Here is a 72,089-nt window from a genome sequence, read left to right on the forward strand (position 1 = left end):
ATTCACTGACTGTTATCAACGGGTTCATCCACTTTTTGTGACACTTAGAACAGCGTGTACTCAACCTATTTTTGAAGCTTCTGTGCTCCGAGTATTTATCCCAGCTTTGAAGCTTCTGTGCTCAGGATAATAAAAGATAATGTGCTCAGTCAGTGAGCCAGCCAGTGTACTACTTAGCAAGTGCCGTTCACATCTTCTCCACAACGGCATCCATCCACACTCCTGTCTGCAACAGACTGAAAAGGAGCAGTGTAATTCAGTAGGATGAAAGCCAGTTTCTGAACCATCTAACAGAAGGACTGAAAACACTATGACAAGGAAAAAAACTCCTCCTTGAGCTTCATCTCAGTGCTACCAAGTTTCAGCCAAAACTGGAAGATGATCTCAGATCCCTATAGTGTGGAGGAGAGACAATGGAGAGTCCTGTGGAAATCTAGCATATTTATAATCCTCTCCACCACAATCTTCACATTCTGTCTATTTAAAAATTCCTCCTCTTCTGCCCTCCCATTCGGACCCATTCTTTCCAATGAATTATTAAAAGGCTCAATATTAGAGACAGAAGCAAAATCTTGCACTTTGTACATTGCACGCTCAGGTTACATCCAAGTGTGCAGTCTATGAAAGATCATGTTTAACCCACATGCTTTTATACTGCAACTTTTTATTCTTTTCTAAATTCACAGAAAGGGAGCACAGCAATGCAGTAGAGGAAGAGGTTTGCTGGAATCACCTGTTTCTGGAGAGGTGCCCAGAGCAGGGCCACAGCGGCCCAGATTTAAAAAATGCAGAAGAGAAAACTACTAATAGGAACAGGAAAAATCATTTACAACGCAATAGTGATTAATTTAATCACAGAAGGGGTGACATCAGTGGTCTCACACCAGCATAGAACTGAAGTAACACAGTTCTGGATCAAGTCCACAGCATTCTGCAGCAGAAACAGGGGAATCCCTAGAAACCCTGTTCCAGGATTGACATTCAGCTACAGAAGTTCCTCCATAATCATCCTGATCTCACCTTACAGAGGTCCACATTACAGATGTATGCGCATCACCTTTATCCCTGGTGTAGAATAGCTGATTTGGGTTTTAAAATAAGAAATACTTGGGTAGTAGACCAATGTATTAGCAATTCAGGGAGGCAATTATTTAGAGACATGGGACCAAATGTATCCCTAGAATGGCACTCACTCACAGTAGGGCTGAATTGGGCCGATGATGAGATTTATTCGCAGGAGTTCATGAGCAAGTGCGAAGAGAATTGTTTTTAAAACATCTGATATAATAAATACCACTTCTTTGGTTGCTAAAAATAAATGTGTCACCTTCATCTGATGATTAAAAAGGTTCCTAAAAGTGCATAACTTAAGCTACACTGTATTACTGACATGTAGATATTGATTTGAAAGGGGAAGTGGGACTGGTTTCCCCGACCCATGGTGTAGAAAAAATAGGCTCAGGGAATGAAAAATAAGATAAAGTATACGATTGATATTGACTTATACTTTGGATGTAGCTGTGTTTTGAAGTGTATGCATAGTCACTATTAGGGATTTTAATCAAATTCTGAGAGCTGGAATTTTGCTAGGAAATAAGAGGCCACCAGAAGTGCAAGAAGGAACCCTGATATTTCTCCTGTTGGGCATTTCAATTGAAACTTGGCACTGATTTCCAGTGTCAATAGTGTTACAAGAGAAAGTGGTTTGATTTAGATGCATGTGAAGAAATTAGTTAAACCAAAATAAAGATAAACAAAGGGTAAATTTTACTTCAGTGTGGTGAAACCAGGCTTTGATTTGGCCTGTTTGGGTCTTGAAATAGAGAAGTGTGAATGCAGATGATGCTGAACATCTGCGACTTGGCTGGAAGTTTGTGCTGTGTTCGAGAAGAGCTGCTTCATGGAAACAAAGAGTGGAAAAAATGGCAACAGTTGTCAGCATGTATTTCCTGGGGTCTCTCAGTTGACCACTGCCATCCACTTCTGTAAAATTTTGCTTTCACCCACTTTCCCATGAATATATTCAATGGGCCTGATCTGCTGAGGTGCTGAGCAGCTGCAGCCCCTATTGATGTTAGTTGAGGTTTCAGGTGCTCAGAACCTCTGAAAGTCAAGCCATATGCAAGTCTTATTTGAAAGGAATTTTGAGGGGAGACTGGAGGAGGAAAGTGGTCAGTGGAAACATGTGACTCAAAGAACCAGGCAGAGAAAAAGACGGGCTAGTGAAGGAGAAATAGAGCTTAGGAACAGGTTTGCAGAGTTGGAAAATGAAGAAGGGGCTCAGCAGGTAGTCGCTGAAGGTGGAAGGGTAAGGAAGAAGAGAAGAGAGGCTAGCCCTATAGAAAAAGGGGAAGAGTCAAGGGAGACTACACCAAATATGAGCCCCAGGAGGATACAGGATGGGTTGAAGAAGATTGTAAGGGAAAATAGGAATGGAAAGAACTTGCAGCCAGAGAGAACAGGGGAGACACTGGAGAATAGCACTGTCACCAGGAAAAGGCAGGTCTATGTGATCGGGGACTCTTTATTGAGAAGAATAGACAGGCCTGTAACTAGAGCTGATCCTGAGAATAGAAGGGTGTGCTGTCTTCTGGGTGCTAAGATACGGGATGTAGACCTGAGGTTGAAAAGGATCCTAAAGGGAGCGGGAAAGAATCCCCTAATTATCCTTCATGTGGGAACAAATGATATGGCTAGATTCTCGCTGGAAAGTATTAAGGGAGACTATGCTAGGCTGGGGAAGACGCTTAAGGAAATTGAGGCTCAGGTGCTCTTTAGCGGGATCCTTCCTGTTCCTAGAGAAGGGCAACAAAGGTCTGACAAGATTATGACTGTCAACAGATGGCTTAGGCAGTGGTGCTATAAGGAGGGCTTTGGGATGTATGACCACTGGGAGGCATTCATGGACAGAGGTCAGTTCTCTCGGGATGGACTTCATCTCAGTAGGGAAGGAAATAGACTTCTAGGATCGAGGCTGGCACAACTGATAAAGAGAGCTTTAAACTAGGAATTGGGGGGAGATGGATGGGAGATGTCCAGAAAATCTCCACGCCAGATTTTAGCATTGAGAGGGAAGAAGATGAAGTAAGAATGGATACAGCCGTGGGTAGGAGAATGTATATAAGGAGTGAGGGCGGTGTGGATACTAGTCTAATAGGTTATACTGGCTGTAGAATGACTGTGCCTAATAGGGTACAAAATGTGAGCGAGGCCAAACAGCAAAAATTAAGATGTTTGTACACCAATGCGAGGAGTCTAGGTAACAAATGGAGGAACTAGAGCTACTGGTGCAGGAAGTGAAACCAGATATTATAGGGATAACAGAAACATGGTGGAATAGTAGTCATGACTGGACTACAGGTATTGAAGGGTATGTGCTCTTTAAGAAAGACAGAAACAAAGGTAAAGGGGGTGGAGTAGCATTGTATATCAATGATGAGGTAGAATGTAAAGAAATAAGAAGCGATGCAATGGATAAGACAGAGTCTGTCTGGGCAAAAATTACATTGGGGAAGAAACTAGTAAAGCCTCTCCTACGATAGTGCTTCGGGTGTGCTATAGACCTCCGGGATCTAATTTGGATATGGATACAGCCCTTTTTAATGTCTTTAATAAAGTAAATACTAATGGAAACTGCGTGATCATGGGAGACTTTAACTTCCCAGATATAGACTGGAGGACCAGTGCTAGTAATAATAATAGGGCTCAGATTTTACTAGATGCGATAGCTGATGGATTCCTTCATCAAGTAGTTGCTGAACCGACTAGAGGGGATGCCATTTAGATTTAATTTTGGTGAGTAGCAAGGACCTCATAGAAGAAATGGTTGTAGGGGACAATCTTGGCTCAAGTGATAATGAGCTAATTCAGTTCAAACTAAATGGAAGGATTAACAAAAATAAATCTGCAACTAGGGTTTTTGATTTCAAAAGGGCTGACTTTCAAAAATTAAGGAAATTAGTTAGGGAAGTGGATTGGACTGAAGAACTTATGGATCTAAAGGTAGAGGAGGCCTGGGATTACTTTAAATCAAAACTGCAGAAGCTATCGGAAGCCTGTATCCCAAGAAAGGGGAAAAAATTCATAGGAAGGAGTTGTAGACCAAGCTGGATGAGCAAGCATCTTAGAGAGGTGATTAAGAAGAAGCAGAAAGCATACAAGGAGTGGAAGATGGGAGGGATCAGCAAGGAAAGCTACCTAATTGAGGTCAGAACATGTAGGGATCAAGTGAGACAGGCTAAAAGTCGAGTAGAGTTGGACCTTGCAAAGGGAATTAAAACCAATAGTAAAAGGTTCTATAGCCATATAAATAAGAAGAAAACTAAAAAGGAAGAAGTGGGGCCGCTTAACACTGAGGATGGAGTGGAGGTTAAAGATAATCTAGGCATGGCCCAATATCTAAACAAATACTTTGCCTCAGTCTTTAATAAGGCTAAAGAGGATCTTGGGGATAATGGTAGCATGACAAATGGGAAGGAGGATATAGAGGTAGATATTACCATATCAGAGGTAGAAGCGAAACTGAAACAGCTTAATGGGACTAAATCAGGGGGCCCAGATAATCTTCATCCGAGAATATTAAAGGAATTGGCACCTGAAATTGCAAGCCCATTAGCAAGAATTTTTAATGTATCTGTAAACTCAGGAATAGTACCGAATGATTGGAGAATTGCTAATATAGTTCCTATTTTTAAGAAAGGAAAAAAAAGTGATCCGGGTAACTACAGGCCAGTTAGTTTGACATCTGTAGTATGCAAGGTCCTGGAAAAAATTTTGAAGGAGAAATTAGTTAAGGACATTGAAGTCAATGGTAAATGGGACAAAATACAACATGGTTTTACAAAAGGTAGATCGTGCCAAACCAACCTAATCTCCTTTTTTGAAAAAGTAACAGATTTTTTAGATAAAGGAAATGCAGTGGATCTAATTTACCTAGATTTCAGTAAGGCATTTGATACCGTGCCACATGGGGAATTATTAGTTAAATTGGAGAAGATGTGGATCAATATGAACATCAAAAGGTGGATAAGGAATTGGTTAAAGGGGAGACTGCAACGGGTCCTACTGAAAGGCGAACTGTCAGGTTGGAGGGAGGTTACCAGTGGAGTTCCTCAGGGATCGGTTTTGGGACCAATCTTATTAAATCTTTTATTACTGACCTTGGCACAAAAAGTGGAAGTGTGCTATAAAGTTTGCAGATGATACAAAGCTGGGAGGTATTGCCAATTCGGAGAAGGATCGGGATATTATACAGGAGGATCTGGATTACCTTGTAAACTGGAGTAATAGTATAGGATGAAATTTAATAGTGAGAAGTGTAAGGTTATGCATTTAGGGATTAATAACAGAATTTTAGCTATAAGTTGGGGACGCATCAATTAGAAGTAACGGAAGAGGAGAAGGACCTTGGAGTATTGGTTGATCATAGGATGACTATGAGCTGCCAATGTGATATGGCTGTGAAAAAAGCTAATGCGGTTTTGGGGACGCATCAGGAGAGGCATTTCCAGTAGGGATAAGGAGGTTTTAGTACCGTTATACAAGGCACTGGTGAGACCTCACCTAGAATACTGTGTGCAGTTCTGGTCTCCCATGTTAAAAAGGATGAATTCAAACTGGAGCAGGTACAGAGAAGGGCTACTAGGATGATCCGAGGAATGGAAACTTGTCTTATGAAAGGAGACTTAAAGAGCTTGGCTTGTTTAGCCTAACTAAAAGAAGGTTGAGGGGAGATATGATTGCTCTCTATAAATATATCAGAGGGATAAATACAGGAGAGGGAGAGGAATTATTTAACCTCAGCACCAATGTGGACACAAGAACAAATGGGTATAAACTGGCCACCAGAAAGTTTAGACTTGAAATCAGACGAAGGTTTTTAACCATCAGAGGAGTGAAGTTTTGGAATAGCCTTCCAAGGGAAGCAGTGGGGCAAAAGATCTATCTGGCTTTAAGATTCTACTCGATAAGTTTATGGAGGAGATGGTATGATGGGATAATGGGATTTTGGTAAGTAATTGATCTTTAAATATTCAGGGTAAATAGGCCAAATCCCCTGAGATGGGATATTAGATGGATGGGATCTGAGTTACTATAGAAAATTCTTTCCTGGGTATCTGGCTGGTGAATCTTGCCCATATGCTCAGGGTTTAGCTGATTGCCATATTTGGGGTCGGGAAGGAATTTTCCTCCAGGGCAGATTGGAGAGGCCCTGGAGGTTTTTCGCCTTCCTCTGTAGCATGGGGCATGGTTGACTTGAGGGAGGCTTCTCTGCTCCTTGAAGTCTTTGAACCATGATTTAAGGACTTCAATAGCTCAGACATGGGTGAGGTTTTTCATAGGAGTGGGTGGGTGAGATTCTGTGGCCTGTGCTGTGCAGGAGGTCGGACTAGATGATCAGAATGGTCCCTTCTGACCTTAGTATCTATGAATCTATGAATCTATGAAAGGCTGATTCACCTTATGCATAAATCCGAACATTTAAAACTGCCTATCGGGCTACAGCTAATGATTTTTTTTACCGTAAATAGATGGCATGGGACTGACTCTTCATGTACACATGGGTAGAGCTAAAGTAACTCCACTGGAATCAATGATGTGGCCTTGGTGTAAAAGCGAGATAGGAAGCAGACCCTGGTATTCCAAACACTAATACCGGACATCTTTTCTAAAGGAAAAGGGGTTTACATTAAATAAACTATAGAATGATTAAACAGGATAGCATAGAAGCTTCTCCTATCCTTTGTGCAAATTATCCAATATGTGGGCATAGATATTCAAGCTAAAATTATGTTAATGACCACAAAAATGTATCCCAAACCATTTATTCTTATATAATCTTCACACTTTCAGACTCTGTGTTCTTATAGTAAGGTTAAAAAAATGAAACCAAATTATTTAATTAATTTCCCTTTATCATAACAAAATATCAGAAGCTTGTACTAAAATCAAATAATTATAAAGCAGTGCGGGTTGTGAACACAGTTCTTTATATCTCTTCCACAAAGAAAAATAAAGGAATCTGTGACTATAAAATCTAATACAGACATTTGCAGTCATGATCCCAGGCCATCTGCAAAACTAGTCTACTGCCACAGGAGGGCAGAAGTTGCACTAAATTTAAACATGAGAAATGCTTTTGAAGCATCCAGTTACTATTTCAGACAGAATGAAGTATTGTTTTAAAACATTTTCACCTCATACTGTAGATTGAGATAGAAGACTTCTGATGGAGACCCTAGACTTAAGAAAATGCAAACACTTATAAGTTATTTTTACACTGGCTATCTTAAGACTTTGCCATAAATGAAGTCTAGTTATATTATTGTTTACATTCTTGCACTTTAAAACCATTTCCCAAAACCTGGAACAGAACAAATATAGGCTGTAAAACCACTGTGTCAATGCTGTCTATCTTCTATCTTTTGCCATTGACATAAGTATAATAGTGTGTATCACCTTGGGTAATAATACCACTTTTCTCTCTAAAAAAATTCTGTGGCAGCTTCCTTTTGAACACTGAAGTGTGTATGACTCTCTCCATATAAAGAAAGCAAAAAATCAACACCAGGGCAGGAAAATGGCACTTCAATAGTTTCCCATCTAAATCCTAACATCCACCTGTTTCTTTTATCACACGTGGGGATAAATTTGAGTTTGCCAAATACGTTTTCTCTTGATTTAATTTAACAAACTTTTTTTCCCCATTAGGTCATTTCCCTCTAAGTAACAGAAACATTCTTTTGTTTGATAAGAAATTATCATCCTTCTTTCTCTTCCCATTTATTAAAATATATTATGCCACATTAAACTCGTTCAGTTTTAACGGGGGTGGGTGACAATTTAACGTCTGCCACCTCACCTTCTTTGGCAATCTTTGATCTTTTCTGCATTAGATACTGGAGAGTTTGAACCCGGAGGTGGATGACTATTCTACTTGCCATTCAGATCTGCTAAGGCTCTTTATTTTTTCCTTATTGCTTCACTTCAGCACTACATGCTAGATGATGCTAATAGCCCAGAGCCCATAGGAAGGGGTGATGTGGAGCTACACTAACCTGGAGAAGTCACTAGGAGGCATTATGGCACAGAGAGGTAGACTGCCTCCTTGTGCTGCGGGCAGAACAATCTGCAACACCTCCTTATGGTGCTCCTCTTTCCCCTGCCCAAAGCAATCAGTCAGCTCTGCTGATTGGCACGCTGAAGTTTTGGAGCCATGGTTCTGCCTTTTCTTTGCCCTACTTTTTTCCCCTTTCCAATGAATTGTGCCAGGCATAGGGAGCAATTTGGCAGTAGTTTTTGGGTTGTGGGAAGACAAAAGTTGCAAGCCGTGAGATGAAGGATGAAAACATCCCCTTAAGTAATCTACAAGAATGGAGCATCCCCAAATGAGCAAGCCCCTGAAAAGAGCCAGAGTGAGCCTAAGTGGAAATAAGAGCTAGAAAAATTGCTGTGCAATCCCACTACGACCATTAAGTGCTGTAGCCTGCAGTACAGCTGTCAGTTTGTTCAATGCTTTTTCAAAATCACGTGGAAGGCACGATTTCTCAAGACTTTCGAATAGCCTGGAAGAAATCCTCAAATTTTCATATGCTTTGAAAACGCTGCCTCATCGCTACTTTTGTCTCTAACTTTCTTGTGGTTTAAAAACTTGAATCATTTACTTGTATGTTCACTTTCTGTTTTCTTAGGGCATGTCTACACTGCATTGTAAACTCAAACTTGTGGACTTGGTATTTCCAAACCTGTGCAGGCATGGGTGGCATGTGAACTGCTGGCTTGGGGTGGCTAGCCCCCAGCCCCACCCCTTCTGCCTGAAGCCCTGCCCCTTCCGGGACCTTCACTGGAGCCCAGAGCGCCCCCCCACCCCAGCCCCAGAACACCAGGAGGGTGGGCAATACAGCCCCAACTCCGAATGCCGGAAGGGCAGCTGGTGTGGCCCCAGTCAACTCCAGGTCTGCCCACTTGATGCTTCCAGTTTGTTCAAACATAATGACCTTTACTGTCTCAGGAGAAGTGGGGCAGGTCATCAGCTACCCCTTCCTTTAAATCCTTCTCTCCAGATCTTGAGGATACCAGTAACCACCTACAGAAAGACTGCTGCAACACATGCCTCTTCAAACTGCATGGGCTAGTATGTGATGCTGCCTACATCACAAGCTGTACTATATAGTATATACCCAAAAGCTGCAACCATCTGTCATTGTGATGTCAGAGCCTACCCTGAATGCAGGCCAGAATATGCTCACAGGATACTGCACTGAGCCAGAAGGTAGGCTTGAGTTTACAGTTTTGCCCCATTCCATTGCCCACTAGCCGTTCATTCTGCAGACTGCCAGATACTGAGTTGGGGAGAAGGGGGACTGATCACTGCAAACTGGCCCCTTGGACTGAGAGCTCCCTGGAGAATGGGTTATCACAATGTTTGCAACACCTACTACATTTTAAATTCATCCAGATCTTTCTATTTATTCAAAGGAAACAACAGGTTTGCCGTTCGTCAGAATGTTCACTATAATTTCTATCCCTCTATGCTGTTTGTAACAGCCCTTTAGAAGGAAGCCTGAAACCAATTGTATTTTTTTTAAATCCATTATTTTGCTATTCCGTCAGGGGACGATACTAGTTAATTATAGTAGGGTTGATAAATAATGCCAGGTTGTTGATGTTGGCTTACTTTCTATTTTTTTTTTTTTAAACAGATTGTAAAACAGACTGGTGTCTATTTGTTGGGCAGGGTAGAGGGTAATACTGTAAATTATGCGGGTCCTGACTCTCTTCTCTCACGCTGGTGTAAATCAGGAGTAACACCAGTGACGTCAGTGAGGTTAGGCAGAATAAGATTGTTGTGTGTGATCAGAATTGGGTCCATTATATTTGTGAAAAACAAAAAAGGCACAGGAGGTCAAAAGTTAAACCAAACCATCTTTTACCCCCAGCAAATCAATTTTCTTAAACAACTTACTATCACATAATAACTTACTCCCACATACAATTTTTCTCAGGGGAGAATCTTATCTAAGGGGCCCCCTCTTACCCTGTGTTTGTCTTGTCTATTTAGAATGAAAATTCTTTGAGACAAGGACTGTCTCTTACTGTGTGTTTGTGCAGTCCATCATTCAATGGAGCTTCTCAGTGCTACTGGAATATAAATAATAATTATAATAAGGAGGTCCAAGATGCAGCAGCTAAATCTCCCAGACCAGGTAGCCCAATCCCACTCTAGGGAAGGAAATACTAGCCTTGAATGTAGGGGAGGGGACAGTGTGTGAATGCATGAAAGAAAGAAGCTACTATCCTCCTTTCTAAAGTCACTAGAAACTCCTGGGAGCTGGGGAAAAAGCTAGTCTCATCCCCACGAAGTAGACTGGGTGTTATACACTACAAGATTTCCCCAGGATTTCAGTGATGGGGGGAGAGCAAGAAACAGGTGGTCAGTGATTCAGAATGGGGGGACAAGGTGGGAGTTATTATTAGGCAAAGGAGTTGGTTTGGGGTATTACTTTACACTGAGCTAATACAGTTGTTTTTAACTTTCGGGATTTTATCGTGAGTTTTACAATATTAGGTGGTTTTGTAAAATCCCAGCTCCTGGAGGAAGGTTGTTAAATGGGAATCTCAGCCTTCATTTTAACAAAAAAAAGTAACCTTTTAGCTCACCAGGTTGCAGAGAAAAGCTTATGTGCAAAGCACCCAACATTCTTTTTTGAAAGATCTCATTACATTTAAGGCCAATCTCATGATTTGCAGAGCCTGACATGATTTTTGAATCCTTGGGGGTGGCAATATTGTAAATGGGGGAGGTCTTCAGCAACAGGAATGAGAATCTGGGGGGAGGGAATGGGGGAGCAAAGGAGAAAAGGGAATGTGAAAGGTCCTAGGGCCCCACTATAGGGGGTAGAGACTGTGCTGTCCCCTACTGGGGTTTCTACGTAGACTCTGGGATTGAGGCCCAATTCCTCTGCTGAGAATTCTCCATGGACTAGAGAGGCTTGGGAGTGGGGGCTGTTGTCCCCAGCCAGGGATTTCCTCCCAGATAATGGGGATTTGGAGGGGACCCTGCTGCTCCTGTTGGACAATAGGGCCTTGGTGGGACCCACTGTATATGTGTGGTGGAGAGGGATTCCCCATGGACAACAGGGCCTTGGGACCCTGTGTGTGAGGGGGCACCAAAGACCAGTGGTTTTCAACCTTTTTTCATTTGCAGACCCCTAAAAAATTTGAAATTGTGCAGACCCCTTTGAAAATCTTAGACAGTCTACAGACCCCCAGGGGTCCGCAGGCTACAGGTTGAAAACCACTGCCATAGACAACAGGACCTTGGGGAAACCCTTTGAGTATGGGGGGGGGGGAGTCCCCATAGAGAATAGAACCTTGGGGAAAACCTGTGAGTGTCAGAGGACTCCCTATAGACAATAGGTCCTGGGGGTCCCTGTGAGTGTTGGGGGATTCCCCAGGAACAATAGGGCCTTGGGCGAATCCTGTGAGTGTTGGGCAGTTCCCCATAGAGAATAGAACCTTGGGAGAAACCTGTGAGTGTTAAGGATTCCTTATAGACAATAGGACCTGTGGGGGGGGTCCCTGTGACTACTGGGGGGTTCCCCAGGCCTTGGGAAATCCTGTGAGTGTTGGGTGGTTCCCTAAGGTGACCACCTTTCCAAAAGGCAAAATCAAGATACATGCAGCAGCCCCCCCCGTGGCCCCATCCTCTGTCCCTCCTCTTCCCCCAAAGTCCTGTCCCCAGGCCAGGCTGGAAGATGGAGCCAGACCATGCTAAGAGCTGCTCAGGGAGCCCGGACTGCTGTGTGGAGTCCCAGACCCTCCACCTGCCCTGAGTGGGAGGCTGAAGTGCCCACGAGCAGCCCCTGGCCCGTGTCTCCAGCCCCCGGCCCGTGTCCCCAGCCCCCAGGGTGCACCATCCAGGGCAGATGGAGAATACGGGAATCGGCACAGTTGCCCTGGCTCCCTGGGCAGCTCTCACTACTGCTCAGCTCCAGTTTCTGGCTGGGCCAGGGTTGGGGTCTTGGAGGGAAGAGGAGGAGCGTGGGTGGGGGCTAAGGCCCACCTCATTCCCTACCCCCACCAGGAAGAGGCTGGCACCACCCCTGAGCCTCAAGCATATGTGGAGTGGCACTGCAGGGAACCTGGGACAAATGCTGTCGGGACAGTCATTCAGCCCAGAACCAAGACTTGAAATTGGGTCTGTCCCGCCTAATTAGGGACAGTTGGTCACCCTAGGGTTCCCCAGGGATAATAGGGCCTTGGGGGGATCCTGTGAGTGATGGGGGGTTCCCCAGGGACAACAGGGTCTTGGGGGGACACTGAGTGTTTGGGGAGGTTCCCCAGAGACAACAGAGCCTTGGGGGGACTATGTGAGTGTTGGGGGGGTTTCCCAGGGAAAAATAGGGCCTTGGAGGGGACACTGAGTGTTGGGTTCCCCAGGTACAATTGGGGCTCGGACGGACACTGTGAGTGCTGTTGGCTTCCCCCAGGGACAATAAGGCCCGGGGGGTGCCGGCTGCCGTGCTCCCATGGACAATGGGAGCTGGAGGGGTCGGTCTGGGGATTCCCCCTCTGGGGGCGGCAGCGTGACGCTAATCCCACTATTATCGAGGCCCCCCCCAGAGTACTGGCCCCGCCCCCGGACAGGGCGGTGTGAACAAGTGACATGCGGACTGAGTACCAGCTTCGCCCCTTGTCTCCGCGTTCCCTCCCGGCCCGTCAATAACAAATCTTCGATTCTGATTGGCCGGGGGGGAGGGGGGCTCACGGAGCTGAAATCTGATTGGATTCTTCCACTAGGGAAGGCGGATCCAGTTTCCCAGGAAACGAGAGCTGCGGGGGGGGTGGCTGGGCGGGCCATGACGCGCGTGAGCCGAACGGGCACCAGGGTGGTGTGTCACAGGGGGCGCCGCCGAGGTTTCTAGCCCGCCACGTGGCGGGTCGGGTGCTGTCTGTGCAGTGAAGGGGGCAGGTCTCCAGCGGGCTGGGTGCTACGGGCCGTTGCTGTGGAACCGGCTGTCAGTCATGGAGCCCAGGCTGAGTGCAGTGTGGGCTGGGGCATGGTAGCACGAGCCTGGGTATAGTGAGCTTGTGACCAGTCTTCACAATGGGGAGAAATGAGCAAGTGGTCGCCTCCTGCGTGGCACAGAAGTACCCTTCATGTCGTTCCCCAGAAAGGACATGAGGGTTGGACACATTGGGTGGTTCAGCTAGGGTCCATTTCTGGTAAGTGGGAAGTGGATTTTTCCCCCAGTGGGAATCCAGACTCATGAACTTTTACATGATCATTACAGACTTGTTGCACCAGTATCACTAGGAGGAGAATCAGGCCTCTATTTCTTATCTCTTTGCAAATTTCAAACCAACAAGTTGTTGGCAACAACTATGATCATTGGTTCCTTTGCAAGGTGGTAGTGACTGAATCTCATGCTTCAGTATGGGGTCACAGTAGGTCCTCGTGCATGAATACCAAACAAGTACACACACCAAATCAGTGCACACCAAGCACTCCCCATGTGTATTACAGGAGAGTTTTTTGCTTTTCTTTGAAGATTACCATATCAGCTACCATCTGAGGAAAGATATCAAACTATGAATCTGATCTGGCGGTTCCTACACTATGTTCCTAGTCCATAAGGCAGACAAAAATAATATATTGTAAAAGTTGTCTAGATACAAGAGAAGCACTAACGTTTTTCACAAAGAAGAGTGAAATATTTGGTTCTCATTAACTTGCAGTAATGCTGAAATGAGAGAGGGCAGGTTGATAAAAAATAAACCACACAATAACCCTGCTTAAATTGAAGTTAAGGTTGTACACATATGTCTGTGGTGTGAATGCATATTGCTTTTCAAGAACTTTCATATTAAAACCCCTCAAAGAGTAGAAATCAGAATGCAGTTAAAATTGTACTTCTCAAAACAGGCATCCTAATGGCCCCTTAACAATGCCAGTTTCCCATATTCCCTGCATTACATATAGAGTATCAAAATGGGGGCCATAGAACACAGGCTTAGTAATTCATGTCAGACACAAGTCTCAGTAAGCATGATGATTTGAGCACTAACTGTTACTCTTTTTCCTGTATGTTCTTGATAGTATTGTTTGGGCAGAGACAGCTAGCTCTTTGTCTATTGATACTTGGGTAATTGGTTACCATATGGAGTCAGAACCTAATCCTGTCAGATACTCAGTGCCTTCAGCAGCTCAGAAGAATTGGCCCTTAATGAAGGGTGATGGATGGTTGCCTTCAGTACACTGTTTGCCTAATTTGTGAAATTCTTGTATGTGTACTGTGTAGTCATAACATCAGAGCAAAGGTTAGGGGATCTCTTCCCCTCGCACTTCTTTGTGAATTCTTGATATCTGAGTTGGGGAGCCCTACTAATGTATGCTTCCTTAGGAGAGCAGCCCATCTCCTGTGGAGCTTAGCAGGTGCGCAAGAGTCTGACTTTGCCTGGATAAGTGCCTCTGCTGAGCCTTCTAACATTTCCAGGAATCCCACAAAGTCTCCCTGGGGTCTTATGCTTGTCCCGTGAGCCTGAGGGAGAACATTCATGGGGTAGAAAGAGCAGAGTTGACAAGCTGAGGAGCAGCATAGTGCTGCTGGAGAAGGTGGGGAAGCAGCACATAGTTGGCTTATGTAACATGGAAAGCTCCTGCTCTATTCAGCAGCAGAAGTTCCCTCTGATAAACAATGGGAGATTTGTTGGGTGGAGAAGGTGAAGAAACTCTAATGCTTTCCAGTTCCCATGTCCTCTCCACCTGTGCCTGAGCTGCTCCTTTCCAGCCTGGATCCCTTTGCTCCCCAGAGTTCCCCCATTCCTCATAGCAAGAAACACCCACTTCCCCTCATGTCTGCCACAGCCCCAACTCCTCTGATCCCTACCTACGGACATAGTCTCCCTCAAGTTCTCATATGCTGCATATATCCTCTCTCCTCCCCATGTCCCCTTTCAGATGCCTTCTTCCTTTGTGAACTGTACACCCAATGATTGGGGGGGCTTCCAAGAGCATAGGGTGCAGATGGAGAAAGGGTGTGCAGAAGGTGGAAGAGGGGAAACACTAGTGTCTTCCCAGCCTTCTGCACCCAATGAACTTTCTGTTGTTAGTTGGAGGGAGTCCTGCTACTGTAAACCACAGGAGGGCTCATCAGGTGTAGAAAGGAGGGAATGCTAGAGCTAACCCCATCTTGTCCTTTTGAACTTCTGCTGAGTGCCTCCACCCTGGCATTGGACTTGGGGTAAAGGGCATGGGAACATCAGGGGAGTGGGGATCTTTTGAGAGGCTTGAGGGTTCTGCCAGGAGCAGTAGAGTCCAGGTAGGGAGAGGGCACTCATGTAGTTTATGATGCAGAAGGAGGGGGGAAGGACTTGTGGCTTTTTAGAGGGGAGTCCTGTGCTGTGAGCCAGAGGAGCTTCATTGGGTGGAGAAGGGAAGCACAGCTGCTTACTCCCTGCCATCTTCTCTTGCATGCTTGAGTTGCTCCTATGAAATCAGAGTTGTAGTGCTTTACTCTCTGTAAACGACTGCACATGGTTCCAGGCAGTGGAGAATCCTATATTAATTCTGTTACATCACCTTTCATCCCAAAATGCTTTCCACGCTCTATAGTCTATACATTATGTACAGCATCACTGAAATGCAGGGTGCAAAACGCCTTCCACTCAGCACACTGAACAAAAGTGGGAGGAGGAAAAGATGGGCAAGGGAGCAAACTCTTTCTGTTGTGAAATGTGTCATGTGATCATTAATGTCTTTACAGAGCAAGCAAGACTTTGGATTTGAAGAGTAAATCTGAAAAATAACGACTGAATCTTCTCAGAGTCCATATTCCATGGGAAGATTTTCTTTTCCCTGCCATTTGGTTAAAATATATTTCTAGCTATTGTTCATTAGTTGAATAAAGCCATAGTGCTATAGTTCTGTTTCTAAACATCTTTTTGTTCTTGTTTTACATTGTAATCTGATACAAGGGATCAGTTGCAGTATCAAAGTGGGCAATGTTCCTCGGCTGAACGGTATCAGAGTTCAGCAGAAGCTATCCATGTTACTTGCGCAGACTGTATCCAGATGCACTGTCTGATTCTTTTGATGATTAATCTTTTATCCATGTAGCTTCCCTGCAGGCCTCAATGCGCAAATATGAAGCATGGAGCTATACATGGCCTGCCATACTACTATAGAGAAAGGGAGGGAACAGACATATTATCGAAAACCTTAGCGTCTAATGAGGCACTGACTCCACTGCAAATTCCTTCACGCCCAACTGTGTCCCAGGATAGGTAAGAAATAGCTACTAAAGGAAAATGTGTTTTGCTGAAAATTTTAAAGTATTGGCGCCAAACTCTGCTCCCACTTACACTAGTGCAACACCATTGCTTTCAATGAAGTTACAAAATTTGGCCTTAAGTATCTGTATCTATAAAATAGATTGCATAGGTTGAATTTTTGTCGCTTAACATAAATTATATAACAAACTGCTTTACCTTAGTCAATAATTTACAGAGACAAATTATGGGGCAAATTATACCCTTGGCTGGGATGCCACACAAGACAGAATTTGGGTTTATAATTCTGGAAAATCATACATCTCAACTGCTCATTATTTAGGACAGTGATCCTTTTTGGATCCACATTTCTCACCTTTACACATACAGTAGACCTGTAGTGATCCTTATGTTCTCCACTGTTCTCTACATAATATTTTAATCTACAGGAATAGAAAAACTAAATTATAGTTCCCATATCACTTAGAGCTTTGTGTTTTACTAGTTTTCATTGATTTGTCCTTTGAAGGCTAGCATCCCATATTAAGTCTTCAGCAGGAGCATATTGATATAATGGATCTGTCAGACTGTATGCTGAGTCACCTGATTGAGATATCTTCCCTAGTCAAGGTGCTGGCTGTTTCACTGTCATCATGGCTTGCGTTGTGAATGTATAAGGTTATAGAAGGTTAGATGAATCTGCATATGAAATGTTATAATGGCTGACGCACTTAAAATCTAGGAGAATTATCCAAATCCCATTGAATTCAGAGGAAAGACCCTCATTGATTGGACAGTGCCACACAATAGGATGAGTTGGCTGGGACAAAGGCCAAAAACTAAGGGCACAAACAACTATAAAAGCAAGTAACGTTTACTGTTAAAATAATCACCATGTTTAGGTCCTTTCTGCAGTACAAAACATTACAATGCTGAAGCACAGAAAAGAAATATGATCATGACCCCAGCCATGTTGTAATATGTCTTTTTCTATGGATAGAAAAACTATGTTATATCCTTACTCAGAGACCATGAGCCAAATTCTCTACTGAGATAAATGTGCAGACTTCACTGAACTCAGTAGAGCTACACCCACTTATACCAGAAAAGAAGTTGGCACCAGGTCTTAGCCTAGATATCAATCAGGGTTATAATATAGGGTTTTTTTAAATGATGCAAATAGCTATTTTATGATAAGAAAAAAAATCTTAGAAAATGGTTGGCCTCAACTATTTTAAATAATACATAATAAATAATCTGAACTGTAATCATTATTAGAAATCTGCACTCTTTACTGTGTTGAACTTCATATATATCAATATATCTACTTTACGTCTATTGCAGCTGAGTAATTTTAGTGTACTGTTATCTCAGGTAAATGTTTGTCACTAGTATTTGGGTTAATAAGCTGCCTCTGAATACTCTAAGGTTGTGTTTGTATGTTTACCGTAACTAATGGACAATTCATATAACCCTAAAAACCAGAGCCTGAAGATTTCCTTTTGTGATCAAATAATCAGTTTCAGTAATGGTGTACTGGGCATTCAATAGGGTAAATTCAGTGTTGTTGTATAAATTCAGTGGATAAGTGGACACAATGGTCTTTATAGGCAGAGTTGGTAGTGTTGTCTATAGTTAAGGTTGGCTGACACTTGCCATTGTAAGATCCTGTTCTCAGTGTTTATATCTTTGTCAAACTTTAACCATTTGGTCTAAAATCTTCCATGCCGAGGTGTCTTCCTCAGGCTGAATTTTTTTGGGGGGGGGCAATAAGGAAAAATATGTTTTTTCCCTTGTTAAAAAATTATTTCAGCCACTTAATTGAGAAGCTCTATCGCAGCCATGTTTTGGAGCAGGAACTTGAAATTTGGTAGGAGGGGTCCCCCTGGTCCCAGAGATGTGCCATTTGCTGTTACTATGAAAAAAACACACCAAATCTGGCCAAGTTATAAGCCTTTGAAAAGTTTTACTTTGGACATGCTCAGTAAAGACTTATTATAGGATGGCAGCTGAATTCTTGGAAGATTCTCTCTGTACTGGGCATGCTCTACCCTGGAGCAGTGGAGGCAGAGCAGGACTTTCCTGACAGTTGCTCCTTCCAGCTGATGCAGGCTGCTGAGGTGTTGGGCACTGGAACTGAGAGCATCTCTTCCCTCCTTCTGCCCCTTCCTCTGGCACCATATTAGCCTGCATATTCAGATACAGGGGAGACCAGGGGAGGTGGAAGGGCAGCACAGCAGAGGGAGAAGAAATGGGCTGGGAGCTGCATGGGGCGAGGAAGACATGGGCTGAGGGAAGGGAGACAGTGACTGACAGCCCATGAGCGGGGAACAGGGACTGGTAACCAGTGTGGGGCGGGGAAGACTGAAATTGGATGAGGAGGTGGCGCCATGTGGTGAGACTGGGAAAAGGAGAGTGGGACTGGGAGCAAGGGAAAGACTGAAACTGTATGAGGAGATTGAAATTGGCTGGGCAAAGAGCCTGGGCGAGGAGCTGGGATGAGGAGTCTTTACTTACATGGTCACATACTATTTCTCCACAGGATGTTTACTACTTTATTCCACCCTCCTCGGGTCCTGCACTGAGCACAGCTCGCTGACCCCCAAAATCAGGCCCTGTGGATCTGCAATGGGAGTGTTGTACCTGGTGCAGGCATAAAAGTGTGGGGTCTCTGATTGCTCTTACGTACGCCTCTTGATTTTCATATTATAGCACAAACTGTGTCCTGATGCGTATGCCCCTCATATGCCACTCAGTGTGTAAGTTACACTAGTTTGCACACCCACTGGGACTGATTCTCCACTCCCTTTCACCAGTGCAAATTGGACATAAAAAGCTATCATTCTGATTTACACTGTGTAAATGATGATGCAAGGCATACAGCACCAGAGAATCATGCCCACTGAATTAGAAATCAATGTGAGTGACACCCAGGGCCAAACCCCTAATCCTATCTCAGACAGACTCACCACCAACACAACTTCCTGCAGCATTTTGGTTTCCCTTGGAGATCTCAGTTTCAAGTTCTGATCAAGTCAGAACCTGTTTTGTTTATGAGATCTGATGAGCTCACATCCTATGGCCCAATATTCATAAACTGTTGGCATGAATGCCAGAAAACAAGAAAATTTTGCAGGCAAAAATATAGTTTAAATAAAGGATGCACTAGTAAACTGATGGCTGACTTGGCAACTTTTTGTGATCAAAACAAGGAAAGTAGTTTTTAGTTCTAAGTATTATTCTTCCAGAACTTGACAATCAGAATTTAATATAATTCTAGAATCATGGAAGTTAAGGAGGGAAAATCCCTCTTAAGCCATCTAGTTCATTTCTCTGCTGGTGCAGGATTGTTTCCTACTGTACATCTTTTTAACAGTTTGTCCAGTATAGTTTTAGTTTGATATTCTCTTGCAGAGACACAGTTTTGTTTGTGTCCTTGAAAACCATAATCCCATTGGATTGATATTGACTATACCTGTTCCTTTGTGTGAAAGATTGTAAACATTAGAAGCTTAACAAAGCCCTGTTTGGTCTCGGTGGGCAATCAGATTCATGTACCATTGTGTGCGATGTTTGTCTTTTCTCTCTCGGGTTAAGTGGTTGCTCTGCATCTTAGTAACAGGTAGATAGAAGTCAGCATTTTCATGATTCATTAATGTTTCCTTTGGGTTCAGTTTACCACCTACTGACACAGCCAGCATACACAATGATTCGATATCTGGCTTCAAACCTTCAGGGGAAAAACAAAACCCTTAAACAGAGCTGTTCAAAAATTAGATGCTAACATTCATTCAGCTATTAAATATAGAAAAAAGTTTCTGATAACCCACAGGGTTCTGATAAGCCCAGAGGGTTATTTTAATTTGTCCTGCAAGACAAACTATTGCCTCATGAAGACAGGTTTCAGAGTAGCAGCCATGTTAGTCTGTATTTGCAAAAGAAAAGGAGTACTTGTGGCACCTTAGAGACTAACAAATTTATATGAGCATAAGCTTTCATGAGCTGTAGCTCATGAAGTTGCATCATGTTGTGATACGATGTCATGAAGGGATGACATAGTATTGCAACACCATTATGGCATGACACAGATGAGAAATGCTGGGAAATAAGCGATGCTACAGAGCTGGGCTGCCAGGGAATGATGTGGGGTGAAGACCAAAGTATACGTTCTCTGTACTGATGGCCCTGGTCTCCCCCTCCTCCACCCCTCCAGCAGGATCTATATGGATGCCTAGGAATCTTCCAGGTTTACAGTCAGTATCCCGTGGCCTTTCCTAATTGGATGATTTGAGGAATTTCTGCAAGGGAATCCTTACAGAGATTTTTCTCCCTCAAAGCCTCCTTCCAGTTTAAATGTGCAAGAGGACAGTTTGGCCCTTATATTACTACTGAATGTTCTGTGGTTTCATTGTGATCCTGTGTACTTTGGGAAGAATATCAGTTCCCCTTGGAAAGCACTTTAAATGTCAGATAAAATTTGAAGGACGTTCTGTACAAACCATTCTCTCTTTGGGAATGCTGAGCTGTTTAAAAACTCTTTGCATGTATTTCCCACGTCTGTGAAGCACTACTTGCTTTTTACTCACCCTGTGTTTGTGTATTTTATTCCATCGACAAATAATAATACTGTGTTCTTACTACTTCTATAGTAGTCTTCATCAGAATATTTTCAACATAATTTATAAATAACCTCTGAGTTAAATCAGGATTATTGTTACATGTTTTACAGGTGGATAAACCAAGGCACATAAAGATTTAAGTGAGGTGCCTGTCATTCGCACTGGTGTAACTCCAGTAATTTTAGTGAAGTTATTCTGAATCATACCAGTTTACGGCCAGGTCCACATTAGGAGCGCTTTGCTGGTGTACTGTTCCAATATACTATTATCAGCAAAGTGCTGCTAGTGTGGACTCAGCTTATGCAGCATAGTTTATTCCAGCTCCCTCCCCCACATCTCCTCCAGTGAAATAAGCTCTCTGGCAAATGGGCAGTTTTGTCAGTATAACTGCATCTATGCTAAGGGCTTTTGTCAGCATGGCGATGTCGGTCACAATCAGGGTGAATAAAATCAATTATTTTTCTTAAAAAAAACAACATTTTAAACATCAGATTTTTAATTTAAATGTTTTTATTTAGTTATTTATATTATAAGAAGTTTTTCTTTTGAAAAAATAAACCTACTTAAAATGGCATCTGAATTTAACACAAAATATGTTAAGGCCTAAACTTATTCTAATCTCTTAAAACATTCAAATAAAAAATAAATATGCCTGAATCTATACACCTCTGTTCACTACTTTGATTTGAAGTCTGCCTTTCTACGTAAAGAAAGAATAAGGGGGAAAAAATCTACCTTTGAGATCAAGTTTTATTAATATGGCACAATAGGACAGCCTAAGTAACTTACGAAACTGTCTCATGGTCCAGAGACTAAGGGTACATCTATACTACAATAACAGACCTATGGCATGGCTGCAGCTGGCCTGGGTCAGCTGACTCAGGCTTATGGGGCTTGGGCTGCACAGCCAAAAATTGTAGTGTAGACGTTCAGGCTCAGACTGGAGCGCAGGCTCTGAAACCCTGTGCGTGGGGTAGGTCTCTCAGAACCCAGGCTCCAGTCTGAGCCTGACATCTACACTGCAGGTCTAGCGAACAGCCCAAGCACCATGAGTTCAAGTCAGTTCGCTGAGCTCTGACACTTGATGCTGCAGGATTTTTATTGCAGTGGACATTCACGCAGACAAATAGGAATTTAAGCTCCAGTCCCTTTCCCTTAGGCATATTTTGAAAATTTCCCAGGTTGACCTGATATAATCAATTTTATTCACTGACTACAGTTAATCCCTTTGTTTAATAATCAATTATTTGTAAATGTGAAACATGTTTTGATAAGAGAAGTTCATGTATCCAAAACATTTCAGGTTGTTTTGTTTAATAAAAATAAGTTTTTCTGTGCTGTTGTTTGTGTTTAATTAAATTCCAGTTACCACCCTAATGCAACTTGACACAAATGCTGAGCAAAAAGTTAATTATCTAGTAAATAAGCAATATATCATTCACCATTTTCTAACATACTGAAAATATTAAGCTATATAATTTCTTACATAAATGTATATTGTTATTGTGTAATCTCCTAGGCAACAAAAACATGTACAAAATCTAGTGTAAAGGGTATATTTAGTTGTAAATCAACATGTTTTAATGGTTATATCAACCACTAAGAATGCACCATTCTTTAGAAAGTAACTGAAGTACAAATGGAAAAGTTGATTTAAATCCAGGCTTTCCATTTGGTGATTTAATCATGATTTGAATCAATCCACCCTGGTCACAAATCATACCTCTGACCAACATAGCTATGCTGGCAGAAGTCTGTAGTGTAGACATAGCCTTTGTGAGAGAAGAATCATGTCCACCTGACTAGCGACAGAGCTGGAAATAGGACCCAGGAGACCTGGCTCCTAGTCCTTTGCCCTGCCAACTCAACATAACATAAACTCAAAAGATGAAGATGGCTGGTCCTTCGCACAGCAGTATAACCAATCATTTTTGAGTTCTGGAGGGATCTCTGGACTCCTACTCCCAGGGCCAGTACACACATTTGTTTATTGCAGCAATTTTAGATGTATTTTTATGGGTCTGTTCAATGGACAGGTGTTGGAGGAAACCACCATACCAGGGAGAAATTGAATCTTCATTTTCCCAGCCTATCTCCCCATCAGTAAGAATGACATGGTGGGCTTTATGCCTGCATTATTACCTGGGAAATTCCTGCCAGATGAAAAAAACAAGAGGGAAAGGAAGGTGTAAAATGTTCACTCTGCTTGGTGCTTATCTTCATGAAACAAATGAAGTAAACAACACACATAGTACTGTTGGTGATATAGACACACTGAATTGTGCTGGAACTATTCATCCATTCACAGAAACTTGTGACATGTTTGATAGAGCTTGTATGCCCTGGTGGGTTGCAGGTACTGAAGAGTGACATCTTTCACCCACTCTCTAGAGATGTCAGGGAAGATTTTCAAAAGCACAATTGTACTTAGGCACCTAATTTGAAAGTCAGTGAGAATTAGATGCCTTGCTACCATTTGAAAATCCATAAGCATATGAGTTTGTGTAGTGGTATTTAGCACCTAGAGGACAAGGCAGGTGAACCATGTTTCAGCAGCTCATACACTCAATGCATATTGCAGGAGGTCAGACATGCATGCAGCATATTGGCATATGCATTCACCTATCTTCTTCCTTCAAGCCAATCAAAATATATTGGACTTGCTTCTGCTCCCATTGATTCAACTGGAGCAGGCTCATTATAACAGCTTTGATCAAAAAGTTGAGTAGCTAATAGCCAGGAGACTAACAAATCCAATGTTTCCATCGTTAAGACATCCATGAAGGCATTCAAGGCTCCCTCACTGCTGCTGTTTAAGAATGTTATTTTTTGTTTCAGATATGAGGAGTTAAGAGATTCACTTCAGTGGTGCAGGCTTCCCTGGGAAACCGAAAGAGAATATGGAGGAATTGTACCAGTTTCATTGCCAGAAGATCATAGAGCAAAGAATGAGCCTCCTTGTTTGTTTGCTAAAGGACATCAACATTATAGTTATGGTGGAGATTCCTGGCCAAGGTAGGTTAGTTGCATGCTTCACACATTCTGATTTTTTAAAGTGTTGTAACCTAGAAATAGCTAATGGAATGCAATTTATTTGGACAGTCTGGACAGCAAGGCAGATTGAGCTATGTAGATAATTTGCATTCTGGAGATAGACTTTAAGTTACCCCCACTTTGGACAAAGCTCTAACCTGTAGTGTGCCTGAGTTGTATTGCCTATTATCACCTTCAGTGTATTTATTGAAACTCTTGGCACTTTGGATCTCTTTTTTAGTTTATTTTTTCCTATTGTTTGGTAATGGTGTAGTATTTATTAGCTATTGTCCTAAACTTCCTCTGTGACATTAGATAAGTCTCACTCATGGCCTGATTTTTCAGAAGCATTCAAAATCCAAAAATCCCACTGAATGCAATGGGAACTGTAGGCTCTTGGCATTTTCTGAAGGCTGCTCTGACTTACACCCAGCTTCTTCCAACCCCAGGAGCCATTTTGGGAGCCCTTTCCATGGACATGCCTTCTGTACCCAGGGCTGAGAGAAGAGAGGATTCAACACCACTCTTCACCACACAGGAATTCCCCTTTATGCAAAATGAGTGCCCAGGTACCTGGGGAAGCTTGCTTTCTGGCTGCTTTGCCAGAATGTGGCCCATTATCTGAAAACTGCCATTCAGCCCTGCCTAGTCAAATTGAACAAGGCTCAGAATATGTAGTGGTGCATTCCCTTGGCTCTGCTAGCCCCAGCCTATTCTTCTTACCATTCTAAAAGGTAATTTCCTACAGGTATATTTGTGTGTGCAATGCAAAGGAGAGAGAGAGAGATCACAGGTGTCTCTAAAGATTGCATAACCTCCAAGAAATGTGTGGTGAAGTTCATTGAGCTTAGTGCCTCCAACACAAGTAGCACCAGATTCACCCTACACCAAAACAGAGGAAAAAAGAAAAATCTTTGAATATTCTACTAAACCTAAGATAAATAAACTGCATTATCCACCCTGAATATCTCACTGACTTTCTGGGTCTGCAGCACCAGCTGAGGAGCCTTGCAAACAGATATGACTTCAGAGATCTCATTCCTTTTGTAAAGGAATTATGAAATAATGTTCAGCGATGCTACTCTCTGCTAAATGAGGTGGGAAGGACAAAGAGGAGACAAGGCCATTGTCCTGTCCCTCTCCCCCCCCATCATGGAATCAATTTTCTTTATAGAAATTGACTTTATGGTGACAGGTCCTTGGAATGACTCCAAACAAGAATTTTTATTGCTCTTGTTTTTTTTTTAAATATATAAATCCTAGACTTATTCAGTATATAGACACACTGGGCCAGATCCTGGCCCATGCTTCAATCTCATTCTTTTCTGCTCTGGTGGTGAAAACGGGACAGAAGACTAGCTTTCACAGTAAACTGGTCAGCATAGCCACCTGATTTTAGCCTCCAGCATAAGAGGCGTTTCAGGAACGTACCAAGGTGGAAGGAGATCTCGTAATTGTAGGCCAGATCAATGGCCCATTGGGTGCCATAACTGCAGGTGCTATTAGAGTAGCCCTGGTTGCTCTGAATTACAGGAGGAGCCCAAGTAGTCTCCAAATGCCCAGCAGAGCTACAATACATCTGACGATTGGTCCTAAGATTGGAATATTCTCCCTAAACATTCATATCGCTATCCAAACAGAGAAGCAATGAAACCTAAAGGTTAATTCTACATTGCCTGGAAAGTGTTGTGTACTTTTATCTATATCCTTCTCCACATTGTAGGAGCTGAGGGTATGGTTTCTGGCTGTGAAGCAGCATCCCTTTGCAGCTACCTTAGCAGGTTGATTCCAATTAAATTTACCAGGATTGTAGGTTAGAAGTGTATTAAGTGCTTATTACAGTACAATTTAGTCTGGATCAGAAAGTGGAAATTAGTAAATATACAAGGGAAGTACTTTAGAAATCTGTGACTGTGCCCATAGAGGGATGAATGCTAGCACTGGAAGTATATGAAGCCTGAATTTATTTGCGCGCACACACACACACTATGCAGCTTGTATTTAAAATACGAAGCAAAATTATTTAGAGTCTGAGATAGTTGATTTTGGTAGTGGAGCTGTTGTCTGTTCATGAACCCTATACAAAAGTACTTGGGTTTTTTTTTTTAAATTCCACATTTAGGGGTTGGTTTATTTGTTTGTTTTTGTAAATGAGTATACTTCTACTTTGGTATCTCCTATACATTTGTTTGGTCTACTGATAGGGAAGTATAGTGAACAGTATAAGTACTGTAATTCCAAATCTGTGGTTCCAAAATGCTTCATGCTTAATTGCTTAATTTTTCCAACCCAATTTATAAAATTTCAGTAGAAAGTTTAAGGATAAAAAGTGGAAAAAGTATTTTTCCACCACACTCCTATCTAACAGATCTCTGGCTTTTAAATATTCTGGGTGGTTCCTTATAATGAGGTGATATATGAAATGGAGCACACCTTAAGGAAGATTTAAGTTTGAGAAACTGTTTATTGGCAGAGCGAATTTTATGTGGAAAAAGAACTGAGGTAATGTGCAGTTTTTCACCAGCAGATGTCACTGTGCATTAATAATATAGGGAAGACCATTTTTCAGAAGCATGCATTATTTACAATTATTTATTCTCTTAGTGCTGGGGGATGCAGTTTCCAATGCAAATGCTCAGTTGTCAACTGACTCAAAATGCATAGGAAGCCAAAATGTCTTCCCCTACAGACAAAAATAATGACTCCCTGCAGATGAATTGAACGAATTGAATGAATTGGTTATTCCAATCCCAAACACTGTATGTCATTAACTGAGTTATTCCACTCGGCTAGAATAGTTACAAAGGCTGTGTGAATCTAAAGATGTATCTTTGCAGCATGATCCTTTTGAAGTGTAAGTAAGACAAAAAATGAAAAGTTCCAGGTCATCCTCACATTTTTATTTTAAAGTTGAAAAGAGAATTCACATCATGGAGATCGTTTATGTGCGGTGTTCTCATTGAGATCTGTGTTCGAGTCTAACATATTCCAGGACACTGAGTGAAACTTGGCCATTTATCAGAGAAAATGTATAGGTAGGTGGGCGGGTGGGATGGCTAATGCAAGCGTCACTACTCCGTAAGAGTTCCCCATGTGGGATAGTCTACTGAATGGTGTTGAAAGCATTGCCTGAGGGGAGTATGCATCCTGGTCTCTGGGATGGATGTCAGGTGTCAGCAGTAGCTAGTAAATGAAAAGAAGGAAGGCAGTGATCCAATCCAGATTGGTTTTTGGAGAAGAGAGAGTGCAGAACACTCTGCATGTCATGGAGAGATTACTGGTGAGGCAAGGTGGGTGAGGTAACAGCTTGTTTAGGACAAACTTCTAATAAGATATATTACCTCACCCACCTTGTCCCTCAATATCCTGAGACCAACATGGCTACAACATCACTGCATGGAGAGAGACTGTCAACTTTCCAACAAACCCCAACATCGTATTAAGCCAAGCAGAACACAGCAAAACATGCCTTGCCATTCTGAACCAACATTTTCCTCTCTCTTCTTCCAGGCCACGTCTCCTCTCCTTCTATGCAATTAAAGCCACAGCTTCCAGACTTTAAATAGTGGAGGATTCTGAAAGACTCTAAAACTCCAAGTGATACCTCTGTGACACGCTTAGCCTTTGCAGGTGGAGGTCAGAAGCCCCAAGGCTGTTCTAACTCCAGAGATAACATTATCAGTTAAAATTGATTACTCTGACTGTATGTTCTTCAATTTGGCTGTCCCCTTTGCTCTCCCTTTCCCTGTCCTGCCCCATGCTAGCTGCTAATAACCCACATCTGTTCCATCAGAGGCAGCTAAAATGCTGTCATCTCACTCAGAGGTCATGTGTCTTTTCAGCAGCAACAAAGATCACTGAGAAAGGTCCCATTTTTCTGCACACTAAGTGTCTGACTCTGCCAGCCCATTGACTTCAATGGAGGATGCTCGGCATCTTCTATGAAACACTCAACCCTTCATAGGATCTAAGGGCTTGAGCCTGTGCCCATTGAAATCATTGGCAACAGAGTTCGACACTTCTGAAAATCAGGCCCTGTGTAACTTAAATGTTAAGGTCTGAGTCTGTAAGTTAGTATCCACATTTCCAGTATCTCTGAATTTGGTGGTAAGGCAGTCTGTGGACTGCAGGCAAAAATTACATACCATGTCTACATTTCTTACACGAAAAAAATCAATATGTGTTTCCTGGGATTTTTATAACCAATAAGTAAAATGTTATTTTGTGGGGGTTTTCTCTCTCTCTCTTTTTGAAGAGGTCTTCCCATTGAACAGTATTATGATGTAACCCAGATGAAAAAAGGTGATGTCCGTATGAATGATGATCTGTAAGTTTCATTACAGAATAGACCAGATAATGTATTTAGTGCGACAAATGTAATGACAAGCTAAATATTCATTCCTCCTTAATGACCTTGTGGATTAATGTTTATGATGAAATATGACCTTTGTATAAAATGTGGTTTGGTCAGTGACTACAGAAACACACAGTTTGGAAGGAAGTTCAGAATGAGATATCAGTGCCCCCACTCAGTTTAGTATCTCTTAAGCAATGAGATTTGAATTGGTTTTATTGATTTGTCAACCTGTGTCACTCAGAAATACTCTCTCCTACTGGACGGAGTCCCGATTAGCAGAGAATAGCACTGAGCTAACCATAACATCGTGTGTGCATCATATTCAAGTTTTCTCTGGTATCTTTAGGTGTATTTTAAGAGGAGGTTTGACTAAGATATTGTTTCCTTTTTTCACTGCTACTATTTAAAAGAGTAGCTAGCTTGCTTGAGATTGAATGCTGCCAGTTAAACCTGCAGTACACCATTTTGCCACTTGATGGCACCAACAAAACACTGAAACTTCCAGCTCAACAACCCAAAATGTTTAGGTAATGTAACAGTAATTATGAGTTTAAACACTCAAAAGTCAGGAAATGAACAAGTTAAGGTCCTCACAACATTGCATATCCTATATGCTTAGCTATTTAGGGCTAAGGCTGTATTTAACTTCCCTTGGTTATCTGGCCAGTGGGAGAAACAGTATGTGATTCACCCTCACCCCTTCCTCGGCAGGATTGCAATCTCCGAGATTCAGAAAAATAGCCCCTGGCCACACCGCCACCACCCAACAAAAAGGGTCCTAGTGCCAACAGTAGCTAATATTACCTACACCTGTGGCCACAGCCCTCTCTTTGGTCACCTAGACACACAGGTGCCATTTCTCTGCCCGCATGAGCTTCTACACCCACCCACTCACAGGAGCTTCAGTCCTTGAGGGAGCCCCACTACTGTCCCTTCTCAGAAGCCTCTGTCTCCTCTACCCCGTTCTTATCCCTCCCTGATGACGAACCTCAGTCCGTTCTTGCTTCCTGGCCCCAAGGCCAGGAGGAGCTGCTACAGTTCAGCAGGTGAGGGGCCAGCACACAGAGGCGGATGCCAGCTGTGCTCCCAGCCAAGTGATGTGCAGTAATTACAAACCATGCATGGCCACATGTGCATGTAGCGAACAGGGAATGCTGGTCCCAAGGGTCGGGGGAGCACACTAAATCTTTTCACTGGCAACTGGTAATGCCGTACAAAAACCGCCAGGTGATTAAAAGCCAGCCAGGTGGCAAGCAACCCTCCCCAATCTATAGTGTCTGCCAAATTCCAAAGCATGCTACCCCCTTGGCATTTTGTGTGAACCCACGAGGGCCGGAAAAGGCAGCAGAACTACACAGCTTGTGTGAGGGTGAAGACAGGCCATAAAGAAACTGCACAGGGTGAATCTGCAGCCCTGTGCCCCAAGGTATAGGGCTGTGTGCTGGCTGCCCTCCATGGCACCACACAATAGGAATTTGAAAGTAGGCCAAGGGAGGCTGGGTTTGGTAAACTGAAAGAGTGTGTTGGCCAAAGCCCATCTTTACTGGGCCTTGACCAATAATGCAGCCTAGAGGTATTGGCTGTGCAGCTCTTGCGAACTGTGACTGCAGGTTGTGGGGAGGAAATCTTTCATTACAAGTTCTGCGTATTACACACACACACCACACACACACATATACAAAGCACGTTTGCTTGAGCTTTGCACAAGTGACAAGGATTGTCCTCAGCGTGGGATTTTGTAATTGCTAGAGCATTTGGAAACTGGTGTAATACAAGAATCTATGTACACTGAGCTCAGCCCTGCCAACCTTGCACTATACCCAGCAGGTATGCAAGAAATGCAGGATCAGGCCCAGTGGATTAAAGATAAATAAGAGTTTCAGCTTTAACTCTGTCTTTTTCTTTGGGCGGGTTTCAAGTCGCCTCTCATTCACCTGGAATGTTCAGCAAGCTGACTTGGTTTTATTTTACACTTCATGGGCCTAATCCATTTCTGAGTAACTCCATTGATTTCACGAGAATGACACCAGGCAAGGATTTGGCCCCTTGTATTTTGATGGCCAGATGAATGCCTTGTAAATGGTAATTCATATTGGAGAGAATTCACTCTGCCTGCGTAAAGGCTGGGACGCCAGGTGAAGTATGGGAGGGTTATGGAATGAAATACATCCCCAACCCAAGGCACAGAACAGAACAGCTTCTTCCACCTCTTCCACTATATCCTCATAATCCCAAATTCAGTCGTTTCTACTCTGGCCCACCCTGAGTGCAGGCAGTGCAGGTTGCTCCCCTTATGTACTAGCCCCACTCTGCATGCTTGTTGGCCCATGATCCCTTTCCAGGGACTGCTGTTATGATCTGGGCAGGCTACATAAGGGGAGGAGGCATGTTGCCACAGGGACAGATCAATATCTGGCCCAGTGCATACTGAATAGAACCCTGCCGTGGCCATGGAAAGTTTTAGTTGAGAGTGTGTTGATAAATTTTCTTATTTATTTTTAAAATTAAAATGTAACCTGAAAGATAAGGCTTCCAATGTTTCTATGCTCTTTTTAATATTCAGTCTCTGTTCATTGTTTCCATAAGATCATATTTACTCATATTTCATCTTTGAAAGATTTTTTTTTATGTTGTAAAGAGCAGATCTTTTTTTAAATGCCTAGACAATTTGTCACATTTATACTCACAGGTCTTTCAGAGCAAAGATATTTATGTAACTTTCAGTACTCTCTCCACAGTATCAAACTGTAAGGTAGTGATAGCCTTGCGAAATCTGTGTTGAAAACCACTGGCTGAGCGTTGCTCTGGAGACTTACTAGGGAGCTCTTAATACTCAGTGTATTGACATTATAGCATGTGATGGCTCTTTTGAGCCATTACAGTCTTTCAAGGAAAATGATTCACTATGCATTTGCCATAACTAGATGTCATATAACATAATGGGATTACCGTGCATTTGTCATAACCACAAATCCTTATGTAGTTTTGCATGACAATGAATGGCTTTGCCTATACAGGAACTGCCTTTCAAAATGAATGAATTGTGGGCCATATGTTCCCTCCCAGTTAAAAACATGCAGAGGAGAACAAGGTAATCAGCCCCTTGCAGGAGCTTTGATGTGCTACCAGAGACCTACATTTATCCTCCCAATCCAAGAAGCCACTAGGGATGCTGTGCAAGGGGTGGGGCCACAAAAATCCATCTAGACCTTGTAGAAATCCTTCTCCTCATGCCAGTGATCTGGGGCCCACTAGATAATGGTATGTCCAACCGCACTCCTTTCTGGTCCTGCCCCCACAGCATGTCAGCCTCACAAGCTTGTCGTTATCGCCCAATTGGCTGCCAGGCATTACCTGTGATTCCATCCACAAGGGTCACTGAGTGCATAGGATGCGTAAATGCCATTTCTAATCTATTTAGATTTTTCACACAGACTTAGTGTGCAGGAGTGGTGGAATCTACCACTTAGAGCGGCCATCCTCCCCCCCCCCCACAACCTGACCCCTTCCTACCACACTCAGCTGACTGCCTGCAGGCAGCCCATTTTCTACAGAGGTGCTCAAAGTGCATTAGAGAGTTTGGGGGGAGATATCCCAAGAAGCTGCCTTCGAGCTGTGTCCCCCAGTAGTATTTCTGAACTGTTAAGCCGTCACCCCACGGTGCACCATACAGTGAAGGGAGCTGAAGGAACTATTGTTTCCAAAAACTGCAAAAGTACACAAAGCCATACTTTGAATAGACTAATTGTCTCTGAAAAGAAACCATGTCCGTGCCCTGATGTACAAAATTGGTGTGGCTGCTACTAGCTGATTGCCCCTCGTATGCTCATTGCTGTACACATATGACAGCATCTATCTTGACCAACCAGGGACTGGACTGAGGACTTCCAGAGCTAGAGAGCAGAGTCTTTTTACAGCTTGAGTTCTGGCCCAGTAGCTGGGGGCTGTAACAGACCCATAGCTGCAGTGGCTGCGCATAGTAGGAGGGGACCTGTAACACGCACTGACCAGTGGATGCACAAACATATGGTATCCCAAAGCATACCAATCTAATACTATCTGAAAGCAAAACTTTTGTTCTGTACTTTTATAACATAAAAAGGAGAAATAATTTACACAAATTTCAGACCAGAGTAAATTTTAGGCTAACTATAAGCTCCACGAACACACAAATATAAGTGAAAAGGTTGACAGTCCATAACTATCATCCTCTATTATAAGTGTGAGTAAATAGGCACACTGATGTATTTTATTTACAGATGCATTTAATATTCTGATAGAGTCTGGTTAGGTTGAAGGACTATATACGTGGTGACTATATATAAGGCCAAATTTGATCCTGGTTACAGCTGTGTAAATCTGTTATAATGCTTGTGAACTCTAGCATAAACCCAAACCAACTCCAGTAAAGATATTGATGTAACTGTGACAGCCAAATTTGGCCCAATTACTATTCCCTTCTCTTCTCTTTTAAAGTTTAGGGCCCATATTTTCAAAAATATCCACTAATTTTGAGTGCCTCAGTGTTTGGTTCCCCAACTTGAGATTTGAAAAATGAAGGCACCCCAAATTAGTGGACACTCTGAAAATGTGGGGTTCAGGCTTTTTTTGGCTGTTTATGTACTCAGGCCCTAAAAGCTTCTATAAGTACATTCTGGTATTGAAAGTGCAAGTTTACTGCTACTTTCTTACTACCTAGAGTTTAGATATTCCAGTGCTGAATGCTATAGAAACATCTACAAATAAATAATCCTCCCTCCTCAAGCACATATGGGTCTGAACTCTCCTCTTGCTTACATGGAGTAAATCAGAAATAGCGCCATTGAAGTCAGTGGAGTTACTCTCATGTAAACCAGTGCACCTGAAAGAAGAATCAAGCCTTATGCTGGTATTTACACAATTCCATCTGCTGTGGCCAGAAAATTAATTTATCTAACTGAACAGGTGGAAAACCAAATATAGGTATTAGTAGGATGAATAAACTTTTAAAATGCTTTGTGTAAATGCAGTATTTCTATAACTGCTTAGTTTCCCAAGGCAGGCACAGTGTCAGGCTCTGAGTTGTAACGAATAAGCATATCCTGAAAATCCAGGTGGTTACAAAAATAACAGTATGTAAATGATTGTCAGAATTTGACATTTGTTGAAATCCTAAGATCTCTGTAATTATCACACATAAAAAAGAAAAGCAATTATCTTTGTTCATTTTAGTGGAGGCACGAGTTAGCTTGTGATGAATTTTGTGAGATATCACATCACCACACTGGTTTCAGAGTAGCAGCCGTGTTAGTCTGTATTCGCAAAAAGAAAAGGAGTACTTGTGGCACCTTAGAGACTAACAAATTTATTAGAGCATAAGCTTTCGTGAGCTATTATACTGAGTGTTAATGTGTGACACGACCCACTCTCTACATTTTGTTTAGTGATCAAAAGTGTAATAGCCTTAAAACAGATCCATAACTGATCGTGCCTGCTATTTAAGACATGAAACGGAAACTAATAAGGGGATGAATTGTACAGGCTTCCTCCAATTCATAGGTTAACACGAAATCCGAGATTATTTCAAAAGGGAAATATGGAAATTCAGGTTTTTAATGATTGGTTGTCCTTCTGGGGGCAGGGAGAAAGCACTAAAAAGGGTTTCATGTGCCCAGAGAGAAGTAATCCCTCCAGAAGCCCCTCTAGATACCCATGCCCATGTGTATGCATGCACCACAAGGAATGCTTATAATATTCCAGTATTCCTCTTCAGAGATCAGCAGCCCTGTGCAAAAGTCAAATGCATATACTTTAGATCCTATACTGCCTGGCAGACAGCTCTTCATTTAAATAAACAATAATTCATACTAATACCTTATATCGTGCTCTTATACAGTGCTTTTTTATCAGTAGATCTCAAAGCACTCTACAAGGAAGTCAGTTTCTTATCCCTATTTTACCGATGGGGAAACTGAGGCACAGAGCAGTGACATGACTTGCCCAAGGTCACCCCGCAGGCCAGAGGCTGGAATAGAACCTGGCTATGGGTGCCCCCATAGTGACTGATGTGAAGTAATGACATAGCTCTGAGACAGCAGGCATGCTGTCTAATTACAAGAGCCAGTAGCACTTCTAAGGGCATGTCTACACTACAATCTTAAGTCCACATATGTTAGGTAGACTTACAGCCACCGCAGTAATTACTGCGGTGGGTGATGTCCATACTGTTGTCCACACCTGGGGCTTCTCACCTCCAGCGGATCCGCACCTGGAGTCCGGTCAGCTGCTGTGCTCCTGGCGATGAGTGGAGAGCCAGGACCTCAGGGGCAGCAGGGCTGACATTGGGGAGCCCGGGTGGCAGTCCAGGCTGGAAGTCTGTGTAGCAGCGCAGCTCAGAGCAGAGACCGTGCAGCAGCCGGGCTGGGGAGCTGGGAGCCAGCTTTCTTGTCAGTTTTACGGAGCTCTATAGAGGACATTGCATTGCCACTACCTACATGGACATAAGCCCTATTTCTCTCTTGGAGGTGGAGTACTATGTTCGTAGTACTTACATCAGCGGGGAGCAAGGCTGTAGCATAGACACTGACATAGGTTGACATAAGCTGCCTTATGTCGACCTAACTCTATAGTGTAGACCCAGTGTTTCCCAACTTGGGATGCAGCTTGTTCAGAGAAAGCCCATGGGGGCCAGGCTGGTTTGTTTACCTGCCACGTCCCGCAGGTTCAGCCGATCGCGGCTCCCACTGGCGCAGTTTGCCCGCTGCAGGCCAATGGGGGCTGCAGGAAATGGTATGGGGCCGAGGGACCGTACCAGCCGCCGCTTCCCCGCAGCCCCCATTGGCCTGGAACGGTGAACCGCGGCCATTGGGAGCTGCAATCGGCCGAACCTGCGGACACGACAGGTAAACAAACCGGCCCAGCCCGCCAGGGGCTTTCCCTGAACAAGTGGCATCCCAAGTTTGGGAAACACTGGTGTAGACCAAGCCTAAGTATCAGCACTGCAATCACGTGAGCATAGGGCCTGATCTCCTTAGCAACTCTTTCTCCTGACATAAGTGGGCTTGGAATCATGTCCTTGAAGCAGAAGAGAAGCAATGGGAGAATGAGATGTAAGGGGAGAGATACACGGTCAGAGAGAGTAATGGAGGTCATAGGGATCAGAAAATACAAAGAAAAGATAAAAAACAAGGGGGAGAAAAGGGAAAATCCATTCTGCCTACTTTTGAAAAAATAAGTGCAGGAGTTGGGATGTGAAATCTAAATATACTACATCCACTGAGCTTCCTCTTTTATGGAAGAAATATATTCAACAAGCATCAGCAGGGTTAACCGCAGCCCGAAACCATCCTGGTTAGCCTTTAGTCATTCTCTGTTTTCTTAGGACAGACTTCCTATGTGAACACATAGGTGCTGGAACTAGTGGTACTGGGGGTTCTGCTGCACCCCCTGGCTTGAAATGGATTCCATTATAGAAGGGTTTACAGTTTGGTTCAATAGCTCTAAGAACCCCAACTATACAAATTGTTCCAGCACTCCTGTGTGGACCATTTCTGAAATGTGCTTTATTCACAAGCCCCTGTTGTGCATAGCTGCTTAAAAAAGAGACTGACATGACAAAAGTCTCCTGGTATTACAAATTTAGGATAACATTAGACCACAGAGTGAGCAGCACAACTCGCACTGGTCCTCGGCCCTTCATTCTGAACAATATTCCCTTGAGAGTTATAGAAAACAATCAACTGTACAAATGAGGTTTTGTGCATTTCTCTATTTCGAGGACCTGGGAACTTAATAAATTGTCCCATGAAATATCCAAATGGCTTATACTTAGACCAGAGGTCACCAAACGGTGGAGCGGGCCCCTAGGGGGGTGCCGAGGAACTATTTTTCGGCGGGAGGCACGACCAGGGCCCAGGCTAGCCCCCATGGGGGGCAGAAAGGGGGCGCCACCTAGCTAGATTATGTCATAGATATATTTATTGCATTCTCCAGTATGGAAAGACTTTCTGATTCTTGCAGATAAGTTCTAGGACTCCTTCTGGCTTGATAGGAGAGCAAAGAGACTCCAGTGATTAAAGTTTTGCTCTCTAGAATTAGTGTTTTCCTCCACCTTACTGCTTTGTTTAAAAAATAAGTCCCTCTACTGTGAAGAATAAAAAATTTATAATTAAAAAATGAATATATAATTTCTCTACTAATTCTGTGAATAGAGTGGATATATTTTCAGATTTTTTTAGTTTTGCATTACTGATAAAAAGGGTTCAGTTTTTTAAAAGTACTATCAAGTCATGTTTCGTAAGGTAGGGCTCGTTATAAGGAAGTGTTAGAAGTGATTTTTTTTCCTGTTTCTTCTAAACTGACACACCCCCACTGCCCTTGAGCTTTCATATTTGGCACCTAAACATGTAAAGGACTTTCACACCCAGAGACTGATATCAGTGAGAGTATTATCTGTGTTTATAAATATAATTTGTCTCTAATGTTTATTGATTGTACTGATTTTAGATAAAAAGGAGAGAGGGAATCACAATGAATATGGATCATTCAAATTAATCACCTAATATTTTCTTTCTCTAATACAGGCTTCCTAAATCTCCAGATAATTCAGTCAAGTAAGTTTATATCATTTATATTGTACCTTTTTCTTTATGCCTTAAAAGAAAGGCAGTTCCTCTATTTTATATCCGCACTGATATAGTTTAAGTACTCTGGCAATAGATAAGGGAAAAGTTAGCACTAGGAAAAAAAGAGAGATCTCACTACAGAATGAACACATACAATGGTAAATTTATTAGTGCTTGTCCAAAGCACCCCACCCTCTTAGCAGATGCTGATCTTGCTGGCTGATGGCTAAGGTCTAAATGTATTTTGCTGACTCACTCTTGCTAGTGCTTCATGATATTTTCTCTGGGTTATGAATGACCTTGTTACGCCTCTGTTTTAGCAAAAGAGATTTATTGGTGTTAAACTGAGTAACAGCTCCCTGCCACCACAGCTTGTTAGCATGCCAAACAACTCCTTGGGCCTTTCCCAGCTGTCTTTGCCTTGCGGCTAACACCTGATACACCCTAGCCCCCAAGCTCCTTGGAAGAGTCTGTCACTGACAGAAATACCAAGACTGCTGTCTCCAAAGAGACAGAATACCCAGCCTGTTGGTTCAGCTGAGCATTCACTCTAACTCTACTCTTACTCTAATATAACAACATTGAGATGAATTGATAATAAAACAAGAAAAAGTTTAATAATAAAGAACAGAGATTTAAGTGACACTAAGCAAAGATAATAGAAACAGAAATGGTAACATAAAAAACAAAAGTTTAACTCACTTCTAAGAGACTACATATAACCTTAGCAGGCTCCAACTGTTGTCGAAAGCAAGTTTTCTCACCTACAGCCATGTCAGGGTTCCCTCCCCACTCTGAACCCTAGGGTACAGATGTGGGGACCCGCATTAAAGACCCCCTAAGCTTATTTCTACTAGCTTAAGTTAAAAACTTCCCCAAGGCACAAATTCCTTTGTCCTTGGACAGAGTGCTGCCACCACCAAGTGATTAAACAAACATTCAGGGGAGGGCCACTTGGAGCCCTATCTCCCCCAAAATATCCTCCCAAGCCCTTAGACCCCCTTTCCTGAGGAGGCTTAAGAATAATATCCTAACCAATTGGTTACAAAGTGAGCACAGACCCATCCCTTGAGTCAATAGGACACTGAAAAATCAATCAGGTTCTTAAAAGAATTTTATTTAAAGAAAAGGTGAAAGTACAGAGTACTCTGTAAAATCAGGATGGAAGATAACTTTATAGGGTAACAAAAGATTCACAAACACAGAGGAGCTCCCTCTAGGTTTAGTTCAAGTTTCAAAAACAGGAAAAAACCTCCTTCTAGCAAAGGGAAAATTCACAAACTAAAAACAAAAGATAATCTAACACACCTTGCCTTATTTACTTACTCTTTTTGCAATATTGAGACTCATTTTAGGATGATTTTAGGAGGAGTTTTCTGACCTGATGCGTCTCTGCTTCCCCAGAGAACACACAAAGAACACAACAAGCCTTCCCCCCATCCCCCCGATTTGAAAATATCTTCTTTCCCCATTGGTCCTTTTGGTCAGGTGCCAACCAGATTATTTGAGCTTCTTAACCCCTTACAGGTAAGGAGGAATTCCAGGCTACCCTTAGCTGTATGGTTATGACAAGCCACTTCTCAGTGTCACCAGCCCACATGGCTGGGATCCATCGTCATAGATGCAAAGAGCACTGACCTCTTTATTCCCTCAGGGATGGATCCAAAATATCTTTTGGCTTCCCCTTAAATTCCTCAAAGTTTATTGTTTTTGTCAGCAAAGTCAGGATGAACCCCTGGGGTTCAGACTCCAATGTCTTCCCATCCTGATTTCATATTCTCGCATTAATTTGCTCCTTCTGCGTGCAAATGAACTGCCCCTTGTCTCTGAGATCACCATGCTCAATTTACATTAGAGACAGGGAGATAACTAGCCTCCCTCTTGTCTGGAAGAAAACCTGTTTCTCTGTTTGTTTGGTTACAGATGTTAAAGCACACTATCAGTAAATATCCATAATGCCTTAGATAGTGTCAAGACACACAATTCACAATGATATGAATGACCACTGCGTCACCAGCTTTCATTTAATATCTTATGTGACGTTCTTTATAGATAAATATCATGACAGCAATGTGTTTGTCAGGGTTGATAGAAGTTGATGTTACATGACATTGAACCCTTTGCCAGGTGAGCATGGAAAGGCTTTCATGGTCAAACCTCATTACCCCACCTAGATATATGGGCAGGGAGGAGGGGAAGCTCTTGTTTAGTGAAGAAAGTATCTACGGTATGGACATAGCAGACTAGGTAAAGCCAAGCTTGGTCAGAAAGTCTAAGCCAGCATTTCTCAAATGCAGCCACTGTGGCCACATGCAGCCACCAGGGACTTTCTTGTGGCCACAGCCTCCTGGGCAGTGATTCAATGGGGTGTGGGAAGGAAAGCAGCAGCCCCCTCCCCGAGAGTCCCCAGCAGGGGTTGGGTCCAGCCCCGCTCTGGAGAGACAAATTCTGGAGGAGTAGGCAGCCAGTGAGTTCCCCACCTTCCTGGAGGCAGTGGGCTCAAATTTCAGCCCTGGGGTGGTGGGCTGCAGGCTCCGGCCATGGGGCTTTGGGCTCTGGCTGTGTGGTGGTGGGCTCCGTCCCCTGGCCGAAGGGCTTCAGGCTTGGGCCTTGGATCCCAGACTATGGCCATGGGGCTTCGGGTCTCCATCCCCCAGCACTGGGCTTCAGGCTCCAGCCATGGGCTACTCTTACCCCCTCCCGCCATTGCCCCGGCCTCTGTTGCTGCCCGACCCATCTCCCCCATCCAAGGCTTAATTTATCCCCAGACTTCCAGGGCTGAGTAAATCTGCTGTGAAAAGTGATATTTGTATGTTTGTTAATATCACTTTTTACAACAGACTTAGTAGCTAGCTGGGAAGCCCTGGAAAGTGATATTAACATGCAAACAACGAGGAGTCCAGTGGCACCTTAAAGACTAACAGATAGAAGATAAAGGGTGCAACGGGACTCCTCATTGTTTTTGTGGATACAGACTAACATGGTTACCCCTCAGATACTTGGCACCGTGCATTACATACAAGTAACACTTTCACAGCAGCAGACTTACTAGCTATCAAGTTTTAAAAAAGCAACCAAAAAGCAAAAGAAACAGCAACAAAAAATACAAGAACATACAAAGCACCTTATTTGTTTAGGTCCATTAAAGAATAGAGACAACAATACATTATTTTTATTATTAAGTCTAAAAATAAAAAAACCCTACATAAATAAATTATAATTTGGACAAGGGCAGATGCATATTTATTTGTTTTTCCTAAGTTAATTAAGTATTTTAGGAAAAATTGTCGGAGCGGCCATCAACAAGAGTTGGTGGCTGCACTCTGAGGCCACCAAAATTTGTTGTGAGAACCCGTGGCCAAGCTATTCTTTGTTAGCTTATTGTTGATATTTAGTTAGTGGAGTACAGCCCCAGAAAAGGGGTGAGGTTGGCCTATGCATATTGGGTAGGCTGTGTTTTTTAAAGCAGTTTGGAAAGGTGTTTGCTCACAATAAGGTGCGCAAACTTTCATGTTAGAGTTTTCTAGAGAACCCAGATCATGCTATTCCCTCATATTGAACTAGAATCCCAGTGTTTGTTTCCCTCAGGACAGATCCCTGGATCCCTGTTATTTCTCTTGTCACAATGTTTTAGGATTTTTTATCTAGGTCTTTGATTTCTTCACCGTTCAATAATTGAAAGCTGAAAATAGCAGCCCCAGCAATACGAGAAACAGTGAAATCCCAGTTCTTGGTGTCCAGAGTGACACTCTCTTTTAGCACCCTCCACCCAGAAAAAACGTTTTCTTTGGGCCAGATTTTGAGTTTAGATACACAGGCCTGGTACCCATTAGCTTCAGTGAGATCTGTGCTAGGAGCTGAGGCTAGAATTTGCTCCTTTTTCACCTAAAAGTAAACATTAGTAAATGTGACTCATTATGTACAAAGTCCATGCACTTAAAATATTTGATCTTTGAGTTTAGAAGTCGTAAATTTGTTTATTGCCAAAGATCATTATAGCCTGTAAGGAAGCTGCACCTCCTCATTCCTCCTGCTTTTTTTTTTTATATATAAGTTGCTCCAAGTCTTTAGAACACGTTATTTACTAGCTTTCTTCTGCATGCTAATGTGTCTGATCTTTTCTGCAGTACTGAGTTAAAATTAATATTAGAAGACCTGTTCAGTTTGTATTTGACTTTTTATTTTACATCGATAAAATTGTTGCCAGTTACCATAGTTGAATTGTAGCGTTAAGATGTAAAGCCAACAAAGCAGTTAAGCACTTTGGTGTTGCCTCTATATTGACCAATACCCTGATCCAGCAAAGTGACTTCAGTGGGACTACTCATGCTTAACTTCAAGTGCCTGTGTTAAGGGCTTTGTTGGAGTGGGGCCTCCTAGACAATGGTACTGTAAGGGGTGAAAGCGGTAACGTTCTCTCAACAAGAGGCAGTCAGCACAACTACAGTCCCCTTTTTTCCACACACAGACCTAAGTCTAGAAAAAGAACCTTGATATCACACATGCCAGAGCTGTGCATTACTACTATATTAGGCCACGAAGCAGGCCTTGTCTTCCCTTCTACTCTCCTCTTTTCCATCCTTCTTTTGGCTGTCTGACAGCACCTCAGTTGATTTCAGTGTTCCTACGTTAGATGGCATCTCCCATCACGAGTCTTCACTCTTCTTACACACTTCTTATGGCCTGTATTTGTTTTTCTGAAGCTTGCACTTCTTATGTGTGAGGCAGGTGGCTGCTATTTCTATTGTGATTGGTTTACTCCTCTCTGTTTTCCTTCCCTCCGTACTTTTTTCTGTCACTACTCCTTGTGTCTGTTTTTTGTCTTGTCCCGCTGACCTTCACCCTGTCCCCCTTCTCCTATGCCAGTTCTTGAGTCTGTAAGAAAATACTTTCCATGAAAGTTTCTCACATGAGTTCTTCAGTCTTTTACTTGCCCTATTGTGGGTACCTGTCTCTGCAGAGCCTCCTGTCATGTACTATTATAGAGACAGGAGCACCTTTGAACAGAGAGGACGGATGTAAAATTTATGTGCACATGAGCCTGAAGGGCAGTGTTACTCTGCAGGCTGAAGCTGTGGATGACCTCCCCAAGGAAGGTAGCGTAGGACCAGTTAGAGTTGTAAGTAGCATGAAGATTATGTTGGTAGGGACCTCCTACAAAATTCTGATCTGGATCTGGGCTCTGATTTCAAACACCACCACCCTCTCCCAAAGTCTTGATTTGGGTCCATCTCTAATTAGCAAGTAGAGATCAGATATTAGTCTTGGTCTTCATGCTTCCACAATTGCAGAGCTGGTCCTAGAGACATGCTAACTATACAATCTTATTTGATGCCCCTTTGCCTATAGTGGCATCTCCATGGCCCAAATGCTGGCCCCAAGTGTTGCAACTACAAAGAAAATGTATCTTTTTTACATAGGAAGAAGGGGAGGGAACAGAGAAAGAGTCTCAGAGGTATGGGGGGGGAACAGTGGGAAGTCTTGGTGAGTTAAGGGCAGGAGAGATTAAAGAAACTAAAGGACCCCCTCCTCTTTGCTTCTCATGCCTCCTCTCAGCTGAGCAAGAATTGCATCTCCTTACAAGTGTCTGACAAGCAATGACCCAATGTCTGTTTTAAACACAGAAGATCAAATTCCTCTCAGGTGTAACTCCAATGACTTCAGCAGAATTATTCCAGGGATGAATTTGGCCCAGTTGGATATACAATATATTGTTTTACTATTAAAACAAATCTATATTTATTTAAAGTAAGGTAACTTTGTTTCTTTCTGCTCTTCTTTCCATCTAAAATCAATCCAAGACCATTATCCCTGCCATTTCCAGTCACACACCCCTACCAGACACACATCTCCAGGTATGCCACATTCCCAAACTTTAAACCACCAGAGGATCAAGACACTGGCATCCAAGCAAGCAACCATCTACCTACAAAGGCTTATGATGTGATTGTTTTGAGAAAGACCCCCAAAGGTAAAACAGCACTTGGCATTCGTTTGATGTTCTCAAATGTTTGTGATCTGGTTGAAATGAAGCCAGTGTGTGAAAATAACAGCGACAGAGCTAAGCAGCTTGGCTTAAGCTGGAGCATCGCATGCTGCCATCATGGCTCTCGATTTCCTGCAAAGGTGAAGCAAAAAATTTAAGATACGATGTCCTCCAGTCCTGGGAATAATTATTGGTAGTTACAGGTAGTGAGAGGGGCTAGAAAAAGCCAGGGCAGAGATCAAAATTTTGCAAATCCTGGGCCAAATAAATTCATCCCTGAAGTAGCTCCATTGACCATGATAGTTACACTATGGAAGAGACCCAGATGTTTACAAATGGCAGAATGTGCAGTGAGAGGTCACGGGGTACAAAAACATGTGGCAAACTTTTCCAGGCCCCTTGCAGTCTGAGGACTTGTCTACAACTGCAGCACAGCTGTGCCACTGTAGTGCTTAGTAAAGACGCTACCTAAGTCAACAGGGGAGCTTCTCCCATTGCCGTAGTACTCCACTTCCCCGAGAGGCAGTAGCTGCTATATTGACAGGAGAAGCCCTCTCATCAACACAGTGCTGTCCGCACCAGAGGTTCGGCTGGTATATCTACATCGCTCGGGAGTGTGGATGAGTGACACAGATATACCGACATCAGTTTGTAGTGTAGACCAAGGCTGAGCTGAAATCCACACACTCACTGTTTGCGGATGACTCCTGTATGTTTAAACAATCACTGAACTGTTTATATTTTACCCCACCAAGGTGAAATTATTTCTAACAGCAAACTAATGCTGCTCAGAGAAGCAGTAAATTACTGTTACTCATTATTCACATTGAGTAGCATCTTACTCCACAATGGTCCCAATCAGATTCAATGTGAGTAAGTGGCTCAGAATCTGGCCCAATGCTCTGGTAAAATGTAGTGCTCTGGCTTTGCCCCCGTTTCTCCAGGTAACAATCTCTTTGTTGAAGTGTGTATGCTTTTTGTAGCTCTCCTGTCTGGGTTAACTAGCACATGTGTTGTCATTAGCACCCCCATGGAATTTAGGTGTGGGGGCAGGATGGACATTTCTTTTCCAGAACAGCAGGACTCTTGGTGCAGTTGCCAGCATCTTTGCTCACTGTCTGTGCGAGCCAAGCACAGTTTGGCACTCTCTGTTTAAAAGAGAAGAAGCATATGCTGGAGTGATAAGAAGCTGATGACATTAAGCATCAAGTCAATTTGCATTAATCAGCCACCTTCCCTAGTCACTATCACCGTGCTGAACAGTGATGCTTAAGAGGGTTGTATGATATGGGTCTACTTTGGTCAGCCATAAACGAAACCTTTTCACAAAAAGCGTATAACATTGGAAGTACTTTTTTTGACCTCTCTTCTGCTTTTTGCAGTTCTCCATTCAAACTAGACAATGCTAATCAGATGTATGGAGGTGGGTTTGCAAAACCTATTTTCGCTCAACAGGGGATCATTGGAAGCCGTGTTCTATTCCCAACAAAGTTGATCGGGTTAAGCATTACTTTAGAAGCAGCAAATGACTGCTCTTCGAAAATTCTTTGACTTTATTCGTTGTTCCCTCTATATGATCTAACTTATATGGGCAAGCTGGGACAAAAACTTATTTACTGCAGTTTGCTTTTAGTTGGGGAGATGGAAATCTAGACTGAGGACTCAGGTAACCTAGACTGAACTTGGGTGGCTTTTATCACTTTAACGATATAAAGAATACTTTGGGTGATTGTAGCGGGGCAGTTACCCCGCTCCTGGGATAAAAGGAGTGAGAACAGCTGAGAGAGGCTGGCTAGGTAGCTGGCCACAGCTGGCCCTGATAAGAGGGCTGTGAGACTTTCACTCAGCCTTGGAGTGAGAAGGACCTAGCTGCCTGGGAGAGACAGGGTACCTTCGACAGAGCAGTGCTGGGGAAGGGGCAGGCTGAGCTGGGACGCTCAGGCCTGGCTACCTCCCAGGCTGCAGCCTGGTAGGAAGTCCTAAGGAGGCACTGGGGCTGCAGGGAGACAGTTGAGGGCTAGAAAGACAGCAGGCCCAATCCCCTTGCCAATGATGAGTGGCCATTATAGACTGCAGTTTGCCCCAGAGAAAGGGGGCTAGATGACAACTGGCAGTAGCCACTGAGGCAAGGTGGGCATCCTGGGAGGAGAGACCCAGATAAGGGGGCCTGAAGTGCCCGAAGTATAAGTGGTGGAGAGTGACAAGGAAGCAGATACCAGTAGGGAGAAACCGGCCAGCAGGAGGCGCTCCGAGGCTGGAAAGAGCTAATTCCTGGACGACCAGCAGGAGGTGCCACGTCCGTAGCTTGCTACAGTGATATTCGCAAAGGTATTAGGCACCAAACTCCCATTGACTTGACTTGATTTCTGGGGGAGTTAGGTGCAGGAAGGCCACACAGCAGAGCCAGGATCAGAACTAAGGGCTTGTCTACACTTGCAGCGCTGCAGCTGCGCCACTGTAGCACTTAGTGAAGATGCTACCTATGCTGACGGGAGAGCTTTTCCTGAGAGGCAGTAGTTATTTTGACGGGAAAAGCTCTCCCATCGACATAGTGTCACTCCCACACCGAGAGTTCAGTCACTATAACTGAATGACTCCATACCCCCGAGTGATGTCATTATAGCCACATGAATTTGTAGCGTACACCAGGGCTCAGTTGCTCCAGGCCTGTGCTCAGTCAATTAGGCTACTTCATTGATCAGTAAAAAGAAAAGGAGTACTTGTGGCACCTTAGAGACTAACAAATTTATTAGAGCATAAGCTTTCGTGAGCTACAGCTCACTTCATCGGAAAGATGTTAGTCTAATAAATTTGTTAGTCTCTAAGGTGCCACAAGTACTCCTTTTCTTTTTGCGAATACAGACTAACACGGCTGCTACTCTGAAATCATTGATCAGTGGCATTCAGTTCCGCCTCTGGAAGCGGTTTTATGGGCGGAGGGCCAACGTTCTAATTCACCAGTTCTTATTTATCCTGTAGTGTTTTGTACTTGTAAAACTATACAGGGAGAATGCAGCGAGAGTCTTGCCAAACTGGTGTCAATTTGTATTAAACAAGAGCCCTTGCAATAAAACCCAACCCAGAGAGGATGATTTGTGTACAAACCTCAGGTTTCAGAGTAGCAGCCATGTTAGTCTGTATTCGCAAAAAGAAAAGGAGTACTTGTGGCACCTTAGAGACTAACACATTTATTTGAGCATAAGCTTTCGTGAGCTACAGAGCTGTAGCTCACGAAAGCTTATGCTCAAATAAATGTGTTAGTCTCTAAGGTGCCACAAGTACTCCTTTTCTTTTTGTACAAACCTCAGCCACCAATGAACTTTTCTCTCTTCTTCTGTCCCTGGCTCTGCCTGATGGATAGTATACTATAGCCTGTTATTTTTTTCTCAACCATTTAGGTAATCCATATAGACATGAAGTCATCAGCATTCCATCGGACTCCCAGAAGGAGGCCTTGCATTGGCCAGGACAACATGCATACTTTCATGTAGGTAGTTGTTCCTGTGATTAGGAAAATTTACATTTTTTATCAAACGAAATCAAACCTAACCCCTGTAAAACTGATTTAGAAGAAATTAAGATGCCTGCCTGTATTTCAAATTAATTGCAGTTACAAACCCATTCAAGCCCTGAATAGAGCACAGTGTAGTCAAAACAAACAACCGTCATTTTAGGAGAGATCATAGAATCATAGAATCATAGAATATCAGGGTTGGAAGGGACCCCAGAAGGTCATCTAGTCCAACCCCCTGCTCAAAGCAGGACCAAGTCCCAGTTAAATCATCCTAGCCAGGGCTTTGTCAAGCCTGACCTTAAAAACCTCTAAGGAAGGAGATTCTACCACCTCCCTAGGTAACGCATTCCAGTGTTTCACCACCCTCTTAGTGAAAAGTTTTTCCTAATATCCAATCTAAACCTCCCCCATTGCAACTTGAGACCATTACTCCTCGTTCTGTCATCTGCTACCATTGAGAACAGTCTAGAGCCATCCTCTTTGAAACCCCCTTTCAGGTAGTTGAAAGCAGCTATCAAATCCCCCCTCATTCTTCTCTTCTGCAGACTAAACAATCCCAGCTCCCTCAGCCTCTCCTCATAAGTCATGTGCTCTAGGACCCCTAATCATTTTGTTGCCCTTCGCTGTACTCTTTCCAATTTATCCACATCCTTCTTGTAGTGTGGGGCCCAAAACTGGACACAGTACTCCAGATGAGGCCTCACCAGTGTCGAATAGAGGGGAACGATCACGTCCCTCGATCTGCTCGCTATGCCCCTACTTATACATCCCAAAATGCCATTGGCCTTCTTGGCAACAAGGGCACACTGCTGACTCATATCCAGCTTCTCGTCCACTGTCACCCCTAGGTCCTTTTCCGCAGAACTGCTGCCGAGCCATTCGGTCCCTAGTCTGTAGCGGTGCATTGGATTCTTCCATCCTAAGTGCAGGACCCTGCACTTATCCTTATTGAACCTCATTAGATTTCTTTTGGCCCAATCTTCCAATTTGTCTAGGTCCTTCTGTATCCTATCCCTCCCCTCCAGCGTATCTACCACTCCTCCCAGTTTAGTATCATCCGCAAATTTGCTGAGAGTGCAATCCACACCATCCTCCAGATCATTTATGAAGATATTGAACAAAACGGGCCCCAGGACCGACCCCTGGGGCACTCCACTTGACACCGGCTGCCAACTAGACATGGAGCCATTGATCACTACCCGTTGAGCCCGACAATCTAGCCAGCTTTCTACCCACCTTATAGTGCATTCATCCAGCCCATACTTCCTTAACTTGCTGACAAGAATGCTGTGGGAGACCGTGTCAAAAGCTTTGCTAAAGTCAAGAAACAATACATCCACTGCTTTCCCTTCATCCACAGAACCAGTAAACTCATCATAAAAGGCGATTAGATTAGTCAGGCATGACCTTCCCTTGGTGAATCCATGCTGACTGTTCCTGATCACTTTCCTCTCCTCTAAGTGCTTCAGGATTGATTCTTTGAGGACCTGCTCCATGATTTTTCCAGGGACTGAGGTGAGGCTGACTGGCCTGTAGTTCCCAGGATCCTCCTTCTTCCCTTTTTTAAAGATGGGCACTACATTAGCCTTTTTCCAGTCATCCGGGACTTCCCCCGTTCGCCACGAGTTTTCAAAGATAATGGCCAAGGGCTCTGCAATCACAGCCGCCAATTCCCTCAGCACTCTCGGATGCAATTCGTCCGGCCCCATGGACTTGTGCACGTCCAGCTTTTCTAAATAGTCCCTAACCACCTCTATCTCTACAGAGGGCTGGCCATCTCTTCCCCATTTTGTGATGCCCAGCACAGCAGTCTGGGAGCTGACCTTGTTAGTGAAAACAGAGGCAAAAAAAAGCATTGAGTACATTAGCTTTTTCCACATCCTCTGTCACTAGCTTGCCTCCCTCATTCAGTAAGGGGCCCACACTTTCCTTGGCTTTCTTCTTGTTGCCAACATACCTGAAGAAACCCTTCTTGTTACTCTTGACATCTCTTGCTAGCTGCAGCTCCAGGTGCGATGTGGCCCTCCTGATATCTTTCCTACATGCCCGAGCAATATTTTTATACTCTTCCCTGGTCATATGTCCAACCTTCCACTTCTTGTAAGCTTCTTTTTATGTTTAAGATCCGCTAGGATTTCACCATTAAGCCAAGCTGGTCGCCTGCCATATTTACTATTCTTTCGACTCATCGGGATGGTTTGTCCCTGTAACCTCAACAGGGATTCCTTGAATACAGCCAGCTCTCCTGGACTCCCTTCCCTTTCATGTTAGTCCCCCAGGGGATCCTGGCCATCTGTTCCCTGAGGGAGTCAAAGTCTGCTTTCCTGAAGTCCAGGGTCCGTATCCTGCTGCTTACCTTTCTTCCCTGCGTCAGGATCCTGAACTCAACCAACTCATGGTCACTGCCTCCCAGATTCCCATCCACTTTTGCTTCCCCCACTAATTCTACCCGGTTTGTGAGCAGCAGGTCAAGAAAAGCGCTCCCCTATTGGCTCCCCTAGCACTTGCACCAGGAAATTGTCCCCTACGCTTTCCAAAAACTTCCTGGATTGTCTATGCACCGCTGTATTGCTCTCCCAGCAGATATCAGGAAAATTAAAGTCACCCATGAGAATCAGGGCATGCGATCTAGTAGCTTCCGTGAGTTGCCGGAAGAAAGCCTCATCCACCTCATCCCCCTGGTCCGGTGGTCTATAGCAGACTCCCACCATGACATCACTCTTGTTGCACACACTTCTAAACTTAATCCAGAGACACTCAGGTTTTTCCACAGTTTCGTACCGGAGCTCTGAGCAGTCATACTGCTCCCTTACATACAGTGCTACTCCCCCACCTTTCTGCCCTGCCTGTCCTTCCTGAACAGTTTATAACCATCCATGACTGTACTCCAGTCATGTGAGTTATCCCACCAAGTCTCTGATATTCCAATCACGTCATAATTCCTTGACATCACCAGGACCTCCAGTTCTCCCTGCTTGTTTCCAAGGCTTTGTGCATTTGTATATAAGCACTTGAGATAACCTGTTGATCGCCCCTCATTCCCAGTATGAGGCAGGAGCCCTCCCCTCACAGACATTCCTGCCTGTGCTTCCTCCCGGTATCCCGCTTTCCCACTTACCTCAGGGCTTTGGTCTCCTTCCCCCGGTGAACCTAGTTTAAAGCCCTCCTCACTAGGTTAGCCAGCCTGCTGGCAAAGATGTTCTTCCCTCTCTTCGTAAGATGGAGCCCGTCTCTGCCCAGCACTCCTCCTTCATGGAACACCATCCCATGGTCAAAGAATCCAAAGCCTTCTCTCCGACACCACCTGCGTAGCCATTCGTTGACCTCCACGATTCGACGGTCCCTACCCAGGCCTTTTCCTTCCACGGGGAGGATGGACGAGAACACCACTTGCGCCTCCAACTCCTTTATCCTTCTTCCCAGAGCCACGTAGTCCGCAGTGATCCGCTCAAGGTCATTCTTGGCAGTATCATTGGTGCCCACGTGGAGAAGCAGGAAGGGGTAGCGATCCGAGGGCTTGATGAGTCTCGGCAGTCTCTCCGTCACATCACGAATCTTAGCCCCTGGCAAGCAGCAGACTTCTCGGTTTTCCCGGTCAGGGCGGCAGATAGATGACTCAGTCCCCCGGAGGAGAGAGTCCCCGACCACCACCACCCGCCTTCTCCTCTTGGGAGTGGTGGTCGTGGAACCCCCAACCTCAGGACATCGCATCTCATGCCTCCCAACCAGCGGAGTCTCCTTCTGCTTTCTCCCCCCAGACATATCATCTGGTCCACTCTCCGCATTGGTACCTGTGGAGAGAACATGAAAGCGGTTAGTTACCTGTGTCTGTGTTACTGGAACCCGGACATTCCGCTTACCTCTTCTGGAGGTCACATGTTGCCAAGCTTCTTCACTGGCCTCTTGGCTCCTCTGTGCAACCTGCTCTATATCTTTAGAGCTTTGTGCCCCTAGAAGGCTATCCTGAGTTTGGTCCAGAAAATCCTCAGTCTCTCGTATACAACGCAGGGTCGTTACCTGTTGCTCCAGACCTTCAATCTTTTCTTCCAATATGGAGACCAGCTTGCACTTTGTACAGACAAAGTCGCTTCTGTCCTGTGGAAGAAAGACAAACATGGCACATCCAGTGCAGGTCACAACAACTGAACCCCCCCCTTCCATATCACCTACCTACTATGAGCTTCCTCAGATCTTTCATTCCCCCAAAAAAACATGTAAATAAGATCAGATGCTAAGAGAGGCTGTCAGGCTAAAGGCTCTTTTTGATTTAAGGGATAAAAATCCAGTGCCCAATCTAGTACCCCAGAGACATGGAGGAGGAGGAATTTCTCATGCTAGATTAACAAAGTTGCCACTGAGCCACTCCTCTGCAGCCCCTCATGACTGGAGGATCTGTGTAGCAGCAGATACTCTTTTGCCTTGCCCTGCTCCTGTCCTCATCCTGCAATACAGGGAGCCCTTCCCAGCAGAGCTCATCTCCATGCCGTGCAAGAAGTGTACCTCCCCTACACAGATCTCTGAATTCAACTCTGCCTTACACAGCTGAAGCACACTGGTTCCATTGTGGTGGGGGTCCTGCGTGAACACAGAATGAGTGGATGGATTTGCCCCTAAATGTTAAGGCTCAGGAACAGCAGAGGCTCCCTCAGGGGCCACAGGTGCCTGAACTATGTCCCTGCCCCCACACCACCCCTTCTCCCCAAAGCTACACCCCCACACCACCCCTTCTCCCCAAGCCTCCGTGCTCACACTGCCCCTTCTCCCTGAGCACACACTAGGGTTGCCAACCCTACAGGATTGTCCTGGAGTCTCCAGGAATTAAAGATTAATCTTTAATTAAAGATTATGTCATGTGATGAAATCTCCAGGAATTCATCCAACCAAAACTGGCAACCCTAGGCCACACCCTTGTGCCACCTCTTTCCCTCAAGACCCAGCTCCTCACTCACTTCTCTCTATTTTGTTGCTTGTCCTTACAGATGGTAAAAAATGAGAGGGGCTTAGCCCTCCCACTTTTAAAAGTGATGAGGTCATGGCCCCCTGACCCATCCTGTTCCAGCACTTGTGTTAAGGCTTCTGCTACTGTTTGTCTTCAGATGAATAGAAAGACCAGGTCTTTGCTCTGCCTAAGTTAGATGAAAGACATAATGAGACAAGATAAAGAGTATAGGGAGGCCAGTGGTAAACAAAAGAAGGATATAGATACAGCTTTTGGGGATGCAGTTTCCTATGGATATTAAGAGATACAAGCCTGTTGACTTGACAATCCCTATGAAGCACCCTGTTAATATGAATGCATATGAATGGTATGTAGAGTCCAGCCTACTGTGTCCTTGAAAATATGAGAGCAAGGAATAGCCTCACATGAAGATTTTAAATCAAAGTGTATTGTTTCAGATGAATTATACAGATGTTAAATATTCTAATTAGACTGTAATGCAGGGCTGAATTCCAGTGGTGCAGAACTACCCCCATGAGTAATTCCATCATGTAAACTTAACAGAAAGATTGCTGGATGAAGAGTATGGAAAATTGCTCACAAGAGTAAGGGGTGCGTAGGCCCTTTCTAGAAATATATGTATGTCCAACTCACGCATGCTACCACTTAATGCTTCCTAAAAAGACCATACTTTCTGATCTTTTTCATATCAGAACTTTAAAATACATACAGATACCCCATGTCTTAAAGACACCTTACCTAGATGCAGCAAGATTTTTATACTTTACCTATTTTATTTTTTTTCCTCCAGTTTCCTAAATTTGTTGAAGGAAGCAGTCATATATACTATCCAAAGCCACCAAAGACTGTGGCTCCAAACGCTACATGCAACCCACTGGAACCTAATCTCTCTCCAAGGACAACCAACATGCTGCGAAATGTAGAGAGGGCCCAGTGGATAACAACACATAACCATGATTTCACAGGTATGCATTATTTTTCATAGAAACGAATAGAGATAAAAAAGAAAAGATAACATGATGTCAGCAGAAGGGTTTAGCCAATGGATTTAGTTTTCCATTTTTGAGTCCTATTTCAAGATTTGGGGTATTTTTAAAAAGCAGCTGCATATATGATAAATGTTACACAGGGTAACAATTATTTGAGTTTTGCCAAACACGTGACTAAACATTTCTTCTCATTTGCCTAATCCAAAGCAGACTAGAAAATAAAATATGTTTCCATTAAGGTAGAGGTCCCATGAACCCCCTTGTACTGGACGATTACAACATGAAGTTAATTGGCAGAGTAACTGAAGAATTAGGGGAAGATGTGGAACTGGTAAGTACTGCAATCACTAAGAACCTCATCCTGCAACCAGACATAGCGTTCACGAACAGGAGTAGACCCAGATATGACTTGCAGTAGTGGCCCCAGTAATGTGTGTTTACAAGATCAGGTTCACTCTAAACTGGAGATAAATTATTCATAAGTTAAAATCAATGTTCATTTATTTTGTAGACAGAAGTTGTATAATGTATCAAAGATGTGTTCAATTACTAATTTTCTTGATTGTGATTCTCTGCTTAGTTGCATTTTCTCTCTCATCTTTCAAAGCTGTCACCACCACATGGCAGCACTTTACAGTACCTTTTGCCTCTATAAACATTAGTAATGCCACCCTTAAAATCAGAAGGGAGGTCTCTTGAGAGTGGTGCACCAGAGCAGAGGCTGAAACGCATTGGGTCAGATCCTCAGCTGAGGATCTGGCCTATTGCCTTTATCAGACTCGGTCTTTCCTGATAACATGTAGACTTGGCTTCCATTTGGTAAAAGTCCATGTAGCATCACAGGTTATTGTTTGTCTACCAAGAAGAATCAGCTGAGGTTTTTGAGAGAGTTTTCCATTCTGCTACTTTCATGTGAGTAATTTGCCTTTTTATTTTAAGGTGAATCAAGAATGTACAATTCCTTCAAAGTTCTCTGATTCTATTTTAAAGTGCAGTTCTATTCTGCAAAGGGTAAAGTGGCTTTGGGAGGTTCCATGTTTATTGTCTCAATAATTTTAATATTAAATGTGCTCAGGATACAAGTAAAAATGTGTTTTCATAACTGCCAGCCATGCAAATTCAACATCGGATATGAAAATCAAGCTGAATTGCTCTCTTCTCATGCATCATTACCTATAATAAATGTTCTGCAGGCCAATTTATGCCCTCAGTGACACACATGCAGTCCTCAGTGTCTTCAGTGAGTTTGCACAGGTGTAATTGATTGGAACTATGTAAAGTATTCTGTTGATAATGCACAAGAAGGAACCAATTTCCAATTCACTTTCCCACAGCTGTGCTGGCTCTGCAATGCTAGCAAGAGTAAAGAAGTAATTCAAACTCTTTTTGTCACTAAAAGATCCAGATGATTTTGAATGCACACAAGAAGCAGATCTATTGAGTGAGAAGGTACCATTTTTTACAAAGTCAGTTTTAAGAATAGAAACAGATAACATTTTCAAAAGCATTTAAGTTACTTGGGCTCCTAAATCCCATTTTTAAAAGTGACTTAGTCACTAAGGGTATGTCTACACTATGAAATTAGGTCGAATTTATAGAAGTCGTTTTTTTTAGAAATCATTTTTATATAGTTGATTGTGTGTGTTCCCACACAAAATGCTCTAAAGTGCATTAACTCAGCGTAGCGCTTCCACAGTACCGAGGCTAGCGTCCACTTCCAGAGTGTTGCACTGTGGGTAGCTATCCCACAGTTCCTGCAGTCTCCGCTGCCCATTGGAATTCAGGGTTGAGATCCCAATGCCTGATGGGGCAAAAAACATTGTCGCGGGTGGTTCTGGGTACATGTCGTCAGGCCCTCCCTCCCTTCCTCCCTCCGTGAAAGCAACGGCAGACAATTGTTTCGCGCCTTTTTTCCTGAGTTACCTGTGCAGACTCCATAACACGGCAAGCACGGAGCCCGCTCAGGTAACTGTCACCGTATGTCTCCACCCTGTCGGGGGTGGAGTAAGGAAATCGATTTTAAGAGCCCTTTAAGTCTAAAAAAAGGGCTTCGTTATGTGGACAGGTGCAGGGTTAAATTGATTTAACACTGCTAAATTCGACCTCAACTCCTAGTGTAGACCAGGGCTAAGTGAAAGTTAATGGGACTTAAATGTCTAAGTGGCTATGTCACTTTTAAAAATGGGACTTTTTGATAAAGCGTATGTCTACACTGCAGCTGGAAGTGTAATTACGAGGTAAGGTAGACATACACAAACTAGTCGTGACTGAGCCAAAAATAACAGTGTCACTGCAGCGGTGCAGGAAGCAGGACAGGTTGGTCACCTGCATACATGCTTAGGGCTCAGACAGGATAGTATTTAAGGAGTGAAGACATATCCTTAGATGCTCTTGAAAATGTTTAGGGTTGTCAGATAATTGCAGTTACTTCAAACAATTAACTCAAAACAAATGAACTCAATTAAAAAATTAATTGCAATTAATTGAAGTTTTAATCGCACCATTAAACAAAAACAGAATACCAATTTAAATTTATTATAAATATTTTGGATGTTTTTCTACATTTTCAAATATATTGATTTCAATTACAACACAGAATACAAAGTGTACAGTGATCACTTTATATTATTTTTTAATTTCAAATATTTGCACTTTAAAAAAAGATAACCAAAAGAAATAGTATTTTTCAGTTCACCTCATATAGATACTGTAATGCAATCTCTTTATCGTGAAAATGCAACTTACAAATTAGAATAACTTTTTTGCATAACTGTACTCAAAACAAAACAATGTAAAACTTTAGAGTCTACGAGTCCACTTAGTCCTACCTCTTGTTCAGCCAATCGCTAAGACAAAAAGTTTGTTTATATTTATAGGAAATAATGCTTTCTGCTACTTATTAACATTGTCACCTGAAAGTGAGAACAAGCATTCACACGGCACTGTTGTAGCTGGCATTGCAAGGTATTCACGTGCCAGATATGCTTAACATTCGTATGCCCCTTCATGCTTCGACTTGTAGATTGCACTATCTTTTGTTTTTCTGTTTTTACAGTGCAAATAGTTGTAATCAATAAATAATAATAATTTTACCCCATATCTTAAACAGAAAAGATGCTGAGTTCTCTTAAAGGTGACCTGGAAAAAATAGTTTGTGCCCTTTTTCTGCTTCTTTATGATGTATAAAGAAGGCTTGAAAAGTGTATTTTCAACAACTTGCTTCTAGATGAGAAAATCCAAAATGGCAGCTCTCATTAATTCAAACACAGGTCAGTTTTCCTTGCCCTCTGGCCTCAGAACTTGTGTCCACTCTGGGCCAGACCTGTTTGTCCCAACAACATTAGTACTTTAAAATAAATAGCAGAAATAAAACATTTGGGTTATTTGAGTAATTTTTAGACTGCTAACTGTACCAGGCAGGGATGGTCATTTACTCTGTTTGTACAGTGTCTAGTACAATGGAGCTTTGACTTAGTTGAGGCTCCTTGGTGCTACCGCAATACAAATAATTAATAATGAAGATAGATCAGTGGTTCTCCAAACTATGGTCTGCAGAGAGCTGGCGGGCCATATTGTTTTAATGATATTTGTTTCCAACTGCTAAATTACATTAAAAGAAGCTAAACAATATACATTAACATTAGCATTTGTTGGTATTGCAACGTGGATGTCATAAGATCATAAATAGGAGGGATGATAACCATAGAAAGTGGGAGAAGCCTCCTCCCATATGTGTCCTGTACATAGATGCTGGGCACAATACGTTTATTGTCCTCTCCCAAGGAAACGGTCTGAGTTTAGCCTTCCAATATGCTCTGGGCAGGGGTGGGATCATGGTCTAGGCTCCTCCCCTAACCAGCAGAGTTGGCGTGTCTACGGGAGGGCACTAACTGCTCACTTTCAAAGGGTGAAGCAGTGGCCATATTCCCCCTGACTGTGCCCATGTCTGGCAGCACGCCTCCACACCACCCCAAGTATGGGGCTGTGGATGAAGACTCACACTTGAACCCTTTTGGCAGAGTAAGCCAACCATCAGGACCACCAGCCACGACACTCTTCCTTTGTGAAATGCACAGGTTTAGATGCCAACCCTAATTCTTTTTTTTTGCCTCCCACAGAAAGAAACATTTCTGCCTAGTCTCTCACAAGTGAGACCCCTAGAAGGGCGCATCGCACGTTTCCTCCAAAGTCGGCGTCCCCACGAATCAGTTTTACAAGAACAGGATTCCTCAGATGTCCGCGTGCCTCCAGTTTTGTGCACAGTTCATGCTGTCATACCCAGTTACTCAGACATGATACTTAGCAATAGGAAAACAGCGACAAATCTGGATCAGCAATGTAAACATACAGAAAATGAAGCCAAGAAAAGGGAGGACGACTCGCTGCAGACTCTTCATCTGCCTCAAGCATGTTACCAGAGAGATGAGAGTCAGGATAACAGACGTATAGTAAACAAATTTCAGAAAATCACAGATACATGGCAAATGGAAGCTTTGTACAGAAGGCAGCTTGCAGTCAGACCTGAATCTGAACCTCCTCCCACACCATCTTGGAATTCCCTTTACTATGAAGATTTGAAACCCAGCCATTTAGACCAATACATTGTATGGCACAACCCAGTTAGTCTTTGTAAGCCAGGTGTACCAAAGAATCAAACAGGTGGAGAAGGTGGACATTTTCAACCTGAGTGCAATGATCAAGAGGAAACCCAATATGCTTTGAGTTTGGATGGCAACCCACCTAACATGGCACTGTTTGAATGGATTCCTAATTCTGGGGTGCCTCGACCTCAGACATCATTACTCGAGCTTCAGGATTCCTTTTCTAAAACAGGAGCACACAAACGTTTTCATAATTCTATTAACGGAGAAGCAAAAGACCTCAGGGATAATATTCATGAAGGGAGGAGGCACACATTCTATGGCTTCAATTCATTTTATTTCTATAACTGACATGTGCCTTTGTCCCTTTAAATTAAAAAAAAAAGAAGACCCAATCGATCCCTCTCCTTATATTTATGATTTGATGTTTTGTGGCTTATGTTTTGGACTCTTTTCTCTGTTTTACTGGTAAAGTAATGAAAAGAACATCCACAGTCTGAGACACAAAACCTTTTATTTAAAAAACAAAGGTGATGGAACACAAAATTAAATTGTAGTGAATCCCCAGGGATGGACTGCATTCACCCAACAGTTCTGAAGGAGCCCTAGAATTAATAGGTAAGCCACTAAGCAAAACATGTAATTTGCCATTAAGTATAAGCACCAAAGGACCTCAAGGAGCCACTAGAGTAGCTGTTTTTAAAATAAGGTCTAAGGATGATTAAGGGAATTAGCTCAGTGGTTGGAAAAATAGTTGAGAAAAGTATAAAGGACTTTTGAGTATATGATAGAAATACAGCAGCTGTTGTGGGAAGGCTGGATTGTGCTTCTCTACGTGTTTACAACGTTAACAAAATAGAGGCTAATTGCAAACCACTAGACAGAATGTACTTAAACATTCTGAAGCATTTTGATAGAGGCCTCCCTTAAAAATGAGAAACTATTAAGGAAACTTTGTGTAAAGCCCTATTGCAGGTTAAGAACTGGCTACGAAGTTAGGACACAAAATGTAAGACTAACCAGCTATTCTGACTGCCGAGAGAGGTTAGTAGTGGGATATTACAATGCTGATCCCTGGGTTAAGTATGGTCCCAGTGAATTTATTAAGGAGCTAGGAGGCAGATTGGGATTAGTAAAGTGCCAACATTTGCTAATGACACAACCCTATATAGGTTTTTAATTAGTTATTTAAACCAGGGATTATTAAATTAGGCCCCCAGGAGGACATGAAGGAGGTGGAAGATGTCACAAGGCTTTCTTCACTTTTGTCTGCTGAACTGTTCCATTGAAGGAGCAGGAATTGCCTCTTCGCTCCCCACAGACAGACCCCACAGATTAGCGGGATATAGAATCATATTCACACTGAATACATGCCCCTGGCAGTCCCTTCCCACTCACTGACCTCATGACCCCAGTGGGGGGCTTCCTGCACCTAGCAGCTGCCTTGGGACTTTCCTTAGGTATTGGGTGGGGACTGAAAGATAATCTAGCCAGGGATTTATAATATCTATGTGTGGGAACTCCATGGGGCCGACTGGAAAAGGGATTGTTTCCCAGTCCTGCCCCATTCCCTGCACAGATCCCCAGAGAGCTCTCTGACTCTCTAGACATCAGGGGAAATGATGCAATGCCAGCAGCTGAGCCCCCTTTGTCCATCAGAGTGGGAGACCGGCATACAGTGCATCCTCTGTCTATATGTGGACAAAATCAGGTAGCTCACGAAAGCTTATGCTCAAATAAATTTGTTAGTCTCTAAGGTGCCACAAGTACTCCTGTTCAAAAAAAGATTAGATACAAACCCTAGGAGCATAAGAACAGCATCTGCAGTTCTAGTAGATTGAATAAACATTCTAAGTGCTATCAGCCCTTATGCTTCAGGATGTAAGCTGATCATGGGCAGATTTAAGAGCCCACTACAGCGTCCAGCTTTGACCACTGCAAGAGACAGGACTGGACCATAGATCTCTTCTGATATAGCAGTTCCCACATTACTAGACTCACAAGACAAAATGAGCAGTTAATTTTGTAGCCATGATTTTGAAACATGACTCTCAAACTATCTGCCAGGGCAGGTAGTTTGATCACAAATGTCTTATTATGGACTAGAACTACAAACTGCCACTTTAGGTGCCTACACCCAACATTTAGGCACCACTGAGATCCACAAAAACAACCCCCTAAGCTGCCGCCTAACCATGGAGGTGCTTAAATTTCTGCTGTTGGGCAAGCGCAAAGCTGCCTAAGTCCTGATACCACCAAGCTACTGGTTGCTCAGTGCCCTGACACCTAAACCCCAAAAGGATATTCAAACTATCTCACCTGCAGGGCCCCATCTGGTAGATGTGCTCTGAGCACACATAACCCACCTGAAGTTAGTTGAGGGAGACCAGGTCAGGTAGTAAGAGAGAGTGAGTGTGTATGTATATGCCCAATAGTTAGGGCATTCATCTAGTGGATTCATTACTCCTGAGGGCATTCTGCACCAAAAAATTTTAAAATTCTGCGCACAATATTTTAAAATTCTGCAAGTTTTATTTGTCAATAAACAAATGCAGAGGCAGTGGGGAGCACAGGCCACTGGCTGCATGAAGGTGGGAGATCACCCTGCAGCCTCCCCACCCCGGGGACGCAGACTCGGTGGTGAGGCTGCATCCAATCCTGACACAGCACAAGGCCTGGGCCTGCCCCTCTGTGCCATGTGCACCAGGTGTGAGGCAGGCAGGCTCAACCAGGCAGGATCCAAGTGTGGAAGAGTTCAGTGTGGGGGGATTCAGGTGTGGGGTGAGAGGATTCTGTGTGGGACAATCTGGCTGCAGGCAGCTCAACAGGGAGTCTAGGTGTGGTGGGATCTGGATGCTCGTGGGGAGGGGTGGGGTAGGTTCCAGGTGCAGAGGCAATGGGACTCCGCCAGGGCTTTCAGGTGAAAGCGGTTAGGGGTCTCAGCAGGGGGGTCTGGGTGCAGCTCATTGGGGGTCAGTGGTGTGGGGGTCTGGATGTGGGAGCTCAGGGTGGTGCAGGGGGGTGGGAATCGTCAGGGTGGGGATTTGAGTGCAGGGTGCTCAATGGGGAGTGGCCTGGGTGCAGGGGTGGCAGTCTGGGGGCAGGGGGTTTCAGATGCAGGAATTGAGGTTCAGTGGGGTGGGGTTCAGGTATGGAGGGCTAGGGGGGTTCTGGGTGTATGGGGTGAGGCTTGGCCGGGGTGTCTGGGTATGGGAGGTCCAGATGCCTGGGGTTTGGGGAGATGTGGGAGCAGCTCCCCATACAAGAACTGCAAAGGCTTTATAGATTACATAAGATTAAGATATCATTACATAAGGAGACCCAACCATACAAATCTTACAAAGGAGACTTAATTTGAAGCTTTTCTTGGATACGTTGATGCCCTGGAGAATAATTTGACAGCCAACCTCTTCTGCTACAACTACTTACAATGCTATAACTTAGATTGACTTTAGAACATGCTACCAAATGATAACAGAGTGACAGGATAATAATCTCTGACCATAACAGAGCTGCAGAGGCACTTAATCACAGCAGGAGACAGTCTGAACAGCCTATTCCCAATTAGTTTATCCATTAGCAAAAATGATTAAAAAGAAGACTGAAAAAGTGGCAGATTTGACCAGCTATACAGAAAGGTAGGCCAACTGCAATTAGTGCAGTTGTATTGTGCCCTCTGATGGATGGAATCTGACCTGCTTGAGCACTGGTGATTATTATTACTTAATATTTGTATTACCGTAGAGGGTAGGAGCACCAGTCATGTACCAGGACCCTATTGTGCTAGGTGCTGTACAAACAGAAAACTCTAAGACCAACCCCAAGTTTTTAAAAATCCTGGGTCAGACCCCAAAATATCATGACTGGTACTGAAATCATGACATTTTAAAAATATTAATGTGGATTCTTTTTATTTGCCCTCTGAGTTTTTGAGTCTTTAGAGTTCATGTTTCCAAGCTTTTCTCCACAGCTATGAGGGTGAAAAACATACTTTTCTTTTTTTTTTAAGATGAAAACAGAGGTTCTCTGAAAAATCAACAGATTCCAGGAACTGGAGATTTAAGAAAGACACCACATAGCGTCAATAAAATTAATGGGAGTTGGCTATTGTAAAGCTGCACTCTGCAGAGCTCAGAGGATGGATGCACTTTTCTGTGCGTTACTTAATCATAAGCCGGCCTCTTCACAGAAGCAGGGTGGTATTTTTTAAAAAAAGTAAAGTATCTGTGACACTCTTATGAGTTATTTTTAAGCAGAAGCAACACTTACCTATTTTTCCCATTGATCACATACTGAGCTAGGAACTACTCATTACCCTAGCGTGATGTAGGGAGACATTTATAAAAAAAATACCATTACATTAGGAAGGGGGTCCTAAGATAGAAAAAAAAAAGTGACTCTTCAACACATTGATATTTAATACTTTCCAGGGTTGAGTTTTTTACTACCAACTTTCAGATGTCACAGTCCTCCTCTTTCAAAATGGCTAAAGTTTTAGTCACATTCATTAATAAATAAGTATCAGAAACAAAGTGCCCAATTTCCATACATACTGTATTTCATATATATAACATTCTGTATATGTTACCTACCTAGGCACTTCTACAGCCCTTATCACCATACTATCTGAGCACCTCACTGATGATAACGAATATCTCCGAGAGGTAGAGAAGTATACTTATCTCCATTTTACAGGTGATGACCAAAGGCTCAGAGATGAAGTGACTTGCCCAAGGTCACACACAGGCTGTAGCAGAGCTGAGAACTAAATCCAGATTGCCTGAGTCCCATCCTAATTTCACAAAACTATACTTCCTCTCTTAGCTACATATTCTCTGTTTAAAAAAGACTCTGACTGTAAATATATTTCTCCCTTTTTTAAATTAGTAACTGGACCTAACCTTCTGTACATATTTATTTGATTTCACTATTTTCCCTTAAAAAAAAAAGAATTTAATAAAAATAATTTTGTTTCGAAAAAAGGTACATCATTCTTGCATAATGGTTTGAGGTGTTAGACAAACAGTCAGGATCCTTTTTTAGGAGTATTTCAGTTGTACCTAGAATGTGAAAAGAGTTGAAAAATTAAAACGATAACTTCATAAACAAATGCCATACTGATGCTAAAATTCAGACAATGGGAACAAATGAATAGTACGTCGTAAATGTACTCTGATTAATTTTAACCCACTCCTACAACTCAGAGACACACAGATTCTGGCACGGAAAGCCACCACTTTATTCTCTTCAGCTCTGGAAAATAACACACAGTGTACCCATTAAATTCTTCTAAGCACGCCACATACTATGTGCAGGATTTGCATTTAATGCTATCTGATGTTTCTCCAGCAATCAGTCCTCTCAATTCCCACCTATCTAATCCAACAATTTACCACTGAAGCATTATCCAAAGTTCTTATTAAAAACACACTATACAGGGTCAGAAAGCAATGACATTCTGTTTCAATCTCGATATTTCTACTAAATTTACAGCATTAACAAAAGTATTGTAAAGTTTGCAGGAATCAAACAAAAGGCTACTAGTTTTCATTAATCATATTAGGGTCTGATGTTTCCAAGTGAAATATACCTATTTCTACTCTATTTACCTTGGGATTTTTTAACTCCAACTGTTTTTCTCTTACATACAAGTGGCTTGTCTCTTTTAGGCCTGATTCCTGAAGCATACGCTTAACTTTATTACTGAGAGTACTGCATTGAAATCAATCCAAAAACTTGTGGGCACAACATGCACACACACTTTATGTGATGCACACACACTTTAACCAGTGACTCCAGCACTGGTATACTCAACTGCTGAATACTGCACACGAATCTGAGCAGGCAGTTCATATACTAGATCTCTGGATACACATGTAAGGGGGCTGTTGGCCACTTACTGAAACTTGAGGGGATCTTTTTTGCTTGGTCTTCACCCAATACCAGGAGAAAGGGTGCAAAAGAAATCAGGATCCTAAGACTGACAGTCCCAAGGGCCAATGGGGAAAGAGCAATGTTCCAAGTCAGCCAGATTGACAGAGCAGGCAGGCCAATGAAGGAGTCAACAGCCTGGGGCCTGTCCTCCCTTTGAGCTGGAGCTGAACCCGGAGCCAGAGATAAGGAGAGAGCAGCAGCCAGAGCTGAGCTAGAAGCAAAGCAGTCACTGGGGAGAGAGCAAAAAGAAAAGGAGTACTTGTGGCACCTTAGAGACTAACATATTTATTACAGCATAAGCTTTCGTGAGCTACAGCTCAGCAGCCCAAAGAGAGAGAAGACAGAGCTGGGCTGGAGCCAGAACAACAGCAGCAGCATTGAGGCAGAGCGGAGCTGGAGCATTGGAGACCAGCCACACCAACAGTGAGCCAAGTCAGAGCTTCAGCGAGGAGCAGCAGGGCCAGAGCCAGGATAGCGGATGCTGGCCGTGCCACAAGTAATACCAGGGCCAAGCACTGTGAGCAGCTGGGGAGAGCAAGGTGGGACCCTGGACAGCAATTGCTCAGCAGAGGGAGACATCACCAGACAAGAGGGCCCCAACATGACAGGCGGGCCAATGCTGGGGGAGAAGGGTCCTGCCACCTAGGACCTGATGGCATGTAGCCACCCCCAGGGCGGGTGTCTTACCTGCAGTATCACTGCAGTGCAACCAGGTCCTGGGAAGGAGGCCTGAGACCTGTGCAGAACAGACTGTGAACTTTTCTTAAATTGCAGAGACTTGTTCCTTTAACCTTTTCCATTTGTCTCTTATTTTGCTTACTGATGTTGTTTAATAAATTGTACTTGGTTTAAACAATGTACTGATCAGTGGGTGAGGGAAGTAGCGAGTAAGGAGAAAGTATCCCAGAGTGGGGACATCCTAGCTCTTGTCCTAAGTGACCACAACGAGATTGAGGGTTAAGCCTTACAGGAATCCTGGGCCAGCCTTACCGGGATTATGAGGACTCTGCCACATGGGAAAATAGAAGAGGAGTCCTTAAAGTCAGGAACGCATCTGGGTAAAGGGAGTTGGGGCAAGGACTCAGATCCTTCACTATCCAATTCCACCAGGGGAGTACAGAAGCCAAGACAGTTCTCCACAAATTGCAGGACCATCATTCCAGTTACACACAGCCTAATGCAGCAATGAGAATCGTAACAGGAACATTAACATCAACACCTATTCAGTGGTTGCCCACTCTGGCGTACATACCACCAAACAAAATCCATAGAAGAACACACACAGCTTGTGAGTGTAACCAAACCATGGCCAATTTGAACTTATCATTTTATGAAGTCTTCTGCACTCTTTTTGAGATCAGGCTAACGCTTGTAAAGCATCTTCATTCAAACTCAAGGTACATTGGAAACAATTCTGGGATAATGCTATTTTCCTAACCAACCAGCATTACCAACCCCATAAAATAACTTTCAGGCTTCAACCTACCCCCAGAAACAATGCTCTGCATTGGACTGTTTCAGAACAGCATATGGCAGATGCTGTCATCTCTTATGCCAATAAGAGACAGTTGTGCCAGCACCACACAATGAGGATTGCTCAACTCTGTGACTCAGCAAGGCCCTCCAGGATATGCCTGGAACAGTTTCTTTCCAAGGACACGGACTAAGAGTATAAAATAATGGACAGTGGCATCATGAGATGACCTCTCATCACCCGCCTACGCTGAAGGCAACAAGAACTCTGGGGAGATAAAGACTTTGAATTGAGGACACTGGTCCCAGGATAAGAAGGAAATTCAGCCTGCGTTTTAAGAACTACAACCTACCTGCAACATCCAGTGAGGTAAGAAAAGCTGTTTGATTCAATTTTTGCTTAGTCTAAAGTTTAGGATTTAGAATGCGTGTTTACTTTTTATTTTCTTATGGTAACTAAGTAGGGACCTTTTATGCTTACCATTTATAAATCACTTAAAAATCTCTCCTTCTGTAGTTAATAAATGTAATTTAATGTTTTATCCTTACCAGTGAGTTTGTCTAAAGTGCTTGGGGAATCTGTTCAAGTTAGAAAAACTGGTGCATGTCCACTTTCCTTTGGCGAAGTGGCATACTAATAAATAAGCTTGCACTGTTCAAGAGGTCTGGAACAGTGTAAGATGATATATTTCTAGGGTGTAAGGCTGGGGGCTTGGGAAATTTGCTGATGTTTCCCCATGTATAGTTCAAAGGTGGCTTAGAGGGTATTCATGCAACTTAACTGGGTGTGCCTCTGCATGCTGGTGACTGAGAGGTAACAGCACCTGGAGGGGTTTGCTGCTTGTCACTGGCAAAGCATTGTGGGAGACAGCCCAGGCTGGAGAGTTAAGGGGGCACAGTGGTCCCACGATTCCAGGTTGTATCCCAGGGATCCCGTCACAAAAATATAGCATGCATGTAACATGGCCATGTTAGTTTAATTATATAAATCTTAAGTTTCTGCATCTCCATCATTGCCAACCTCTACCATACTTGAGTTTGGTTTTGGAGTTGTACTTTGATAATTTCCAGACTGTATTTAAGCTCCTGAAGATCTTCCTGTCTTTACTGATTTTGTTCCGGATGTCCTGGCTTGTTCCACTGTCCTGGCTGATGGTGCTGCCCAAGTATGTTTCTACATTGATAAGAACAGAATCCTCTATCTGTGCTGGGAATGATGAGGTAATATTAAAGGTCATGATATCTGTCTTATTACGATTGATTTTCAGTCCAATTTGCTGGCTGAATGTGTTGAGTCGAGTTTTTTCTTGTATATGGTGTTGATATGTGATAGGAGAGCGAGATCATCTGCGAAGTCCAGGTCTTCAAGGGATGAGAAGGGTGTCCCTTTAATGCCTCATACCATGTCTTCTGTTATTCGCTGCATTAGCCAGTCAATGGCAATGTTGAAGAGGATTGCAGACATGACACACCCCTGATGTACTCCTGTTTTGACTTCAAAACTGAGCTCACTGTAATCAACCCTGCATGTAAAGTTGAAATAAAAGCGTTTGATGATGATGATTATATGGAGAGGGATTCCATATCCCCGCAGAATGCACCTTGGCTGGTCCTGTGAATACTATCAAAAGCCTTCTCAAAGTCTATGAAGTTTATGTAGAATTGCTGTTGCTATTCTAAGCATTTTTCTATTATGTTTCATAGAGTGAAGATCTGGTCTGTGCATCCACACCTGCGTACTTTCAACATTACTTTATAGTGCAGAATGCTGGGGAATGAGAAAGTCTGACATGTTCAAACTGTCTTCATTCCATACAACCTGCCTCAGAAAAATGCCCCGTATATTTTGGCCCAGAACAATCTCAAACCAAGATCTATTGACACAATGCAGCCAAGAGGATATGAACACCATCATTGACAGGAGGCATTGGAAATGGATTGGCCATGTGCTTTGGATGGAAACTGATTCCATCACTAGAGTAGCAATAAGATGAACATCCAAAGGCAAGCAAAAATGAGGCTGCCCGAAAACAATATGGCAAAGAGCTGTGGAAGCTGAGCTGAAAAACCTGGGGCACAGCTAGGGAACCATTGAAAGACTTGCCAGAAACAGACAGGAGTAAAGGAGCTTCGTCACTGCCCTAAACATCAGAAGCGTAATGGGAACATGATGATGACCATTCAAAAATCATGACTTAGAACCTAATATATCACTAGGTTCAGGGGCGTCCCCAGGCCTCCGTGGGGGGGGGCAGGAACAGGCTTGAGGGCCCGGGGGGAAACCGGCCCCCAGCACGAGCCAGCGGAGCGGAGCGGGTTGGGGCCGAGTCGCTCCACTTCCTGCTGCCCCGTGAGCGCAGGGCAAGCCCGACCCCCCACTCACGGGGCAGCGGGAAGTAGAGTGACCCGGCCCCAGCCTGCTCTGCTCTTCTCCCTTGGCTCCCAGCCTTGGACTTGAAGGGTAGGGGGAACCGCCCCCCAGCACTCACTGGCATCATAGCTGGGAGCTGGCAGTGTGGAGCGGGCTGGGGCCAGGTCACTCCACTTACCGCCGTCCAGTGAGTGCAGGGCAGGCCTGACCCCTGCTGCAGTCCTCAGGGAAAGGGGTGCAGTGGGGGCAGGGCTGGGACAGAGCAGGGGCAGAAAGAGGCCGGGTGGGGCGGAGCAGGGCAGGGGGAAGAGGTGGAGCAGGGGCTGGAGCAGCACACAGCTGCCCCAAATTTCCTGGCGCCCTACGCAGCTGCGTACTTTGTGTATGGGTAAGGCTGGCCCTGACTAGGTTGGTTTTTAAAATCGTGATTTTAAAAAAATTAGATCAATTTTATTTGCATTCTGGCTGGTTTTGAATATTTAAGATCCACATGGGTCATGTTTTCAAGGTTTTTGTCACAATTAGAGCTGCAGAACTTTTTTTAAATTAAAATTGAGATTTTCACATAATCATGATTCCAGAGCTTCCCTCAAGAGATACACCAAATACGAAGTGGGTATTCACCCATGAAACCTTATGCTCCAATACGTCTGTTAGTCTATAAGGTGCCACAGGACTCTTTGCCGCTTTTTCAGATCCAGACTAACAGAGTTACCCCTCTGATACCAAATACCACAAAAACTGCAATAAAATCCCAAAACTTGGCAACACTGCTTATGACCTTTTAGTTTAATTTTTCAACCTTCATGTTGTATTGACAATGGTTTTGCTTTTAATTTTCTAATTTCCCATGTTCTTAAAAGAGGAAAGGGCTAAAAACACCCTCTAAGATGCTTTAAGAACTTATAGTATCATAAAGTCTTAAGCTGCTCTAAGTCTCTGAAGTGGCCTGGTGCCTATTGACATCCATTCAAAAGTGCCCTCTTCTTTGTCTGCCTAGGACACAGTCCTCACTTATATACAGCATGTTTTGGCCTCCAAGCACAGGTATGACATGCTCTTTGGTGAACATTACATACTGAGTTTCAAAGTTAAGCTGTTTCTGAGTTGTGGCTGGAAAAAGAGTGGCAATATTTTTATTTTTATCGTAGAAACTACTTTTAAAAAGCTTTTCTTAAACTCAAAAGAACTGAAGCAACTTTTGTTAAAATCCTTAAAAAAATTCCTCTCAGCATAACGCCAGAGTTTCACATGAATGTGCCAGAGATCAGCATGTGAAAACGAATGCCATGGTTCTCCTCGGTCTTGCACCATGTGTGACCATTCAGACCTGTGCAGAGGAAGTGTGAAAAACTGCAGTTCTGATTTACACTTAAACCATTAAACTGGAGCTGTGCCAGCGTAACGTGTCAGTGCTGATGCTTACTACAACATCAGGAAGCATCCCGGTCACCCCACCTTGAGTGCTGCAGCTACACTGATCTAACTTTTCAGAGTAGCCAAGCCCTTAGTAGCCTTTTGCACTGATGTAAAACACAGTCTGGGTCTACACACAGAGTTGCCCTGGTTTAACCACAGGCCGTGATTTTCACCCAACATAGTGAAATCAGCGCAAGTAGAACTGTAGTTTTTCACACTTCCTCTGCACAGGTCTGAATGGTCACACATGGTGCAAGACCGAGGAGAATCATGGCATTCGTTTTCACATGCTGATCTCCGGCACATTCATGAGCAAAAGGCTACTAAGGGCTTGGCTACTCTGAAAAGTTAGATCAGTGTAGCTGCGGCTCTCAAGGTGGGATGACCGGGATGCTTCCTGATGTTGTAGTAAGCATCAGCACTGACACGTTACGCTGGCACAGCTCCAGTTCAATGTCTCCCATTTTCAATACTGAAAATGAAAGCATACCAAGGTCAGGTCTTTTTTGATGGACTTCAGAAGAGACAGGAAAGCGTATGTATATGCTTAGGCGAGGCCGTTCTGGACAGCAGCCAGCGGTCTAAAAATCCTCAGATATAATTTCACACACCCACCAAGACAGTTAGCAGCGCTTGACAACACTTCTTTTGGTTTCAGGGCTTAGAAGCTACAGAGCTAGTTCTGACTAGAAAGCAGCTGCCCGCAGAGCTCTCCCTGGCCCCGGGGAGCTCCGTTTCTTCCCCCGCACGAGGAGGGATTCTCGGCTCGCATCGCGGCTTAGGCTCCTCCCCCGGGGCCCGCAGGAAGAGGCAGCTCGTGACTTTACCGAGGCACAGCCTGAGGTCGCAGCCTCACCTTGCTCCGTTGACCTTTGCGTTTCGCTATCGTACGCATGCGCAAAGGTCTCACCCTCCCAGTCGCGCCCTCGTACCTCTTACGTATTCTGACATACGTCATGCGCCATTTCGTGACGAGGACAAGGCGGAGACCGGATCTGCTTGGAAGCCACCTACCCTGGTGTAAACTCTGTGTGACGTTTGTCCTGATGGACACGGAGAAAAACAAATCAAAGTTTCCCAGGGCGGCACCCGATTGGCCAGCGCTTCGAGTGGGTGGGCCGAGTACCGATGCGGTTTGGTTGCAGTGGCACCGGCTACAAAGGGTCGGGTACGGCGTGTCCTTGGGCTCAGACAGCGAGCGTGGGACAGAGACACGAGCGGTTGGAGGGTGGAGAGAGCCGGCAGGTGGGTGCCGCGAGGAGGGTTCCCGTGGGGAAGGGGATTGCTGATACCCTGGTCTCCGTCGGGCCGCCGCGGGAGAGGGAGAGGGAGCGGGTCCGGCCCGGGTCGTAGCGGCCGCTTCGCGCCATGCCGGCATCACGCCGACCTTGGCTCTTCCCGCGCCCCCTGCTCGGGTCCGCCTCCCGCATTGCACCCGGCTGCCCCCCCCCCACCCCGCCGGTGACTGGCCCAGCGGCAGAGCCGTTTCCATTTGGGCCCGACCGCTGGCTGGGGCCACCGCCAAGGTCAGCCTGCGGCGCAGGACCCTTCAGTCTCACGAGTGGTGCCGGACACGCGGCGGGGCGGGGCTGGGCTGGGAGCGGTTCCCTTGCAGCGCCTTACGGCCCCCTCGGCGTTCCCTGCCCGGGGCGCTTGTCAAGTCCCCGGTGGCACAGATCCCTGGACGCTCTGTCGCTCCCCGGGGCCAGGGAGAGCTCTGCGGGCAGCTGCTTTCTAGTCAGAACTAGCTCTGTAGCTTCTAAGCCCTGAAACCAAAAGAAGTGTTGTCAAGCGCTGCTAACTGTCTTGGTGGGTGTGTGAAATTATATCTGAGGATTTTTAGACCGCTGGCTGCTGTCCAGAACGGCCTCGCCTAAGCATATACATACGCTTTCCTGTCTCTTCTGAAGTCCATCAGAAAAGACCTGACCTTGGTATGCTTTCATTTTCAGTATTGAAAATGGGAGACATTGAGAAGGGTAAGAAGATCTTTATTCAGAAATGTGCGCAGTGCCACACAGTTGAAAAGGGAGGCAAGCACAAGACTGGACCTAACCTGAATGGCCTAATTGGACGGAAGACTGGCCAAGCTGAGGGCTTCTCTTACACAGAAGCAAACAAGAATAAAGGTAAACTAAAATGTTACTCTTCCAAGTTACATGGAAGATGTAGAATGGTAACTGAGCAATAGACGGGTTTCAGAGTAGCAGCCAGTAGTAGTCTGTATCCTTTTTCTTCTTGAGCAATAGATGACATCCAGCTGCCAATGGTAGTAGTTCTATCAGTGTTATATTTGGTTTAATTTAAAATGTTTGCCTTTAGGTAAATGATTTTTGAGGAAAAGGTTAATTACTTCAAATATGTAACTGGCTCATCTTTATAAATATATATTAACAACTTTAAATTGTTTTTAGGAATTACCTGGAATGAGGAAACACTGATGGAATACTTGGAAAATCCTAAGAAGTACATCCCAGGAACAAAGATGATTTTTGCTGGCATAAAGAAGAAGGCAGAGAAGGCAGACTTGATAGCATATCTCAAAGATGCCACTTCTAAGTAATAGTTACCTGCTGCCTTATTTATTTCACAACAGAGAAGGAAATGGTCTCTGTGATGAGATTGGTTTTTAAATTTTCTATTTTTACATGCACTATATTAAACCTCTTAAAATCTGTCTCATCAGCTAGAGAATGTTGCTCATGGATGGTTGTTAAATAATACATTTATTTGGCAGTCGTAACTTATGGGAATACATGTAAATTGGATTGGGCTTGAATGAGTACAATCATATTATATGTGTTGTAGTCATTCCTGATCATGCAATTAAAAAAAGAAAAGTTTTTGTGCTTCCTTCATTCTAAAGAATACACTTAGATATTAGTCAATAGTATGGCGGTTCTGACATAGGTCAGCTCTTCAAAAAAGAGAAGAGCAGTTTCTTGGCATTCTCCATCATGTCTCTCCCCACAAAGAATAACAAACAAGGGAATTTGACTACAGTATTTAATATAGCTATATCACTGACTAGGGAGACACTTGTTTTTATGGGAATTAGCAATGCAGCTTTTTTTGATTTCATAGCCTGACAGGAAACTGGACAAAGTTCCAGCTACGTTGATAGTGCCTGATATCGGAAAGCCTTACCTGGCTTATGCAGATTATTCTGATTTCATTGTGCGTGATACAACCCATGCCCTGTCTTCAAAAATGTCCTCTTCATAATCATTGAAACGCTCTGCTTCATAGGAACTTTTTAAAGGGATAGTTAACTTAAAACTGCTCAGAGCCTAATGACGGTCCTAGATGATAGAGGTCTATTACGGCTTCTGAAAGAAGGACCCACACTGTTGTCAAAAGGTTATTAACAAGTGCTCTGGGAGTTAGCAAGGTACAACGTAAAAACAACTGTGCTTGAATCTGTGAGCAAGGACTCTTATCTAGCTAATATTTCTCATTAATATCTCTACCCAATTGGACAGGAAGTTTCTGTTCAACAGGCGCAGGAATTGCACTTGCAGGATTGAAGAGGGAAGTGAAGTCTTCCTCTCTGCCTCACTTTTGCAAATGCTGTTTGCTCACTTCTGAAAACTTGATTTTGCACAGTGTAAAATGGAATTTTTAAAAGGTTCAACTGTTTTCTCCATAGACAAAACTGAATTGTTAGGGTAAATGTATGTATGTATTGTGTACCACCACTCAGACACATGATGAGGTTAAGTATGCTTGATACTAATTAAAAAACCTTCCCAGCATAATACTTCCTGACTGTCTGTGAAATTATTAACTAGGACGTAATGGGATCATAGCGCAAAGCTGTATGTCTGCACTCGGCTTCCAGGAAGCTAGAGGGATCAGCATGGGGGAAAAAAAGTAACCACCCAGTGGTTTGGTATGAAAAAACTCCATGTGAGGAGGAGGTGGTGTGGGGGTGGAAGGGGAAGTCTACCAGCCCATC

At 43.6% G+C, this 72,089-nt stretch overlaps 2 protein-coding genes and 1 long non-coding RNA gene across 3 annotated transcripts; 2 read left to right on the plus strand and 1 right to left on the minus strand.

Moving 5' to 3' along the window:
* Positions 1–16,147: 16,147 nt before the first annotated feature.
* C2H7orf31 (chromosome 2 C7orf31 homolog) lies at positions 16,148–57,285 on the plus strand. Its single transcript, XM_038389102.1, has 9 exons — positions 16,148–16,287; positions 23,730–23,906; positions 28,180–28,251; positions 36,843–36,872; positions 42,686–42,855; positions 46,269–46,357; positions 52,135–52,309; positions 52,573–52,664; positions 56,452–57,285. The coding sequence occupies exons 1-9, from the start codon at positions 16,148–16,150 to the stop codon at positions 57,283–57,285; spliced, it is 1,779 nt and encodes a 592-aa protein (XP_038245030.1).
* A 3,861-nt stretch (positions 57,286–61,146) lies between these two features.
* Positions 61,147–66,762, minus strand: LOC122458972. Its single transcript, XR_006279356.1, has 2 exons — positions 63,859–66,762; positions 61,147–61,994 (listed from the first exon to the last, which is right to left on the minus strand). It is a non-coding gene; the product is annotated as an uncharacterized LOC122458972 (long non-coding RNA).
* A 2,092-nt stretch (positions 66,763–68,854) lies between these two features.
* On the plus strand, positions 68,855–71,891 carry LOC119852152 (cytochrome c homolog). The gene is made up of 3 exons (XM_038393156.2): positions 68,855–69,376; positions 70,084–70,260; positions 70,546–71,891. Exons 1-3 carry the CDS (start codon positions 69,025–69,027, stop codon positions 70,692–70,694), a joined length of 678 nt encoding a protein of 225 aa, XP_038249084.2. The 5' UTR covers positions 68,855–69,024; the 3' UTR covers positions 70,695–71,891.
* Positions 71,892–72,089: the final 198 nt, after the last annotated feature.

The sequence above is a fragment of the Dermochelys coriacea genome, chromosome 2 (assembly GCF_009764565.3).
Source record: "Dermochelys coriacea isolate rDerCor1 chromosome 2, rDerCor1.pri.v4, whole genome shotgun sequence".
In the NCBI taxonomy this organism is placed as follows: Eukaryota; Metazoa; Chordata; order Testudines; family Dermochelyidae; genus Dermochelys; species Dermochelys coriacea.

Bases quoted from the DNA above. Each gene is read 5' to 3' on its own strand.
- C2H7orf31 (XM_038389102.1), top strand. From the start codon at position 16,148: ATGAAGCATGGAGCTATACATGGCCTGCCATACTACTATAGAGAAAGG. The intron at 16,288-23,729 runs GTAAGAAATAGC...TTTTTGTTTCAG, and splicing joins CCAACTGTGTCCCAGGATAG to ATATGAGGAGTTAAGAGATT. The intron at 23,907-28,179 runs GTAGGTTAGTTG...CTCTTTTTGAAG, and splicing joins GGTGGAGATTCCTGGCCAAG to AGGTCTTCCCATTGAACAGT.
- LOC119852152 (XM_038393156.2), top strand. From the start codon at position 69,025: ATGCGCAAAGGTCTCACCCTCCCAGTCGCGCCCTCGTACCTCTTACGT. The intron at 69,377-70,083 runs GTGGGTGCCGCG...TTTCATTTTCAG, and splicing joins AGGGTGGAGAGAGCCGGCAG to TATTGAAAATGGGAGACATT. The intron at 70,261-70,545 runs GTAAACTAAAAT...AATTGTTTTTAG, and splicing joins AGAAGCAAACAAGAATAAAG to GAATTACCTGGAATGAGGAA.